At 42.5% G+C, this 72089-nt stretch overlaps 1 protein-coding gene, 1 non-coding gene and 1 pseudogene across 3 annotated transcripts; all 3 read left to right on the forward strand.

Annotated features, from left to right (window-relative positions):
• The first annotated feature begins 36155 nt into the window (after positions 1-36155).
• On the forward strand, positions 36156-41587 carry LOC103304353 (HLA class II histocompatibility antigen, DQ alpha 2 chain-like). Of its 2 annotated transcripts, none has more exons than XM_054721996.1 (5): positions 36156-36287; positions 39709-39957; positions 40404-40685; positions 41044-41107; positions 41283-41587. In XM_054721996.1, exons 1-5 carry the CDS (start codon positions 36206-36208, stop codon positions 41407-41409), a joined length of 804 nt encoding a protein of 267 aa, XP_054577971.1. In that variant the 5' UTR covers positions 36156-36205; the 3' UTR covers positions 41410-41587. The 2 variants fall into 2 exon arrangements, with proteins under 2 accessions (XP_054577971.1, XP_008159491.2); XM_008161269.3 differs by having other exon boundaries at positions 40934-41107; positions 41283-41356.
• A 3712-nt stretch (positions 41588-45299) lies between these two features.
• Positions 45300-45890, forward strand: LOC129150499 (carboxy-terminal domain RNA polymerase II polypeptide A small phosphatase 1-like; annotated as a pseudogene).
• Positions 45891-51969: 6079 nt separating this feature from the next.
• Positions 51970-52073, forward strand: LOC114229557 (U6 spliceosomal RNA). Its single transcript, XR_003615572.2, has one exon. It is a non-coding gene; the product is annotated as a U6 spliceosomal RNA (small nuclear RNA).
• Positions 52074-72089: the final 20016 nt, after the last annotated feature.

The raw sequence follows: 72089 nt of genomic DNA on the forward strand, positions 1-72089 counted from the left end.
GCTGAGAGCCCATCTGCGCTTCCTAAGCCAGATGCACAGGGTTACTTGCGTGCTTCTTTAATAAGGTGCATGCTTTAATTTTTCAAATAATTTCATTTTATTTAATTTTTTAATAAATTAACTTTAAGTAAATTCACAGCACAAATATCTGGAGTCTCTCATTTAAAGTCATTTCTATGAGAAGACACGACTCCAGGTTGGGGACAGCCCTCTCCGGTTGACTCAAGAGCTGTCAGATAACACTCCTCTGGTGTCTGTGAGAGGTGCCTGTCACAATGCATTCATGCCTACATGTGTGTGTTTACTTATAAATTATGAATTTTTGTGTATTAGCATCTACTTAACAGATACTGTTACCGGGAAACCCCCGGTTGGGCTCGGGCTGCCTGTTGCTGTGTCCAATAATGAAGGCAGGGTTGAATTGTATTAGGTGTTTATTGAGGCCAGCGAACCAAGAAGACAGGGCACTTATAAGCATCAAATTCTGCATCCCATAAAGGTAGGTATAAAGGGGAAGGGACTGGGGTGAGGCAGCCCTGGAATTCCTCAGACATCGGCTATTGTCCTTAGTCATCAGGCAATGAGATGATGTTGATGAGATGATGTTTTGACTCCTGGTGGATCAGCCTGACCATGCTTGCTGCATTGACAGCTGAGTCACTCCTCAATTGCTTCGCACAAGCCTTGAAAAGGAAACTTTAAAAAAACGTATCCCCTATTCACATAAGTGTTCTAAGATTTTAAATAATATTATTATTTTTCAGATTAATTCAGATGCTCTATCTATCAGATTATAAGTCACCCCTATCAATACCAGGCATTATATTAAGTACTAAGAACACAGACATGGTCACCCAGACATTGCCCCTTAGGGAACTGACAGAAAAAACTTAGTAACAACCTAACAAATTTCCATCTCCTGAGACAGGTCTGGTGCTGGATGTGGGGGAAGTGAGGAAGAGAGGCAGACTCACCTTCCTTCATCTCATTGACTAAGACGCCAGAGGCTGTGGGAAGCAGTGAGCGTGCCCTTCTGGAACCACACTGCCTGTGCTTAAATTGTGGTTTCACCGTTTCCTAATGTGACATCACACAAGTTACTTAACTCCTCTGGACCAGCTTCCTCATCTGTAAATGTGAATGGTCATTATTGTCATGTCTCCTCCACAAAGGAATAGGAAAGGAGGGGGGACTGGACTAGCAGCCGTTTTGTACTAGAGTTCTGCCTTTCCACTAGACTCCCTGAGAGAGGAATTCGCTTCCAGACAGCTGGGGAGACACTGGGGCACACTTCCTAAGCCCAGCCCCATTTCCCTCTTATCCACTACCACTCCCTGGGATCTTTGGTTGGAATAAAAGCTGTGAGAATCAGCTACTCAGCAATGAGTCTAGAGTCATCAAACATGTCCTTGATTAGAGCCAAGGGCCAGGGCACAGCTGGCTTAGAATGATGTTCATTTGACCCCTTGATGTGAGACCTGCCTCTGGACTTCCCAAAGGGGAAATGCAGTGAGCTGCTGACACTTACATCCACTTACTCATGTACTGCATGCCTTTCAGGTGATGACAGACCACATGTACCATGGTGGGCCCAAAGGCTATCACAAAGCTGAAAAATTCTTATCATCTAGCAATGTCGAAGGGTTGAACATTGTAGCACAGCGCACTACTCACGTGTTACCTACCTACCGCACTGCCTGTCGTATAAAAGTGTATCACATTCAATTACCTACAGCACATAACACTTGATAATGATCGTTAGTGACTGCTGTGTACTTAGTACACTACAATGTTATTGCTTTTTGGACTGTACTCTTTCTACTTATTAAAAAAAAATGGTGGCTGTGGAACCATATGCTGTGTCAGCTGCATCTTGTGTTTACTGTGTCTCTTTGTATAATTTTCTCTTGTGCTTGATTAACCTTTTGCACTTGGATGTCGAGTGTGACTCGACATGGTTAGCAGTGGTAGCAGCTCATATGTCGAATTGTATTGAATGTATCAATAATTTGAAATATAAAAAAATTCAAAAAAATAAGTTTGTATGAAAAGAAACTCCAGTTTTTTATTCTACTGCCGCATTTTGTAAAATCTGGGGTATCTAAAAAGTTAAATCCGGAGTAGAATAAAGGAATCGAGAAAAAAGCAAGCAAGTGCAAAGGGTTAAATCTCATGTTGTTTGTACAGGCACATGCTGTACAGATTTGTAGCCTAGAGCAATAGACTAGAACTTACAACTTAGGTGTGTAACAGACTTTCCCACGGAGGTTTGTGTAAGTGCACTCTGTGATGTTCACACAACCACCTAACAACGCATTTCTCAGAACGTGTGCTCGTCGTTGAGCAGTGCTCAATTGTATTCTTGCAATTCCTGCTGGTGCAGGGCCACCCCCAGGTTAAGATCCAGGACCTGATTGTGACTTGGAGATCTGAAGTAGTGTCTGTCCCCTCATCCTCCTGCTGACCTTTGCCTCCCTCTCAGAATAGGGCAGTCTTGTAGAGGCTAGGACAGGGTATATGAACACATACGCAAAGAGGCTTCCTACAACTATTTCCTGTAGAGGGTCCCCTGGGAAGGCACATGGACATTTCTTTAAATTGTGAGCTGAACCCGAGGTGATTGGCAGAGCCTCATCTCAGTTTCACACACCCCCTCCAGGAAGGCGGGGGGTGTGGTCAGTTCTGACTTACCTTTGTCCAGGTGTCGGCAGGGGCGGGTCTAGATATGTAAATCCAGTAATGCTATGGCCTAGTTAAGAATGCAAAAAAGCTCTTTTGATCCTAAGTTTTGGTGTTACTTCCTGGATTTTGGGGATATAAAAATAGATGAGCAGGTGTGCTCAGTCTTCATCTTCGCTGCCTCTCCATCAGAGAGAATGGCGTCCCACCTAGCTCCCAGCTTTTTAAATCCATCTCTGCGTCTTCTTTATACTTTTATTTCTTTAATTTCTTAATCCCCAGCTCCTTCACTCAGCAACCAAACTATTTCCTTTTCCATGCTGGACATGGAAAAGAGAGAAACACCCCCCACATTTGGCGTGACTAACAGGGACTGAGTACGGAGGCAAGGAAGTGAGGGGGTCGCTCCCACAAGTGTGCACACGACAGATTAAGGCAAGGGGAGTGTATTGTTGTGAATTGAATTAGCTAGGTGTAAAATATTGGGTAATCCTTATAAGTTAAGATTATACTCAAAGTTCTAAGATGCTCTCTTAAGCATAGTCAGATTCTTGATTTCTGTCTTAAATTTTGTTGAAGAAATGTGGGAAAAGGTCAGAAAGCAGTTACGTGTTGATTCAGCACAGGCGAGCTTAAGAATCTCTAAGCAGCATGTGGCCACGGCCTTAGAGCCTGCAGTGGAGGGGTGCAAATCTCTAAGAATACCATCTGCACGTCCTCCACCTACACGTGTAAACTACTTGTAACCAGGTAGAAAAGGATTAAAGGAATTTCTCAGCAACTGCCAATAATTATTTATCTTAAAAAATCGTTTTCTTTCCTTAAAAAATAAAAATAGAAAAATAAAATAAAATAAAACAGTAGATGCCAGACCATCACTGAATCTTCCCCCTAAAAAACAAGGAGGTGGGGGAAGGGAAACACGTGGGGATCCAATATGGATGCCACTCCCTGAGAAAGCCATTTCAAACGGCCTCAACTTAAAGATGTAGGATATGAACCGGGAAAGAAATACAGGCTAGTTTCCCAAGGTGATCTAAAGTAGCTCTTTTGAAATTTACCGCCAGAGGCAAGTAAACAGCAGAAAGTAGATAGCAAGTTTACATGTGAATAGCTACAGGTTTGCTTCTTGACTTCCCCAGCAGAAAGATTCTTTTAAAAGTTAGCAGCTGTGCCAGGCCTATTGGCTGGAAACTTAAAACTTTTAAGTTCACTAATCTAAATATATTTAAATGATATAATACTGAAATGTTGATCTGAGTATGCCTTGTATGAAGTCTAGAGGATAGAAGTTAACCTATTAATTGAATATGTCTTATATTTTATTTGAAATGTAGCCTTAAAAATGTAAAAGTATTATTGATTTGAGAAATGCTAAGTATTTAATTTGCTACCTAAAAATTTGAAGCTCTGAAAATTTAAGGTCTCTTTCCTCACCATGAAAAGATTTTAAAGCTACACCCTTTTTAATGGAGGAAGCAGTAGTTGCCCTTCCCCCAACATACAGGTAGGCAAGTTCCTGCCAGCAGCTGTCTTTAAAGAATGTGTTAATTTGTATTTAAATGGCTACACCCTTGCTAGCTGCCCTTCCCTGAAAAGGTCAGGCAGCTAGACCAAAAGGTTTTTCCTGCAAAAGTGGCTCCTTTGAAATCAGCTTTCCGCCAGTAGCCATTTTTAAGGACAATTTTGCATTTGAATACCTACAAGTTTGCTTCTCAGTTTCCCCAGGCAGGAAAAAAAATGGTTTAAAGTTAATTATTAGATTTTAAAATTTATTCTTAAAAATATAAAAGTGTTATTAATATAAGAACTGCTAAGTATTTGACTTGCAAGCTCTGAAAGTTTAAGGTTCAGATTGAATTGGGAGAAATTATATAATTGTTATAACTAAATGCCTAAAGTATAACGTGTTTTTGAGAAGATAAAATGTTGTGTTTTCTCTTAAATAATTAGGAATTCAAAATATGTTACTTGTTTGGTCTGATTTTAAAATGAGGATTAATTCTGTGATCCAGTTTAAATTTAGTTGATATTCTTTAAGATATTTAAGTACATAATCTTTAAATCATATATATAAAAATATATACTATATATTTGATCTTTCCAAGCTATTTCAAGGTTCTGAGAGTAACTTTTGAACATTTCATGGACCCTGAAATGTTTCAAAAGTCTGTTCTCTCTTAAAAGAAATAATTTCTAATTAAACCAATTGATACTTGAAATCGCATGGAAAGCTTTATCAAATAAAAATTAATTAATATATTTTACTTATATACATATATATATTAATTGTTATGAAAGTTTTTGCCTGTAAGAAGGCCAAAATCAATATATTTCTTAAATATAGTCAAAATTTTCAATAGCAGTTGAATTTTAAGAAAGACAAAAGCCTCAAGCAGCCTGCATTTTGAATGGGCTGGAGGTGGGACACTGTTTATGCTTTTGGATCAGACCAAATAAGTATCAAACCTATAAGTTTTACTGAATAAGTTTCTTTGCCCTTTTTTAATTAAAGATACCTACTTAAGTTACTTTATAAATTAGATTTTTAAAATATAACCAAGGTCTCATATAAATTAAGTTACATGAAAAGCCCATGTTTTTATAAGTAATTGAATCCAAAGAAAATCTAGGAACAGATTAGAAGCCACCATTGTAGCCGCCTGCATTCTTAATTAAGCTAGAAGGGGCAACATTTGCAGCTTGTAAATTCAGACATAAATTTGCTTTATTTTAAATGAAGATACCTACTTTAATTATTTAAATAAATTAGCTTATTAAATTACAATCAAGGTTTTCAACTAAATGAAAAGCCAATAATTTTTTAAACAATTCTAATAAAGACCAGAAACAGCTAGTGATTGTCTGCAATGTGATTTTTGACTGTCTTTTAAAAGAACAGATTGAGCAGCCTCCATGATGGCCACATGGCTTGGGGGTCCCCATCTTGAAATCACAAAGGCCAACCCCCTTCCTTTAAATAAGCCAATGTCTTTGTAAGCAATTTAAATAGTTTTTCCTTCCCATAATCCCTCTGTATATGCAAATAAGCCTAAGAGGATACTTTAAAAATATAATTATAATCTTAATAAAAAGGAGAAATTTTAAAATTTCAAATTCTCTTTAACTAATATTTACAGTATAAACTAAGATTGTTATTAAAATATTAAATCTGATTTGTAGCAGTGGTCACCATACTCTTAATAGAAAGTGTTTCATGTGACATGGCCTGGCGATAGAAGGTTTTATGTTGTAAAAAGATTCTAAAATGAGACTCTGTATCCTGAAAATTATTCTAGAAGGAAATAAAGAGGCTCCCTTCAAATGTCATAAGGATTGTAATTGAAAGCCTATATATTTGCCCCTTAAAACTAAGGTAAATAATTTATGTTTTTGTCTCCATGATAAAGTTTATGTAAAGTTACTCAAAGACTAATTTCAGAAGTTAAATTAATGTCATTTATTGTCCAAAATCTAAGGAAATAAAGTTAAAGTTAACAAATAAATCTTATTTCAGACTAACTTAAGTTGGTTAATTGAAATAAATGAATATTTAAGAGAACTTAATTGTACTGGACAAAAAACTGTTCCTGAAATATTAACTAAAATGTTTATTGATGGTTCATCTCATAGTAAAATTTCTTAACATGCAATGAATTTAAAGCAGTCATATTTCTGTGTAAAAATAAAAGGTTATCAAGACTATATTAAAAAATTTTTTTACAAAAACCTCATAATAATGAAATAAAAATGGGATTTTAAAAATAATATCTTAAAAGAAATATCCTATAAATAAATTACATCAAGCCTTAATTGCTTTAAAATTTTTACTCTAAAATTAATTTTCATTTATAATACTAATGACAAGACACTCATAAAATCTTATGGTGTCAAAATAAGCCAAAGGAAAATTATTTAAACAAAAATCAAAAGGATCCCAAGTCTAATTTATAGAAAAGATTTCTTTATTAACCTTTGGTCAAGAATATGTTTGTATATTTCCAGAAAAGCCCATATGGATTCCTGCAAAAACGGATCCCAGAGAGGACCTAATAGAACTGTTACAGCCACAGAATAAGCAGTGGCCCACAAGAACAGAGGAGAACTAGTCCAGAAATAAAAATAGTGAAGACACCTTGCCATGCTAGCAGTCAGCACCTGTACATTGCTGCAGGTTGCCCAGGACCAAGGGCAAGGAAGGTCGGTGTGCATGCTTCCAGATCATTTGTGCACACCCTTCTGCATAGAAGTCAATGTTTGATGTTTTGTGTTCTACCAGGACCCCTGGCTTAGGGGCTTGCTTTATTTCTAACACAGGAAATGGTACTAAGTGCCACGTTAAAAGAAATGTTATACCTCAGGCATTAACCATTTTTACAGATGGATCCAGTTCTGGAAAGGCTGAATCTACTGCAGCAGGGCAGCAAAGATCTTTCAAACCCCTTATATTTCAGTAGAAATACAAACTCTTATTTATGCCTTAACAGATTTTACTACGGAGCCCATCAATCTATAATGATAGTACTTATGTGGTAAGTATGGCCAAAATTATTGAAACAGCTACTATAGGGCACACTAATTCAGAGGAACTTTTCATTTAATTTTCAGCCTTTAAAATGTTATTAGAGAAGGACAATTTCCATGTTTTATTAGAAGCAATGTCCTCAGTGTGTTATCCATCTCTCTGTGCCAACTTTAGGGGTAAATCCCCGAGGACTTAAATCTAATCAAATCTGACAAAATGGATGTCACTCAATAGTGGAAAGAGCCAATTGTACTCTTAAAATCATTTATTAAAACAAAAAGGGGGAGACAGATGTTATGTGTCACCTCAAGAGAGGCTCAGTCATGCTTTTTATACTTTAAAATTTTTTTAAATTGTAATACAGAGGATCATACAGCAGGTGAAAAGGCATCAGGCCTCCTGTACAATAGCCTCCACTGAGTCAGGTAGGTGGAAGGAAGCATAAACCAGAAAAGAGTTTTATCAGATTCAGTAATAATGTGGGGAAGAGGTTGTGTTTTATATCTTTCCAGAGGGAGCAATGCAACCAATTCGGGTGCCAGAGTGTTACATGTGTCACCACAATGGACTCAGACAAGCTCCTGTGTCCCTTCACTCAAAAAGACTAAGTACTGCCCTTATGATAGCAAAGGGGAAGAAGAAGAAAACTGAAAACTATGGAAGGGACTGAGGTGTCAATATGGAGTCATCTGAAGAAGTTAACGACTGAAGCGCAACAGATTGTGGAAAAACAAGAAGTGGAAGCTACTTCTTCAACCAGGTTCCTGCTCATGCTAGCATCTGTTAGCTGCCAGTCTTCTGCAAAGTCTTGCGCAGCCAAGTCCAAAGACTCTGAGTAAATATACACCAGCAGCAAAAGAGACTTTCTTTCATTTAGTAGCTAAAAAAGTTAACATATCCATAGTTTTGATTTCTCTCTATTGTTTTGCATTGGCATTGTTTTGTTATTATTTAATAGCCAGAGTTTTGCTCTTGACATTCAAGTTTTGAAAATGATAACATGTATGTAGTTTAGTTTTGCATTGTCATTGTTTGCAATTGTTTTAATATTAGGGCTTTATTATTAATGTTTAGATTTTACTTTTATTATAGTAGCTTAAAAAACAAAAAGGGGAGAGATGTAGAGGGCTGCCTGGGAAGGCACATGGACATTTCTTTAAATTGTCAGCTGAGCCTGAGGCGATTGGCAGAGCCGCATCGCGGTCACACACACCCCTCCAAGAAGGCGGGGGGTGTGGTGAGTTCTGACTTACCTTTGTCCAGGTGTCAGCAGGGGCAGGTCTAGATATGTAAATCCAGTAATGCTAGGGCCTAGTTAAGAATGCAAATAAGCTCCTTTGATCCTAAGTTTTGGTGTTACTTCCTGGATTTTTGGGATATAAAAATAAACGAGCTGGTGGCTCAGTCACCATCGTCACTGCCTCTCCATCAGAGAGAATGGCGTCCCACCTAGCTCCCAGCTTTTTAAATCCATCTCTGCATCTTCTTTCTATTTCTCCTTCTTTAATTTCTTAATCCCCAGCTCCTCCACTCAGCAACCAGTCTGTTTCCTTTTCCGTGCTGGATGCAGAAAAAAGAGAAACACCCCCCAAAATTTCCCTTCCCCAAAACTCTGTCATTTAAATCTACTCCAGGAGAGATACAAGATGGTGGTGTAGGTAAACATCTAAACTACTGCCGTGCACAACAATTTGGAAACTACAACTAAAAGACAAAATGTCTATCACCAAGAACCACGGGAAAGCTGGCTTAGTGGAAGCTCTACAACTAAACAGAAATAAGGGGAAGCATTCAGGGCACAGGTGCTGAAAAACTGAGGTATGGGGGCGCACACACAATATGTGCTGGTGGTGGATCCCGGCTGGCAGCGGGCGTTGCTTTCTTCAACCCGAAGAGAGTCAAGCTCCCGATCTCTCTGAAATCCAGTTTCAGACAATTGCCATCGGGTTGGAAAGTGAGGGTGGCTTGCTTGCAGAGATGAGCGCAAGAATAATTGTTTTCTGTGCTGGAGCACGAGATGCGGGGACGCAGTTCAGGGAGGCATAGAGGGCTTACTGTCAGACATCACTGTTCGCCACGCCCTAGCCTAGTGATGCCCTGAGACTTCGCCCCACACCATCTACAAACACACCCAAGCTCCAAGCAGCGGCTTTTGCATATGAATGGCCTTCTCTATTGCAGTTTAACATAGTAAACTCGCAACCCATTGCAGACAGCTCCAAAGCCTCCAAGCTCCAAGCAGGAAGGAGAGGACTGTGGTTCTCATGGTAGCTCCTGCAGGGTGGCCTCAGAGAGTAGCTGAACTGCACCCCATTGGAGATCCAGAAGCCAGTGTACCTAGTGGTCAGTGTGAGACACCAGATTTCAACTCCTTACATCCATAAGTGACACATTTGGGAGGCAGACTCAGTGAGCACCAAAGCCCCTCTGAAACAGGCCTGCACCATAAGCGTGTCTCCAGCGCAGCAGTTCTTCCATTATAGACACAGTGGGTCCTCACAGCCAATTGGCCTAGAGGTCAATTCCTCCCAGTGTACCAACAGCAATCAAGGCTTAACTACACTAAGACTTGCACTCAGCCCACAAAGGGGTGTACCAAGAGTGACCACCTTGGGTGATTGGGGAAGCTGAGCTACTGGCTCCTATAGGTCACCTACCATACAAAGCCACTCCATCAACACAGGGAGGCAGTCAAAATGCTCAGACACAGAAGCATGTCACGAATGGGAGAGATGGAGGAAAGTAAACTACTGGAAGACACAGTGTTCAGAACCACATTTATAAGGTTACTCAAAAATCTTCTAAAAACCACTGAGGGGTTTTGAAAGATGGCGACTGGCAGGAAGGTAGGGAGTGAGAGAGTAAGGAACCCATAGAGGAGGGCGTAGATGTGTGTGGTGTGTGTGTGTAAGAGCTAGGACAGTTAAATTCTGCAGGTCTTCCAAGGGGCTGCCAAACCAGGCAGTCTTAGAAGGTGGAGCCCCGCGCACAAAGCGGACACTTCTCGGCGGCTGGTGCGGGCACAGAGACCACGCCATCTTGAGAAACAGAGCTGCCTGAGACTAGGATCCTGGCTTCAGACACAAACCAGGACCCTGCAGCCGCTGGAGACAGAGAACAGCTATCATAGCTTCAGACTAACAGACAGCAAGAATCCAGACTTCCCGGCAGCAGATTTCTGTGAGTCAAAGAGCTTATCTTCCTCCCGGATAGCACCATAGATAGACCCACCCTTCGGCCAAGCTGCAGAGCGCCCGTGCACGGACTCGCTCCCCTTCAAGGAATTTAGTGTGCAGAACACAGCTCCCCTTCAGGGAATCTGAGAGCGCACACGGAGGGCTCCCCTTCAGAGAATTTAGGGCGCAGGACGCAGCTCCCCTTCAGGGAATCTGAGAGCTCAGTGCACAGAGGCAGCTCCCCTTCAGGAATTTGAGAGTGCACGAAGCCCTAGCCAGTTTGGCTCAGTAGAGAGAGCACACACAGGACGCAGCTCCCCTTCAGGGAATTTGGCACGCTGGACACAGCTGCCTGGGATCCCTGACTCACAGCGCATTCACACTAAGAGCCAGTGACTCCAATTGTTGGTGCATGCACACACAGGGACCCTGATTCTCAACGAGAAGCCGCACGAGGCAACAGAGACTCTGACACTCGATTCTTGGTGCAGACACAGGGAAACTCTGACTCCTGGCACGTGCTAAGGAACTCATTTTCGGCACATACCAACAGTGTGGTGCAGACAGGGCCCCTGATTCTAAGTGTGCACACGAAACCACACAGAACACCAGGGACACTGACCCTGGGCAAGCCTGGTTCCCTCCAACCAACAGCAGCCACATGTCCTAGTGTCAGAGCACTTCAGTGAAACTTGGGTGGTGTGAAGTTCCCACAGCACACGGCCGGGTCCATGCAAATTAAAGCTTGAGCTTTCTGGTGATAGTCAGAATGGGGAGACGAAACAATTCACAGAGGAAAGAAAATGAGGAGTTGCCAAGAAAGGAAATTAGTGAAACTGAAGCATGCAACATGACCGAAAAAGAGTTCAGAGTAATGGTCATGGAATTTATACATCGGATGGATGAGAAAATCAACAACTTATGCAAGAATCAGGAAGAAATGAAAAGTGATATAGCTACAATCAAAAACACCATGGAAAGTTTCAACAGTAGACTACAAGAAGCAGAGGACCGAATTAGTGAGTTAGAAGATCAGGTACAGAAACAAGCTCAATCTGAACAGCAATTGGAGAAAAAAAATTAAAAAGCAGGAGGAAAGCCTAAGGGAGCTTTGGGACAACATGAAACAAAGTAACATACGTATAATAGGGCTGCCAGAAGAACAAGAAGAGCAGCAAGGATTAGAAAATCTATTTGAAGAAATAATGACAGAAAACTTCCCGGATATGGGGAAGAAAAAAGTTACACAAGTACAGAGAGTCCCAAGCAGGATCAACCCCAAAAGACCCACACCAAGCCACGTCATAATTTCAATGGCAAATATAAATGACAAAGAGAGAATCTTAAAGGCAGTAAAAACCACTGAGAAACTTGAAGAGACCTTCAAGGACCTTAATGAGAATGCCAAAAAAATGGATAAGGACCAGTCAGAAATTAAGCATACACTGTCTGAAATAAAGAGTATACAGAAACTCAACTGTAGATCAACATACCCCAAGAGTCAAACCAAAGATCTGGAATATGAGGAAGCAAAAAACACCCAAACAGAGAGGCAGAAAGAAAGAAGAATCCAAAAGTGTGAGGATAGTGTAAGGAGCCTCTGGGATGGCTTTAAGCATACCAACATCTGGATTTTTGGGGTGCCAGAAGAAGAGAGAGAGCAGGATATTGAAGGCCTATTGGAAGAAATAATGACAGAAAACTTTCCCTATCTGGTGAAAGAAATAGATTTACAAGTTCAGGAAGCGCACAGAACCCCAAACAAGAGGAATCCAAAGAGGACCACACCAAGACACATCATAATTAAAATTCCAAGGGCAAAAGACAAAGAGAGAATCTTGAAAGCAGCAAGAGAAAAACAGTTAGTTACCTATAAGAGAGTACCCATATGACTGTCAGCTGATTTCTCAACAGAAACTATGCAGGCCAGAAGGGAGTGGCAAGAAATATTCAAAGTGATGAACAGCAAGAACCTACAACCAAGATTACTCTGCCCAGCAAAGCTATCATTCAGAATTGAAGGCCAGATAAAGAGCTTCACAGACAAGAAAAAGCTAAAGGAGTTCATCACCACCAAACCAGGATTACATGAAATGCTGAAGGGTATTCTTTAAGAAGAGGAAGAAGAAGAAAAAGGTAAAGGTAAAAATTATGAACAACAAAAAGACATCAAATACATGCCTACCAACAAGTGAATCTAAAAATCAAGTGAATAAAAAATCTGAAGAACAGAATGGACTGGTGAATATAATAGAATCAGGGATATAGAAAGGGAGTGGACTGTGTCAGGGGGAAGGGAGTCTGAGGGGTGCGGGAAGAGATTGGAAAAAAATCTTACAACTATGGATGAAGACAGTGGCGGGGGGAACGGGCATTGGGTGGGGTGGGGAATCAGGTGGAGGGAAGCTATGGGGGGGGGAGAGGAACACCTGTAATAATCTGAACAATAAAAATTTATTATAAATAAATAAATAAATAAATAAATGTACTCCAACACTCAAAGACATTGGTGACAAAGAGACATTACAGAAGCTGTTCTTGAGGACATATGGTTTCCTCTCCAGCCAATGAGGAGCAGATGTGAGGCAGCGTCACTTGTCTCCAGCAGACTGGCTCACTAAGGCTAACAAGAAGCCTAGAGCTGAAGCTAGGGGGAAATGGTGCATAAAATGCACATATCAAGAAATGTATAGAATCATTAGAACATTACGAACATCTGTGAGGTCATATAGAAAAAGAGTTAATGGAAAGAAGTCCCATATTCTAAGATTCAAAGTAATAATCAAATCCACTGGACTTTACAGAACTGACCATGTGAATACAAAGAACTATCTGAAAGGATAGAGGAGCAAAAATGGCCAAAAAGCGTTTGTTTTTTTTGTTACTGAACTTACATTTTTGTTTTCTAATTAACTTTATAATTCACTGTTCTTTTTATTTTTCTCTGATTATTTCTTTTATTATAGAATTTTTTTTTTTGTTATGTGGAGGCAATTGTTACACAAATACTTCTGAAGTTTCTAAATACATTGTTTGGAAATATAATAGAGCTATTTTCTAACAACAGGATCTGGACAACAATGGAAAGAGGGTCATTCAAACCCAGTGGGGTGCCCTCGCCCATACTCAACCTCTGGGACACACAGGATCTCTGCAGCCACAACACCCGTGGGAAAAGCTCACCTACAGCTGGGAGCCAGCAGCACATGCTCCTGGAAGATTAGCCCACTGAGAAGGTGAATAAGAAACACATATTTGGGGAAACAGGACAGATGCTGTTTAGGGAACAATAAATATGTCCTGGAGACCCAATGCACAGTGCAGTGAATACAGACAACAATATTGGGGTATAGTCATCAAACACAAAAATGTATATATTTGCAGAAAAGTTTTTACTCATAATAGTAATAAGTAAAATACCAGGAAAGGGAATTAAATACATAAAATCATGAAAAACGTGGAAAATCTAATAATAGGTTTCTCATTATACTTTATCCTTTTTTTTACACTTTTATTGATATACTAGCCGCCCATTGCAGGAATACTCCTGCAAGAATAGGGCTTCCTGCAGCCTGAGTGAAGCTCCCACCCATCTCCACTGCCTCACTCCCACCCGTCTCCTCTGCCTCGCTCCCCTGTCTCCGCTGCCTCACTCCCTCCCACCCGTCTCCACTGCCTCGCTCCCTCCCACCCATCTCCGCTGCCTCGCTCCCACCCGTCTCCGCTGCCTCACTCACTCCCTTCTCTGCTGCTTCGCCCACTCCCTTCTCCCCCGCCCTGCCTGCTTCCCTATTTTCTCCGCTGCCCCACTTGCTTACTTTTCTACAGCTTTGCTCCCTTCTGCAGTGCTTGGCTTCCTTCTCCACTGTCTTCAGTCTTCGCTCTGCGCCTGGATATGCAAGTTAACTGCCATCTTGGTTGTGTTAATTTGCATATCCCTCTTGATTGGCTGGTGGGTGTGTCTGGTGGGCGTGGCTGGTGGGTGTAGCAGAGTGATGTTAATTTGCATATTACTGTTTTATTAGATAGGATAATTGACATACAATAAACTGCTCACATTTAAAGTACAATTTCATGAGTTGTGACATAGATACACACCCACAGGGCCATCACCACACTCAAGATAGTGAACATAGCCACCATCCCTAAAACTTCTTTGTGAGCCACCCCTAGTCCCTAAGCAATCACTAAACTACTTTCTGTCAGTTTATATTTTCTAAAATTTTTTATAAAACTAGGGGCCCGGTGCATGAAATTCATGCACTGGGGGGGAGGTGTCCCTCAGCCCATCCTACTGGGAGCCCTCAGGGGATGTCCTACTGACAACTTAGGCCTGCTCCCCACAGGGAGCAAGCCTAAGCTGCAGTCTGGTCTCCCTTTGTGGGAGGTGACCAGGCTGATCAGGGGAAGGCACCAGCCCCATCACCCCACTGCTGCAGCTACTGCCAGCCACCGCAGCCACCAAGGTGTTTTCATCAACACGGACTCCAGTCCTTTCACCATGAAAAAATGACAACTTTCTTTAGGCATTTCCAAGATGTGTCTTTCATAGGATATGACATTTCTTTCTTTTTTTTTTTTTTATCCTCACCTGAGCATATGTTTCCATTGATTTTTAGAGAGTGTGGAAGAGAAAGGGAAAGACAGAGAGAAACATGAAAGTGAGAGGAACACTTTGATTGGTTGCCTCCTGCATGAGCCCTGACCTGGGCCCCAGCCAGGGAGGAGCCTGCAACCTAGGTACATGCCCTTTACCAGAATTGATCCCAGACCCTGCAGTCGGCAGGCCAAGGCATTATCCACTGAGCCAAACTGGCTAGGGAAGGATATGACATTTCTTAGCCCTCTAGCAGCGGACCTTCGTATTTTTTCTTCAGGAGGGTGTTGGAAAAGCCCTAGATCACCTTTTTGGATTCTTATTATTCAAGTTACTAAGAATATTACCAGTGGCATACCGGGAGCTTAGCCAATGTGCAGTCAGAAAAGGTGTTTCCTCTGCAGTTCATACTGATTGCCAGCTTGGACCCTGCCCCGCTTTAGGCCTGGGCAGAGGATCCCAGCTCCCTCCAATCACTGGCTTCCCCCCTGTCCAGGCCTAAAGCCTTTGGCCCAGTCTTTAGGCCTGGGAAGGGGACCCCCAGCTCCCTCCGATCGCTAGCTCTGCCCTTACCAGGGGCCCCTTGGCTCAGGCACTTCCCAGGCTGCTCAGGGCCCATGCAGGGCCTACCTCAAAGTGACCTGGGTGCCAAGGATGTTCCCGGGACCCAGGCCACTGGGCGCCTATGTATGCAAATTAACCACCATCTTTGTTGGGTTAATTTGCATACTCACTCTGATTTGCTGTGGGCATAGCAGAGGTACATTCAATTTATTTTTTTATTTTTTTTTCTTTTTTATTTTTCTTTTTTTTTTTTTTTTGGTACATTCAATTTACATGTTTGTCTATTATTATGTAAGATTAGTTTGTATTTTATAAAATTTTATTTAAATCATACAAGTAATCTTTTTCCTGTCTTTTTTCATTCTTCATAATTATTTTGAGATTCAACCATGTTGAATCATATCAATGATTTCTTCCTTTTGATTGTTGAGTGGTATTTCATCATCTACATACTAGCATTGTTTCCAGTTTGAGGCTATTACAAATAAATCTTCTATGGACATTCTGTACAAGTCTTTCCTCTTCTTTGGGACAAATACCTAAGAATGGAATGCTTTAAAAAATAGGGCATGTTTTAACTTTTATTTTCATTTTTTTTATTAAGGTATTATATGTGTACATATCTTACCATTGCTCCCCCCTCACCGACTCCCATACATGCCCTCCCCGCCCTCAGTGTTTTGCATCCATTGGTTATGCTTATATGCATGCATACAAGTCCTTCGGTTGATCTCTTATCTCCCCCACCTCTCCCTAAACCTCCCGCTGTAATTCGACCATCTGTTTGATGCTTTACTGTCTCTATATCTATCTTTTTGTTCATCAGTTTATAATGTTCTTTATTATCCATAAATGAGTGAGATCATTTGGTATTTTTCTTTCATTGACTGACTTATTTCGCTTAGTATAATGCTCTCCAGTTCCATCCAGGTTGCTGCAAATGGTAAGAATTCCTTTTTTTATGGCAGCATAGTATTCCATTGTGTAGATGTACCATAGTTTTCTGATCCAGTCATCTGCTTATGGGCACCTAGACTGTTTCCAAACATGAGCTATTGTAAATTGTGCTGCTATGAACATAGGGGTGCATATATTCTTTCTGATTTGTGTTTCCAGTTTCTTAGGATATATTCCTAGGAGTGGGATTACTGGGTCAACTGGGAGTTCCATTTTTAGTTTTTTGAGGAAACTCCATACTGTTCTCCACAGTGGCTGTACCAGTCTGCATTCCCACCAGCAGTGCACGAGGGTTCTTTTTTCTCCACATCCTCGCCAACACTTGTCGTTTGTTTTAACTTTTTAAAAATATATTTTTATTTATTTCAGAGGAGAAAGGAGAGGGAGAAAGAGATAGAAACACCAATGATGAGAGAGAATCATTGATGGACTGCCACCTGCATAATATACTTGATTTTGCCTCTTAAATAACGAAGCCTAAAATGGTTATTATCGGGCCCTTTACCAAAACAGTTAGCTAATGCCCACAGCATAATATCCATTGTTATCTATAATAAAGACAGTTTATTTTGTTTTTTTTTCCAATTAGCATGACCCTTGTTTAGTTTTCTTGCTTTTTGCACTGAGTCTACCTTTTGTATTATAGTGACTACAACTGGTGAGAGCAGAAAAATTTGCCTTGGTCTCAGTCTTAGAGGGAAAGCATTCATTCTTTCACCAGTAAGTTTAATGGTAGCTGGAGGCTTTTCTTAGATCCAATTCTCAGACTGGGGAAGTGTGTTCTATTCCTAGCTTCCTGAACATTTCTGTCATGAATAAGTGTTTGTCAAATATATTTTTGCATTAATTGAGCCAAATATTTTTGGGTGTGTTTTCATCTGAAAATATGGTGAATTACATTGATTGGTTTTCCAATGCTAAAGCAACTTTGTATTCCTTGTACATACTCCACTTGGTCATGCTGTATCATTCTTTTTACAAAGTTGGGTTTAATTTGCTAAAAATTATGTTAAGAATGTTTGCATCTATGCTTATGGGGGATATGGGTCTGTAGTTTTCTCTTCTGTGATTTCTAGTCTTTGATTTCTAGTCTTTGATTTCTAGTCTTTGATTTGGGTATAAATGATAACCAGAATGGTGAGCCCAGGGTTTTCCCCAGGGACGTGTCTTGAGACGCCAAAGAATGAGCTCCGTGGACCAGAAGATTTAAGCAAAAAATGAGGAAAGTTTATTCCAAGCAGATTCGGACCCCCCAGTGGGGAGGGGCCAACAATGGGCTGCCCGTTAAAGCCTGTGGTCCAGGGTCTATGTGTGCTACAAGCCTGCTCTATGTCTATTCCTGTCGCCACCTGATTAATTCCCTCAACTGTTCCTGCTCATCAGCGGGCCTGAAATTTCCGTTTCTGTGTCCTTTCTCTGTTCCTATGCAGAACTTGCTCTGTTTCTATGCATCAGTTGGCCTTATTGCTGCAAGACCCTCCTCCCCACCTTGTTTTCCCATGCCCCCACTTTGAGTCCAGAAACATTTTATTATTCTTGTGTGGTTGGTTCCTGTGATTAGGGTGCTCAGACTGCTGTGTCTGCCCTGCCTATGTTCCACCCACCTTTGTTTCCCACAGGACCCCTGCCCTGTCTGCCTGCATTTCAAGTTAACTTCTCTCATAAGGGTAATGAGAATGAGTTGAGATGTATTCCCCCGCCTTGTATGTTCTTGGAACAACTTATGTACTGGCATTACATCTTCATTAAATGCTTGGAAGAGTTTACCAATGAAAACACCTGAGCCTGGCATATGCTTTTTGAGAGGTTTGCAGCTGCAAATCTTCAATTTCTGTATTAGATACAGGGCTGTTTGGGGTCATTCCATTTTCTTTACTGACCTTTGGTAGTTTGTATTTTTCAAGGAGTTTTTCCATTCCTCTGTGATCCAAAGTATAAGAATAAAGTTTTTCATATTTTATTTTATTATAATTTTAACTAGAGGCCTGGTGCATGAAATTCATGCATGGGGGGAGGGGGTGTCCCTCAGTCCAGCCTGCACCCTCTCCAATCTGGGACCCCTCGAGGGATGGGATCCCAAGAGAATCGGGCCTAAATGGCAGTTGGGCATCCCTCTCACAATCCAGGACTGCTGGCGCCCTACTGCTCACCTGCCAGCCTTATTGCCTTCCTGATTGCCCCTAACCGCTTCTGCCTGCCAGCCTGATCACCCCCTAATAACTCCCCTGCCAGCCTGATTGATGCCTACCTGCTCCCCTGCCAGCCTGATTTATGCCTACCTGCTCCCCTGCCAGCCTGTTTGACCCTAACTGCCCTCCTCTGCAGGCCTGGTCACCCATAACTCCCCTCCCCTGCAGGACTGGTCCCCCCAACTGCCCTCCCCTGCAGGCTTGATCGCCCCCAACTGCCCTCCCTTGTAGGCCTGGTCCCTCCCAACTGTCCTCCCCTGCTGGCCATTGTGTGGCAGCCATCTTGTGTCCACATGGGGGTAGCCATCTTTGACCACATGGGGGCAGCCGTCTTGTGTGTTGGAGTGACGGTCAATTTGCATATTACTCTTTTATTAGATAGGATGGCATTCTCTCATTCTTGGTATTTGTAAATTGTATTTTCTCTCTTTCCTGATCAATCTCACTGGAGGTTTGCCAATTTTAGTGACCTTCTCAAAGAATTATATTGTGTTTCATTGGTTTCCTCTATTATTTTTCTGATTTTCATACCATTGATTTCTACTCTATATTTTCTTTCTTCTGCTTAATTTGGGCTTATGTTTCTATTCAATTTTACAGGTTCTTGTTCTTTTTTGTTATTGTTGTTGTTGTTAACCCTCACCAGAGGACATTTTTCCATTCATTTTTAGAGAGAGTGAAAGGGGAGATAGAGACACAGAAACATCAATGTGAAAGAGACACATCGATTGGTTGCCTGACCAGGAGTGGGAACTGAGCCTGCAACTGAGGTGCCCTTGACTGGAATCGAACCCGGGACCCTTCAGTCTGCAGGCCAATGTTCTAACAAGTGAGCCAAACCAGCTAGGGCAAATTTTCCAGGTTCTAAGGAAAAACCTCAGTGCACTGATTTGAGATTTTTCCTGATTTCTAGTATAAGCATTTGTGCTGTCCTTGTCCACTGGAACCTGCTTCTGATGCACTGCATAAATTGTGACCCATTGTGTTCCCTTTCATTCGCCTCAAAATGCTTTCTAAGTCCTCTTCTAATTCCTCCTCTGACCCATGTTTTATTCAGAAGTGTGTAAGTTTACAAATATTTAGTAATGTATTTTTTAATTGATTTCTAACTTAATTTCCTTTTGGTCAGTGAACAAACGGTGAATGATTTTAATTCTTAAAAATCCATTGATCCTTAAACTCTACCCCCCCACACCCCCCAAAAAACAAAACAAAACAAAACATTTTTGACATAATTCAGGGTCTGTTCATGTTAAAATCACCTCATAGAATAGGAATGTATGGATACTTCCTTGATCATATGTGTGCGTGTGTTTCATTGGAGTTAAGGGCTCCTGTTTGGGAGGACGTAAGGAGCTTTTATGGTTTTATTAAATACAATTATTCAATTTTTAAATTATATGCATATATTCTCCTATCTTTAAATAAAGAGTAAAGTGTCACTCCGAGGCAGGAAGAAGGCACTAGATGATGGCAGGGAACCACCAAAGCTCATGGGAAGGACAGTGGCCTGCTCCAGAGTGCAGGCAGGGAGGTGCTTGGAGCCTGCGGGTTTGTAGTATTAATGTATTACCTGTTAGAACATGTAAAACAACAGGCTCCTTGGACTCCAGGCAAAAGCAGGCGTTAGGATCTGTTCCATTTCATGCTTCTTTGCTTCTCAAACATCCCTAAAGACATGTCAGGTTGCATCACATTTTGGAAACAAGGAAGGAACAGTCAGGGAAATTAGAGCTGGGTGGGCTGCCTGCCACCCTCTAGAACAGCGGTTCTCAACCTGTGGGTCACGACCCCTTTGGGGGTCGAACGACCCTTTCACAGGGGTCGCCTAAGACCATTGGAAACCACAGATATTTACATTACGATTCATAACAGTAGCAAAATTACAGTTATGAAGTTGCAACGAAAATAATTTTATGGTTGGGGGTCACCACAACATGAGGAACTGTATTAAAGGGTCACGGCATTAGGAAGGTTGAGAACCACTGCTCTAGAAGGAATGCTGGCATCTCCCAGTCCAGATGTGAGAGGGAGAGAGAAGGGAAAGTGCAGTGTCGCCACCTGCTGCAAAGAGGGATCTTGAACTTCCAGTAGAAGGAATGTGCTTTAGCACCATTGTACATCAAAAGAAAGACAAAATATATAACTCCGAAATTTTTGAAACATAATTTAGTCCTTTGAGAGTGTACAATTAGGATTTTTCATCATCCTCACAGAGATTGTTAGCATCCTCATTACTGCTTGTGGCTTCTGCTGCAATTTTCTCCTCTCCCTTATCTCTCTTCCATCTCCCAAACCTCCTCTCCCACGCTGCCTTTCCAGCAACACCCAGCTTCTTGTGTTCAGTTGGCCTCCTTTATTTTCCATTTTTTTTCCTGGCATCTAACATTTCAGATATGAACTCTGTTTCCTGTCTTCTTCCTGTCCTTTTATGTATAACTAGTGACCCAACCCGGTGCATGAAATTCATGCACATTAAACGGGGATTAATTAGAGGAAATCCTATCTAATAAAAGAGCAATATGCAAATTGACCATACCTCCGCTACACCCACAAGCCACGCACACCAGCCAATCAGGAGTGAGTATGCACATTAACCCAACCAAGATGGCTGCAGCCACAGAACAAGCAGGGGACGTGGATTTCCCCCAGCAATGGAGGAATCCAAGCTTTCCGCACACCCTGGCTGGCCCTGAACTCCACTCAAGGCTACAAAGTTTCAATTATAGAAGATAAATAAATCCCAATAAAAATGGCTGTGGCCATGGAGCGAGCAGGAGGCTTGGCTTCACTCAAGGCTACAAAGTTTCAATTATATAAGATAAATAAATCCCAGATCCCAGGGCCTCTGCTTGGGTCTCCAGGAGGCATTGCTGGCCTGTAAACCACTACAGGCCCTTCACCCAGGCTGCCCCACACCTCAAGGGAACCCCTACACTGATCTGAGACACTCTTCAGGGCAAACCAACTGGCCCCCACCCTTGCACCAGGCCTGTATCCTATCTAATAAAGGAGTATTACGCAAATTTACCATCACTCCAACACACAAGATTGCTGCCATCATGTGGTCAAAGATGAATGCCCTCATGTGGACACAAGATGGCCAGCAGGGGAGGGCAGTTGGGAGGGACCAGGCCTGCAAGGGAGGGCAGTTGGGGGCGACCAGACCTGCAGGGGAGGACAGTTAGGGTGGACCCAGGCCTGCAGAGGAGAGCAGTTGGGGGGAATCAGGCCTGCAGGGGAGGGCAGTTAGGGGAAAACAGGCTGGAAGGGGAGCAGGTAGGCATCAATCAGGCTGGCAGGGGAGTTGTTAGGGAGTGATCAGGCTGGCAGGCAGAAGCGGTTAGGGGCAATCAGGAAGGCAATAAGGCTGGCAGGCGAGCAGTTGGGAGCCAACAGTCCTGGATTGTGAGAGGGATATCCGACTGCCAGTTTAGCCCTGATCCTCCTGGTATTGGGCCTAAACTGGCAGTTGGACATCCCTCGAGGGGTCCCAGATTGGAGAGGGTGCAGGCTGGGCTGAGGGACGTGCCCCCCCCCCCCCCCCCCCCCCGCCATGCACGAATTTTATGCACTGGGCCTCTAATAATCTAATATTGCTATTTACCCTTTCTCTATAATAGAAGTGTCAGAGATGAAAGAAAATTAGTAAAATGTATATGAAAACCTTTCTCCTGTCAGAGTCTGGGGCTCACCATGGGACCCACAGTCAAGTCCCCGCCCACCCACATGCACCTGAAAATCGCGTGAGACCCAGACCCAGCCGCTCCCTCGTTCCACATTGGACTAGATTCAGACCCAGCCAGTCTCACCCTTGTCAAGCCCTGCCAGGCTGGGAGCATATCCTCAGGTCCCCTGGCCCAGCACCAGGATCGGGGGCATGGCCTGAGGTTCCCCAGCCCAGACCGGGGCGGGGGCATGCCTTGAGATCCTCCGTCATGCCCTGCCAGGTGGGGACATGGCCTGAGATTCTCTGTCAAGCCCTGCTGGGTGGGGGCATGGCCTGAGGTGCTCCATCAAGCCCTGCCAGGTGGAGGGGGGGCGCATCCTCAGGTCCCCCATCAAACCCCACTGGGCAGGGGTGCAGCCTGAGTTCCTCTTACCCAGTACTGGGGGTGCACCTTGAGGTCCTCTGTTAAGCCCAGCCAGGCGGGGGTGGGGGGCAGTCTCAGGTCCCCTGGCCCAGTGCTAGGGCGGGGGTGCATAGCCTGAGATCCCCTGTCAAGCCCTTCTGGGTGACAGGTGAGGTCTGAGGTCCCCGGGCCTGGTGCCAGTGTGGGGGGCATGGCCTAAGGTCTTCTGTCAAACTCCACCTGGTTGGGGGCATAGCCTGAGGTCCCCTGGCCTGTCGCTGGGGCAGGAGGAGCAACCTGGGGTCCCCTAGCCGAGCACCAGAATGGGAAACGCACCTTGAGGTCTCCCGTCAAAGCCCGCCAGGTTGGGGGCATGGCTTGAGGTCCCCTGTCAAGCCCTGCTGGGTGGAGGGCATGGTCTGAGGTCCCCTGTCAAGCCCCACCTGGTTGGGGGGTACGACCTGAGGTCCCCCAGCTTGGCACTGGGGCTGAGAAAGCATCCTGAGGTCCCGTAGCCCAGCACCAGGACGGGAAGTGCACGTTGAGGTCCCCTGTCAAGCCCTGCCAGGTGGGGGGTGTGACCTGAGGTCCCCTGTCAAGTCCCACTGGGGCAGGGGAAGGCGTAGTCTCAGGTCCCCGCTGATTGCTTGTTAAGGCTCCTTTTGGGAACTTAGCCTCAGCTGTGGGTGCAGCCATCTTTGTGACAAAGTGATGGCCAATTTGCATATTCCTTCTTTATTATATAGGATGAACTATTTGGGATAGTTTTTTTACTTTCTTTCTGGTAGCCTTAAAAGTGAGTTTTATCATTGTTTGCTTTTATTTTGTTTCTGGTCTTATAATAAAAAAATTCATCACTACATATGTAACTACTTGATATTTCCATTATTCTCCTTGATGCCTTTAAATTGCATGAATATTATCCATCCAAAGACTGAAGTATTCCCTAAGCTCAGGAAAAAGTCTTCTAGATTCGTTCTACACATTTTAGTCAACAGAGCCAAATATCAACAGTACAACGATTGAAATTTCTTTTGAGAGCCAAATTTTTTAAACTTAAACTTTTTCTAATGCCACTTCAAAATAGACTCGCCCAGGCTGTGGTATTTTGTGGAAGAGCCACATTCAAGGGGCCAAAGAGCCGCATGTGCCTTGCCGACCATGCTTCTAGAACACTTAGTATACAGCCATTGGAGGTTGCTGCGTAAATCTTCCTCGATACCTTTTCTCCATTTCTATGGCTCATGGTAGCTAGAACAGGGCCCTTTGCCTTGTTCTCTCCCTCACATCTTCCATTTTGTTGTCACGATCGGACCCTATCCTGAGAGTCCCATCGAAAACTGCTCAATAATTCTTCACAGGCCTTAAGAGTGCTCCCTCATCGCCTTCACAATGAACAGGTGAAAATGAAACTGCAGCATTGTCGCAGCTTGTCTTCTCTTCTTCAAGGATCCCCATGTACATGTTTACCTCCTTTTACCTGCTGTCTATATCAGTCACTGTGTCGCTGTGGCAGACACATCTGGGAAAATCAAACAGGTGGAGAACTCAAGTCACCCAAAGGGGCCCTCAGAGACTGAAGGTGCACCTCACCATCCCCTCAGGAGATTGAAGGTGAGGCTCACCATCCCCTCAGGAGATTGAAGGTGAGGCTCACCATCCCCTCAGGAGATTGAAGGTGTGCCTCACCAATCAGCTCGGGAGATTGAAGGTTTGCTTCATCTCTCCTCTCAGGAGATTCAAGGTGTACCTCAACAATCCACTTAGATATAAGGTGTTCCTCACCTGTCTTCTCAAGAGATTAAAGGTTTGGATCAACTGTCCTGTCAGGAGATTGAAGCTGTGCCTCAACAGTTCTCTTAGATTAAATGTATGCCTGATCAGTCCTCTCAGGAGATTGAAGGATTGTCTCACCACTCTTTTCAGATTGTAGGTGTGCCTCATCAGTCCTCTTAGTTTGAATTTTTGCCTCACCAGTCTTCTCTGGAGATTGAAGGTGTTCCTCACCAGTCCTTTCAAAAGATTGAAGGTTGACTCAGCATTCCTTTCAGAAGAGTGAATGTGTGCCTGAATAGTCAGCTCAGGTGATTGAAAGTGTGCCTCAACAGCTCCACTTGTGTAACCCAGAGCAACCAGCCCCCACTCTGCCCAAGGAGGGGGGGTTGTACTAGAGGAACTAGCATGTGCCTCACTCTGAGCCACAGGAAATGGAGGACTGTGCACCCCTAAGCAACCTGCACTCACTCCTCCTTGGACCCTGGGACAGTTCTGATGTAGCTACCCAGATCAACCCAGCACTTGCCCCATTCTGGACCACAGGGGAATGCATTTGGGGCAACATGCAGCAATCTGTTGTGCCCATCCAGGGGCCACAGGACAGCATTGCAAGTGCATTGTCTGAGGGACTTAGAGCATGTCCCTGCCAAGGGTGCCAGGGCTGCTCAGAAATTTGCATGCCAGAAGGCTCTGGCTTCTCACAGAGAGTCGCACACCAGAGGGAATGTGAACATGTTCCCACCACTCTCAGCATCTGAAGCAGACAACTGGAGAGCCAAATCCATGAGAGAAGGTTATACAACTCAGCAGGGACAATTAATGCTTGAGACTCAAGGCAGACCCAGGCTCTGGGCTAACAATTTCCAGACCATTTGCCTTATAGGGTCTTCAACTTCTCAAACCCTATGCAAGGTGTTCTGGGCAAGAAAGATATAGCAAAAATGGGGGTGAAGAAGTAACACCCCCATCCCCAAGAAAAAAAAATGAGGAATCACCAGAAAAGGAACTAAATGAAATGGAGGCAAGCAGTATGTCAGAAAAAGAATTCAGAGTAAGGGTAATAAAGTTACTAAACTGGCTTAATGAGAAAATCAATAACATATGTTGTAGGCACCACTGGCCCCTACCAGTCAAAAAATCAACAACATATGTAGCATCATGAGGAAATGAAGAATGATATAGCTGCAATTAAAAAAAAAAAATAAAAACACAATGAAAGGATTCAATAGTAGACTAGAAGAAGTGGAGAACCAAATCAGCAAGATAGAAAACATGGTAGGAAAAACACCAAATCTAAACAGTAATTGGGGAAAGAATTGAAAAGCAGGAGAATAGTTCAAGGGAGCTTTGGGACAACATAAAATGAAGCAATATCTGCATAATAGGGTTGCCAGAGGTCAAGAAGAGGAGCAAAAAATAGAAACCCTATTTGAAGAAATGACAGAAAACTTCCCTGACTTGGGGAAGAAAAAAGTTACACAAGCACAGAGAGTGCCAAACAAGATGAACCCAAAATGATCCACACCAAGGCACGTTGTAATTACAATGGCAAACGTTAATGACAAAGAGAGAATCTTAAGGGTTTAGAGAAACATAATGTTACCTACAAGGATCTCCCATTAGACTATCAAATGATTTCTCAACAGAAACACATCATTCCAGAAGGGAATTGAATGAAGTATACAAAGTGATAGAAGCAAGGGATTGAATCCAAGAATACAATTGGATCCAAGAATACAATTGAATCCAATATATCCAGTAAGGCTATAAATCCAAGGGATTGAATCCAAGAATACTCTATCCAATAAGGCTATAAATCAAAATTAAAGGTGAACTCAGGAGTTTAGCAGACAAGGAAAGGCTAAGGGAGTTTATTACCACCAAAACAGCAATGCAATAAATGCTAAAGGAACCATTGTGAAAAGAAGAAATAGAAAGGGAAGAAGGAACACAGGCATAAAGAATAAAAATGCAACAAACAAGTACCTATCAATAATAACCGTAAACTGAAATAGATTAAATGCTCCAATCAAAAAACAGTTTAGCTGAATGGTTAAGAAAATGGGACCCATATATATGCTATCTACAAGAGACTCCGCTCAGAACAAAGGACTCACACAGACTGCAGGTGAAGGGATGGGGGAAATTTTTCAGATAAACAGAAATGAAAAAAAAATGAAGTAGCAACACTTATATCTGACAAAATTGACCTCAAAGTGAAGGCCATAACAAGAGACAAGGAAGACCACTTCATAATACTAAAGATATTGATACACCAAGAGGATATAACTCTGGTAAACAAATATGCACCCAATGCAGGAGCACCCAAATACATTAAAAAAAATAACAACAACAAAAACTTCTTGAAGATATCAAGGAAGAGTTGAAAGCAATACAATCATAGTAGGGGACATTAATACCCCATTGACATCACTGGGTAAATCTTCTAGACAAAAAAATCAACAAAGAAACAGCAATCCTAAATGACTCTCTAGATCAGATAGAACTAATTGACATGTTCAGAACATTTTACCCGAAAGTAATGAATTCATCTCAAGTGCACATGGGACATTTTCAAAGATAAACCACATATTAGGACACAGGCTAAGTCTTTACAAATTCAAGAAGATTGAAATTATATCAAGCATCTTCTCAGATCACAATGGCATAAAATTAGAAATCAACTACAATAAAAAAATTAAAAATATTAAACACTTGGAGGCTAAATTGCATACTATTAAACAATTACAGGGTTATGAAAGAGCAAAGAAGAAATAAAACGCATCCTGGAAACAAATGACAATGAAAACAGAATAATCAAAAATCTATAGACACAGTCAAAACAATCCTGAGAGGGAAGTTCATAGCTCTACAGTCCTACCTCAAAAAAAAAAAAGAAAAACTGGTAATAAATTATCTAACCCTACAACTTAAAGAATTAGAAAGAGAGGAACAAGAAAAGCCCAGAGTAAACAGAAGGAAATAATAAAGATCAGAGAGGAGCCCTACCTGGCTTGGCTCAGTGGATAGAGCATTGGCCTGCATACTGAAGGGTCCCAAGTTTGATTCCAGCCAAGGGCATATGCCTGGGTTGTGGGCTGGATCACCAGTAAGGGATGTGGAGAAAGTACCCAATCAATGATTCTCTCTCATCATTGATGTCTCAATGTGTCTCTCTCCCTTTCTCCCTGAAATCAAAGAGCTGGTTCTTTGAAAGGATAAGCAAGATTGATGAACCTCTAGACAGGCTCACCAAGAAACAAAGAGAGATGACTCAAATAAACAAAATCAGATGTGAAAGAGGTGACTTAACAACCAACCCCACAGACATACAAAGAATTATAAAATAAATACTATGAACAACTCTACTCCAACAAACTGGACAACCTAGATAAAATGGACATATTCCTAGAAAAATACAATCTTCCAAAACTCAGTCAGGAAGAATAAAAAAACCTGAATAGGCTGATAACTACCAATGAAATTGAAGCAGTAACCAAAAAACTTCCAGCAAACAAAAGCCCTAGTCCAGATGGCTTCACAGGGAAGTTTTACCAAACATTCAACCAGTTAACTGCCATAAGTCCAAAATGGAAACCATCCATCCCCACATTCCATGATATTTTGAATTTAATAAAAAAAATCAATTTTCAATGAATATTATAAAAATAAATATATTACTCACAATTTGGGTGTTCCTGAATATTTTCAGTTGAAATTTCTCACGAAAAGTTATTTTAAAATTCGTCTATAGATGCTTATAGCAGGCAAATGGTCAAAGAAGAACTAAAACCTATCCTCAGACTACTCCAAAAAAATTCAAGAGGAAGGCACACTTCCAAGCTCTTTCAATGAAGCTAGCATTACCCTAATCCCAAAACCAAATAAAGACACTACAAAGAAAGAAAATCAAGGCCAATATCTCTGATGAACATAGACACTAAAATCCTCAACAAAATTCTAGCAAATCGGATCCAGCATTACATTAGAAAGATCATACCCCATGACCAAGTAGGATTTATTCCGGGGATGCAAGACAGATACAATATCTACAAATCATTAAATGTTATACATCACATAAATAAACTGAGAGACAAAAATCACATAATCCTATCAATTGATGCAGAAAAAGCATTTGACAAAATGCAACACCCTTTCTTGATAAAAACTCTCAGCAAAGTGGGAATAGAGGAATCATACCTCAACATAATAAAAGCCTTAAATGACAAACCTACAGCCAACATCATACTCAATGAGCAAAAACTAAAACCATTTCACCTAAGAACAGAAATAAGACAGAGATGCCCACTCTCACCACTCCTGTTCGATATAGTTCTGAAAGTGCTAGCCATAATGATCAGACAAGAAGAAGAGCTAAAAGGCATCCAAATTGGAAAAGAAGAAATATAACTGTCATTATTTGCAGATGACATGATATGATATATAGAAAACCCTAAAGATTCCATCAAAAAACTACTGGAATTAATAAATGAATTTGGCAATGTAGCAGGACACAAAATTAACACCCAGAAATCTATGGCTTTTTTATACACCAACAATGAGCTCACAGAAAGAGAAACTAAAAAAAATAAAAATATAAAAAATAAATAAATCCCATTTACCATTGCAACAACAAAAAAAATGATGACACCTAGGAATAAACTTAACTAAGGAGGTAAAAAACCTGTACTTAAAAAAACTTCAGGACACTGAAAAAAGAGATAGAGGAATACAAAAACAAATGGAAGAATATACTATGTTCATGGATTGGTAGAATCAACATCATTAAAATGTCCATACTATCCAAAGCAATCTATAGATTCAATGCAATCCCTATTAAAATACCAACAGCATATTCACAGACCTAGAACAAACTCTCCTAAATTTCATATGGAATAAAAAAAGACCTCAAGTAGCCACAGCAATACTGAGAAAGAACAAAGTTGGAGGGATCACAATACCAGATACCAAGATATATTACAAGGCCACTGTTCTCAAAACTGCCTGGTATTGGCACTAGAACAGACAGATAGGACAGAACAGAGAATGCAGAAATCTACACAAGCCATTATGCTCAATTAATATTTGTCAAACGAGTCAAGAGCATACAATGGAGTCAAGATAGTCTCTTCAATAAATGGTGTTGGGAAAATTGGACAGATAACATGCAAAAAAATGAAACCAGACCACCAACTTACACCATACACAAAAATAAACTCAAAATGGATACAGGACTTAAACATAAGACAGGAAACCATAAAAATCTTACAAAAATCCAGAGGCAGCAAAATATCAGATATATGTTGTAACAATATCTTTACTAATACATCTCTTAGGGCAATGGAAACTAAAAAGAAAATAAACAAATGGGACTCATCAAAATAAAAAGCTTCTGTACAGAAAAACAAAAAACAAAACACCAACAAAACAACAAGAGAGCTCACTGCATGGGAGAACATATTTGCCAATATTATATCTGATAAGGGTTTAATCTCCAAAATTTACAGGGAACTCATACAACTTAACAAAAGGAGGATAAACAATCAATCAAAAAAATGAGCAAAGGACCTAAATAGACACTTTTTGAAAGAGAACATACAGAAGGCCCAGAGACATATGAAAACATACTCAAAGTCACTAATCATCTGAGAGATGCAAATCAAAATGATGGGATACCATCTCATACCTGTCAGAATGGCTATCATCAACAAATCAACAAACAACAAGTGTTGGCGAGGATGCAGAGGAAAAGAAACCCTCGTGCACTGCTGGTGGGAATGCAGACTGGTGCAGCCACTGTGGAGAACAGTATGAAGTTTCCTCAAAAAACTAAAAATGGAACTCCCATTTGACCCAGTAATGAATATGAATATGAATATGAATATATCCTAAGAAAACAGAAATACCAATTAGAAAGAATATATGCACCCCTATGTTCATAACAGCACAATTTACAAAGTTAAGTGTCCATCAGCAGATGAGTGGATTAAAAAACTGTGGTACATCTACACAGTGGAATACTATGCTGCAGTAAAAAAGAAGGAACTCTTACCATTTGCAACAGCATGGATGGACATGGAGAGCATTATGCTAAGTGAAATAAGCCAGTCAGTGAAAGATAATTATCACATGATCTCACTCTTTGTGGAATATAATTAACAATTTAAACTGATGAACAAAAATAGATCCAGAGACATACAAGCATTGAACAAACATTCAAACCGCAGAGGGAAGGTTGGTGAGGGTGGGGGGGAGGGGGTAAGAGATCAACCAAAGGACTTGTATGCATGCATATATGCATAACCAATGGATACAGACAGTAGGGGGGTGAGGTATATGCTGGAAGGTGGGAGCAGCCAGAGAGAGGTCAGTGGAGGGAAAAGAAGACATGTGTAATACTTTTTTTTCTTTTTTTTATTAAGGTATTATATTTGTACATATCTTACCATTGCCCCACCCCCACTCCACTCCCATACATGCCCTCACTCCCCCAGAATTTTGTGTCCATTGGTTATGCTTATATGTATGCATACAAGTCCTTCGGTTGATCTCTTATCTCCCCCAGCTCTCCCTAACCTTCCCGCTGTAATTTGACATTCTGTTTGATGCTTGACTGTCTCTGTATCTATCTTTTTGTTCATCAGTTTATAATATTCTTTATTATCCATAAATGAGTGAGATCATGTGGTATTTTTCTTTCATTGACTGGCTTATTTCACTTAGCATAATGTTCTCCAGTTCCATCCAGGTTGCTGCAAATGGTAAGAATTCCTTCTTTTTTATGGCAGCATAGTATTCCATTGTGTAGATGTACCACAGTTTTCTGATCCAGTCATCTGCTGACAGGCACCTAGGCTGTTTCCAAATCTAAGCTATTGTAAATTGTGCTGCTATAAACATGGGGGTGCATATATCCTTTCTGATTGGTGTTTCCAATTTCTTAGGATATATTCCTAGGAGTGGGATTACTGGGTCAAGTGGGAGTTCCATTTTCAGTTTTTTTAGAAACTCCATACTGTTCTCCACAGTGGCTGCATCAATCTGCATTCCCACTAGCAGTGCCTGAGGGTTCCTTTTTCTCCGCATCCTCGCTAACACTTGTCGTTTGTTGATTTGTTGATGATAGCCATTCTGGCCAGTGTGAGATGGTACCGCATTGTTGTTTTGATTTGCATCTCTCGGATAATTAGTGACTTTGAGCATGTTTTCATGTGTCTCTTGGCCTTCCTTCTGTCTTCTTTTGAAAAGATTCTATTTAGGTCCGTTGCCCATTTTTTTATTGGATCATTTATCTTTCTTTTATTAAGTTTTATAAGCTGCCTGTAGATGTTGGAGATTAAACCTTTATCAGTGATAACATTTGCAAATATGTTCTCCCATACAGTGGGATTTCTTGTTGTTTTGTTGATGGTTTCTTTTGCTGTAAAAAAGCTTTTTATTTTGATGTAGTCCCATTTGTTTATTTTCTCTTTAACTTCCATTGCCCTAGGGGCAGTATCAGTGAAGTAGTTCTTTCGGCATATCTGAGATTTTACTGCCTGTGGATTCCTCTAGTATTTTTATGGTTTCCCATCTTATGTTTAAGTCCTGTATCCATTTTGAGTTTATTTTTGTGTATGGTGTAAGTTGGTGATCTAGTTTCATTTTTTGCATGTATCTGTCCAATTTTCCCAACACCATTTATTGAAGAGACTATCTTGACTCCATTGTATGTTCATGCCTCCTTTATCAAATATTAATTGAGCATAGTGGTTTGGGTTGATATCTGGATTCTCTATTCTATTCCATTGATCTATGTGTCTGTTCTTGTGCCAGTACCATGCTGTTTTGAGAACCGTGACTTTGTAATACAGCTTGAAATCTGGTATTGAGATCCCTCCTACTTTATTCTTCTTTCTCAGGATTTCTGTGGCTATTCGGGGTCTTTTTTATTCCAGATGAATTTTTGGAGAGTTCTTTCTAGGTCTGTGAAATATGCCATTGGTATTTTAATGGGGAGTGCATTGAATCTATATATTGCTTTGGGTAGTATGGACATTTTAATGATGTTGATTCTACCAATCCATGAACATGGTATGTTTTTCCATCTGTTTAAGTCTTCCGCTATCTCTTTTTTCATTGTCCTATAGTTTTCCATGTATAGGTCTTTTACCTCCTTAGTTAAGTTTATTCCTAGGTATCTTAATTTCTTTGGTGTGATGGTAAATGGGATTGCTTTTTTAGTCTCTCTTTCTGTAAGTTCACTATTGGTGTATAGAAAGGTTGCAGATTTCTTGACGTTAATTTTGTATTCTGCTACATTGCCAAATTCATTTATTAAGTCTATTAGTTTTTTGATGGAGTCTTTCGGACATGTGTAATACTTTAAACAATAAAGAATTTAAATTTTAAAAAACAGAAGAGCTAGTAGGAATTACATTATTAAATATCAGAATCATTGTCTTTGCAAGGCCCATCTGCTTTTTTAACTTGATCCTTGTGAGAGGCCACGTGACCGGACATCAGTACACAGGCCTTTGCATCACAACAAGGTAGCCCATGACCTACAGTTCTCCCAGCTTCTGTATTTGCAGCTGGAAGACCATGGAAGACCTTTGTGTGAGAGCACGTTGTGCACACTGGAGCTCAGCAGACCTGAGTTCAGCTTCCTTGAGAAAGCTGCACTGGGAGTTCCAAGGGGATAAAAGGAAATGGAGACAGAAAGGCGAGTAAGATCCATACCAAATACGGAGGCACTCCGACTCTCACACACCAAACCCATTTATATCCACTCAAAACCCAGAGAACCCTGTGCAAATTGCAAAAACAGCCATGAATACTTTGCAGTCTGTTAAGCACCCCCTGATCTGAGCTGGTGCGGGACTTGCTTCAACTAACAGGAGGGAGTGGAAGCAATGCTGTGGGTTCTAGTTTAGGCTTAAGAGGCCCTGCAGATGTTCTCTGGCACCAGGGAGCCTTCCAGCACCTTCTGAATGAGCCTCAGTCAGCCTGCTGGATAGCAAACCCACTTGAGGGAGGCCCGGCAGCCCCAGCTCAACCACTTGAGGCCGCAGACCTTGAGGAGCCCAGCTGAGGGGACCTGAGCCCGGCCCAGAGCATGAAGACTGCCCAAGTGGGCCCAGCACACTTTACTCTTACAGAACCAGGAGAAAACCATTAAGTTTTGGAGTAGATTGTTACATGGGAAAATCCACCTGATGCCACCCTCTTCAAAGAAACCCTATTTCCAGTGATTTCCAGGGCTCCTGTGGCCCACAGCCATCACTGCCACAGGAAGGAGGCCCAATGCATGAGGGAGAACTTATGGGCTGTCACTGGGCTAGGCATGATGTTCTCATACCATTATCTTTATTGATGTTTATTATTACATAGTAGTTCTCATCTGGGAATACGTGCCATGTGCCAGGCACTGTGCTGTATTCGAACCTTATAATTTATAAATATTATAATTTCATGTCATCATAGAAACTATCAGAGTTTTCACCCCGTTTCTAGGAAAGAACCATAAGGCTCCTGTATTTTGAGGATTTGCCCAGGCTGACGCAGCGGATGAAATCAGAAGCAGTCTGAGTACTTGTTCATTTGATGACAAAGCCCGTCTTCTCTGTACTTTGCCACTCTGGGCTCTGCCTTGTTGTGAAGCATCTTTAACGATGGTGATGGTGGAGGTCTTGGTGGATCTGCTTAATATTGAGATTGAAGAACCAGCAGGCACACACAGAGAAGAGATTCTGATTTCATACCTTCCCTCCCTTCACAGAAGCTCCAATGCGTCATAAGCAGGGCTGTGTCGGGGAAAGTAGCTGGAAGTCAGAGCTTGAAGAATTTGAAAATACACAGGTTTTAGAGGCTGTCATAAATGTTAATTACAACAACCTGAGTAGTGTCTAAATAATTTTTAATATATTTTTATTGATTTCAGAGAGGAAGGGAGAGAGAGAGAGAGATAGAAACATCAATGATGAGAGAGAATCATTGACTGGCTGCCTCTTGTATGCCTTCCAATGGGGATGGAGCCACAACCCAAGAATGTGCCCTGACTGGAAATCTAACTATGACCTCCTGGTTCATAGGTCGACACTCAACCACTGAGCCATGCCAGTGAGGCTCAAGTAGAAGCTCTTGGTTTGCAAGAGCAAGCCCCCCAAAAATGATAAGGTTTAAATATCTATCCTAATTATTTCAGTGCACTGGACTCTGAATCCACGCAGAAGGAGACCCCTCCCCAGCAAGGCCTCATGGCTTGCCTTGTGACATTTTATCTCTGCCTCTGACCAGCTGTGTGAGCCTGGGCACCTCACCTCTCTGCTGCAGGGCCCCCTGATAAAATAGGACTGGTATTAGAGCATGGCAGGTACATTTAAGGAGTCCTAGGAATTCATTCCAAGTGCAGTGAGTGTATATCCTCACAACAACCTAACGGGGTGCTGTCAGTGCCCCCAGCCAAAGGCACCGGGAGCACACCTGTGGTGAACAAGCCGATGTTATGTCATCGCAGTGAGGGAGACACTCACTTTGGGGAACTGTGAGGCATCGCGGTCAGAGGGTGCTGGAACCAAAGAAGCAGAATCAGGAGGAGACGTCTGTTCAGAGAATTAGTGCAGGACCAGTTTACACAGTTGTGGGGAACTGGGCAAGTCCAAGACCCACAGGCAGCCCACTGTCAGGAGGGGCAGCTGGAACTCTCAGAGCAGCCCAAGCTGCAGCCGGAGCGGAATCCACTCCCTCAGGGAAGCCTTACTCTGCGCCTGGGACTCTTCAGCTGACAGATCGGCTCAGTCACATTATCCAGCATGACCTCTGTCACTCAGTCAATGGGTTGTGGGCTTTAGTCACATCTACAAAATATCAACATTTGATTGACTATCTGGGGACTATAACCTAGCTGACACATAAAACTGATCATTAACCTCAGGGTTTGGGCTTGTAGGTGATCTTGGGAAGGATTTGAGAAATAGAGACTTTGTTCTTAACAGGAAATGGGTGCTGGGGTAGGTAGTTCTACGTATAATTGGGCATCTTAATACATTTTACCTGCAAGGAAGGAGGACAATACTGAAGCTAAAGCTCTAATTGGTAGAGACTCAGCAGTCAGCTCTGGCCGGGTAGCCTCATCTGGGTATGCCAAGGTTGCGGGTTCAGTCTCTGGTCACATACAAGAAGCAACCAATGAATGCATAAATACATGGAACAACAAATCTATGTTTCTCTTATTTTCTCTCTCTCTCTTTCTCTCTCAAATCAATCAATTAAAAAATAATAAAAAGGAGCAACAGTCCTTCACGTTCCCTGGGAGAGAGGTGTGCTTGGCCATTTTTGTGGCTCAGACAATGTTCATGTTTTGGTTATTTAGGCTGTGAGAACCAGCAGGCACACACAGAGAGGAGATTCTGATTTCATACCTTCCCTCCCTTCATGGAGAATTCCCTCAGGTCCACTCTGAGCAGAGGCTGCATCAGAACCTCAGAACCCAGGATTTCCCAGTCCCTGCCAGGCCTCCTGTTACACACTCTTCAACCAGCAACTGAGGTGTCATCACAGAGAGGGTTTCTGATTGGCCAGAACCTGCAGTGTTTGGTTTGGGTGTTTTTAGATTTCTTCCTCAGCTTGGTCCTCACCATTGCTCTACAACTCAGAGCAGCAACTGCTGAGACCACCTTGAGAAGAGGATGATCCTAAACAGAGCCCTGATTTGGGGGGCCCTCGCCCTGACCACCGTGCTGAGTCGCTGTGGAGGTGAAGACATTGTGGGTGAGTGCACCGCTGAGCCAGGTGGGGACTGGACGGGGGAACAGAGTTGAAGGGAAAAAGGATAGAGATGTGCATAGAAACAGTAGCGATTCCTCAAAGGCAATCTCAATATCAAGCAGATTCAAAAATTATGGTTTTTCCTCCTGTGGGAAACCAGAGTCCCCACCCAGTCTCCTTGCTACCTCAGCCATTGCACACTGCACCAAGGCCATCATCCTGGTTCTAAAATGGATCCATGACATTCATGTGTGATTGCCTCAAGATTAGGATGTTTTCACAAATAGATGTTTTGTTACTAAAATTCATGAACTATTGCTCCTAAATTTTTCTGAACAACTTTTGGAGCTTTTTATATTTCTCCTGTATTTTACGTTGCGGTAAAGAGTTTCGTGAATTATGTGTACATGTAGATATGAAGAAGGGTTCTTTGCTTTGCCTCACATTCACATACATTTCCAAGCTGAAAACTGGCACGGGTGGGGAGTGGGAAAACAGCCCAGTGAGGGCCTTCAGACAAGTCATTTTGTCACATGGTTTTCACTTAATCCCAGTTACCTCTTATGCATCACCTTACAGAAAATCAAGTAAAATAGGTAGTAGGTGTGCTTCCAAATAAGGAAGATGAATAAATGTCAATGATATTTAAAATTACTACTACTACAGGAATAGCTGTATAATTTTCCATTAACAAAGCAGGGAATATCTTTACTTTTATTTTAAAATTGAGAAATTTATGGTGAAAACTTGGTGAATTAAATTATATTAGCCTCATATGGCCTGTCCTTCACCACATCTAAGGAGGCTCTGTAAGAGGAAGATTGGGCGACCAATTACGGTTTGTTCCCCTGGGCCCCTCCACCTCTGTTGCTCACTTTCCACCCTCTCTTCCTCATTCCCTTACCCTCCTTTCTTTCAAAGTCCATCCTTGGCTCTTTTCCTGTTTTATTGGCATGAAGAGTGGGTTTGTAAAAGCAAAGTAGGAAAACCAAGCACTGTAGTTCAAAGGGGAAGTGAACTGGAGGTTACCCTGATCTTCAGCGATGTTATTAACCATGGCTGCCCCCAGGATTTCTTGGTTTGGTAGGAAAGTGTTGTCTGCTTCTCCAGAGCATGTCCAAGTCCCCTTTTCTCAATGTCACTGCAGGTGCCCTGGTCCGGCTGGACGTACCCCCCACAGTGGGCACAGGGCCAAGGGCCTGCAATGCCTGTAGGGCCCCATGACAATGTTTTCCTTTCTTTTAAAATTAGAAGAAAAAATGAACTTTTAGGGTAGAAGAAACTATTTTAATTTAGCCTGGATTATATTTGCCTTTGTAGCAATATGGTCATAAAATATGATTATTCAATATTTTTATGGAAAAATAAAGGCTCACCTAACAACAGTTCTTAGGGCTCATGAGCCATAATGCAGCCCGGTCACCGCTGAGTCTAACTTTCACAGGATGCTGCTACCTGCGTGTCTGTCAGTCTTCCCAAATCTATGTTGTCCTGGAGAACAACGTGGACATTTGCTACACAGTTTGAGCACCAGGAGCTCAGTGCTGGGACTCAGATGAAGAGACATGCTGTCTGCCCCTAAAGGGAGCTCAGATTAGCGATAGGACAACACGGTGCCCAGAGCAGGGCCGCTGCTGGGCAGGACAGTGGGCCCAGCGAGGCTGAAACTAAGTTTAGTAGTTCCAGCTGGCACAGTGATGTCCCTCAGCAGCAGCGTGCAGCCAGGACACGTGCAGATGAAAGGATAATCATATATATTCATGTTTGTAATGGAGTCAAGAAGGTTCATTACAAGGACAAGGAGGCTTTGATGGATGAGGACTAGATAAACTTGCAAAGAGGACATTGCATGGAGGGGCTGGAGGTCATAATGTGGTCAAAACTATGCTTCATGAGGGGACTTAGCTAAGAAGTTGGTAACTAAGCAGAAACTTCAAGAATGAACTGGAGGTGTCCAGGAAATCCTGGAAGATAATTTGAGAGAGGAAAACAGACCCTTATAAAGACCAAGGATCATGAAAGGGTGACATCTGGTTTGATGGGCAGGTGAGGTATTTGTGGAGGACTCAGCACAGTACACCCATCGGCTCCTTACTCACCTGTGACTTTAATATTCATTAAGCTCCTCGCTGGCAGCATTTTACTCCTCGCTCCTCGCAATGTCTGAAACCTTGTTGATGGTCAGGAAATAGGAAGGGAGGGAAGAGGAAATGGTAAAAGGCTCAGACACGTTGGACAGTCAGGCTCACCTGGGCGGAGTCAGCTGTGCTGGCTGCCATCTGCTTTGGCGTCACAGACAAGTACACTGTCCATTCGAGGGAAGGGCCAGAGTTTTCCCTGAGTCCTCAACAAGGTAAGTGTTGAGTCAGAAAAAGGAGAGGTTTAGTAACGTCCTTCAAAAAAAGAAGAGGGGTGGGAAATGACAGAAATCCAAAGTCTAATGAAGTTTCCAGTTTCATTTCAGAGGAAACCAGGTGCTCTCCTCTAAGGATCACCCTGTTACAGAAGCAGAGCTCTTAGCCCTGGCTGGTTGCTCAGTGGTTAGAGCATCAGCCTGCACACGGAAAGGTCATAGGTTTGATTCCTGGTCAAGGGCAGGTACCTGGGTTGCAGGTTCAATCCCCAGAGCCACCTGTGAGAGGCAACCAATTGATCTGAGAGGTTTCTCTCTCTTTCTTTCTCCCCCCTTCCTCCCTCACACTCTGTCTTAAAAAAAAAAAAACAAAAAAAAAACAATGGAAAAAATATCCTCAGGTGAGGATTAACAAAAATACAAAACCCAAAAAAAGAGACCTTAGATTCTTAGAAGCATTGTTTACCTTTTATGTGTTTTGTGATATTCTCACTGCCCTTATCCTACTCTTTCTTATTCCCTAAAATAGAGGCAATTCTTTAAAAATTATATCGGGTGTGCTTTTCCTTGTTAAAAAAATAAATAAATAAAAGGAGGAAGGAATCCTTGTATAGCACATGTTCTGTTCTGAGCCAGTCCTGAGGGGAGAGGAGCCACAATGAATGTGTTATTAACTGATGGAGAAATTGAGAGAGAAAACTTATGAAGCAGAGGGACGTAAACTGAATCTCTGGGAAAGAAAGCTAAGGCTATAGTCATTCATTCATTCCTTGTTCTGCCCATTTCAGTATTTATGAAATACTGGAATGTTGGGTGCTGAGTTGGCAAGCAGGGAATAGCAGTAAACAGGCCTGTGGAATTCTGTTCCTGTGACAGGAGCAAATGTGGGAGTGGAGAGGCAGCTGGATTCTAACAGGACAGCCAGGGGAGGGAGCAGGCGCTGGGGATTGTCTGCAGGCTGTGCCGAAGGTGCAGCACACAATGTTAGCACGTCCGTTTCTTGTCAGTTTGTTTAACAAGGTCCTTTCTCTCCTGTGTTTTGCACCTCCCTGCTCCCACCTCACTGATCAGCTGACCACGTTGGGGCCTATGGCATAAATGTCTACCACTCCTACGGTTCCTCGGGCCAGTACACCCATGAATTTGATGGAGATGAGGAGTTCTACGTGGACCTGGACAAGAGGGAGACTGTCTGGCAGCTGCCTATGTTTAGTGAATTTAGAAATTTTGACCCTCACCGTGCACTACAAAACATGGCTATTGCAAACTACACCCTGGACCTCCTGATTAAACGCTCCAACTCCACTGCTGCTCCCAATAGTATGTGCCCAACATCCTGTGTCTTTACTGAATCTACCCTTCATAACAGGCCTCACTCCCTTCTCGCCTCGGATAGATACCCTTGACTCTATAAAATGCTCTCCTTTCCAAGGAGTCCCAGATCTTCTCATGGTATTTGCTGATCTCTCAGCCTCTCCCTTCTTACAAATCACATATTTCCATGAAATACAGATTCTTGCTCCCCTATGCAATCCTCGACTCCTTCCAGGATGGGTCCCCATAGACCCCCACCCTAACAAGGGGCCCACAGAGAGAAGGGCGTGGGGATGGCATGCAGGCAGTGTACAGAGGCTCACAAGCAGAGGGAACAAGAGCATCTCCGCTCTCCGATGGGGAAACGTTGGTGGGAGGCCCCTCCAGGATGCAGGGACCCTCAGGGCAGAGCTGCCCACGATTCTAAACCCAGTGCTGCTTCCTCACCGTAGAGGTTCCTGAGGTGACTGTGTTTCCCAAGTCTCCCGTGGAGCTGGGCCGGCCCAACACCCTCATCTGTGCCGTGGACAACATCTTCCCTCCTGTGATCAACATCTCGTGGCTGAGCAACGGGCACTCCGTCACGCAGGGTGTTTCCGAAACCAGCTTCCTGTCCAAGAAGGATCATTCCTTCCTCAAGATCAGTTACCTCACCTTCCTGCCTTCTGCTGACGACGTCTATGACTGCAGGGTGGAGCACTGGGGCCTGGACCAGCCCCTCCTGAAGCACTGGGGTGTGTATGAGCCCCCTTTGGTGCCTTCTTTTCTCTGTCAAGTCAGGCACTCTGCCTTTTAGCTCCTAAATCTCATGGCTCAAAGCCTCTTTCCTACACCTCAAGGATTTCTAATGACAGACTTTATTATCCTCCCTCAACCTGGAGCCAAGTCTTTGTAGAACTAACACCACCCCTCCCACCTCATCTTGTACACATGCTGTGAGCCAACCTTCCGCATTCTGACCCCCATCACCTCACTCCCACAGAGCCCGAGATCCCAGCCCCCATGTCAGAGCTGACGGAGACAGTGGTCTGCGCCCTGGGGCTGGCCGTGGGCCTCGTGGGCATCATCACAGGCACCGTCTTCATTATCCAGGGCCTGCGCCCAGCTGGTGCCTCCAGACAGCAAGGGCCCTTGTGAGTCACACGCCAGAGGAAAGGTAAGGATGCCCATGTGTTAGAGCTGGACCGGGAGACACAGGACAGGGGGAAGGAGGGTGGGAAGAGATTGTGGACACAGCTGTGGTTGGAAGTCGTAGTAGAATTGGGAAACGGCATGAGGATAGCACAGGAGCCCTGAGACCCACGAATCTCATGTCTGTCCTGTCACTGCAGGTGCGTTGCCAATCTTAAGAGCAGAAGAGTGGACATGCTGGGTGACCTGGAACTATTCGCTGGCCAAGTCCATCTTAGTCCTTCTCTCCTCCACTGCCCCTCCTGCCATCTCTTCTCTGGGACTTAAGGTGCTGTGTCCTCTCAGAGTTCACAAACCCTTGGAATTCTCCCCCTCACTCCTGACATTTTTTCTTTTCTCCGCTGTTACCTACTATGGAAATCCCTGGGATATGCCTCATTCCTTGTGGCCCTGATGTGATATCTCCATGGAAGCAATAAATCCCCTTTAGGAGGCCTTTTGTTGATTTTTTTCCCTCTCTTTCATCTCACAGCTGACTAGGACATGGCTAAGAATGGCAAACCCTCATGCTTCAGGCCCCTTTCATTTATTTTACAGATATTTCATGCCCAGGAACAAAAGAGCAGCCAAATATATCCTGATAATATTTTGATATCTTAGACGAGGTTAACATTTCTCTCTTCATTTGGGTCCCACCTTTGGCCACTTCTCCCCTACTACCCCTCCTCCTGCTCTGCCCCTATTCAGGCATCAGTGAAGATGATACATACCCTCTGCCCTTGGTGCAGTTGTGTTACTGTAATATAGTTTTTTAAAGTTATGACAGAGAAATTAAGGAAAGAAAATGTACTTGTGGAATTTCAATAGTACCAAAAGTAAAATTCTTTTTCTCAAAACATTAAATTTGTAAAATCAATGATGATATTAGAAACTTCCTCTCTTCCTCGCCCATGAGGAGATAGGAATTCTCTAGGCAAGAGAAAAATGGAAGTCAGTCAGGAGGGCATTAGAATGGGGTGATAATGTGGTTTCTGACAAGGGCCAAATGCTTTGTCCTTACTTAGGGTTAGTAACCAGTGGGTGTCAGAGCCAGCCTGACAATTGAAGCAGGTTGAGGTAGGTAGGTGGGAATTAAGAAAATAAAGAAAGACAGGAAAGCGGGATCGGGAGGGTTGCAAGCCATTGACCAACTGCAGCAGCTTTATTAACTGTGTAATGCCTTTTATACACAATCACTTGAGTAGGAGGTCTGTCAAGAAGAATGTACTCTCTGTTCCTCTTAATCTCTAAGGAAGAGATAGAACAGAAAGGCAAATTCTCAGTATAGCAAATCTCAGTAAATAGTTAAAGACTTCTTGGTAAGCCATGAAAGGTTGCTCTCATTCTACTGATAATCGCCATCCAAACAAGCCTGGGAAAACTGTGTGGGTAGAGGGCTGAGTCTTATCAGTCCCTTTGGGTACAAGGACTGTGCCAGCTTACACCTCGTCTCCAACAGATCCCCCTTCTTTATTTAATTTTAAGCTACTAATAATAAAAGTAAAATTTAAACATTAATAATAAAGCTCTAGCCGAAACCGGTTTGGCTCAGTGGATAGAGCGTCGGCCTGCAGACTCAAGGGTCCCAGGTTCGATTCCGGTCAAGGGCATGTACCTTGGTTGCAGGCACATCCCCAGTAGGGGGTGTGCAAGAGCCAGCTGATCGATGTTTCTCTCTCATCGATGTTTCTAACTCTCTATCCCTCTCTCTTCCTCTCTGTAAAAAATCAATAAAATATATTTTTAAAATAAATAAATAAAATAAAGCTCTAGTATTAAAACAATTGCAAACAATGCCAATGCAAAACTAAATTACATACATGTTATCATTTTCAAAACTTGAATGTCAAGAGCAAAACTCTTGTTATTAAATAATAACAAAACAATAAGAGAGAAATCAAAACTATGGACATGTTAACATTTTTAGCTACTAAATGAAAGAAAGTCTCTTGTGCTGCTGGTGTATATTTACTCAGAGTCCTTGGACTTGGCTGCGCAAGACTTTGCAGAAGACTGCAGCTAACAGATGCTAATATGAGTAGGAACATGGTTGAAGAAGTAGCTTCAGCTTCTTGCTTTTCTATAATCTGCTGCACTTCAGTCATTAACTTCTTCAGATGACTCTATGTTGGCACCTGAGTCCCTTGCGTAGCTTTCAGTTTTCTTTTTCCTCCACTTTGCTGTCATTAGGGCAGTACTTAGTCCTTTTGAGTGAAGGGACACAGGAGCTTGTCTGAGTCTATTGTGGTGATGGACATAATGCTCTGGCATCCAAATTGACTGCATTGCTCCTTCTGGAAAGATATAAAACACAACCTCTTCCCCACATTATTACTGAATCTGATAAAACTCTTTTCTGGTTTATGCTTCCGTCCACCTAGCTGACTCAGTGGAGGCTATTGTACAGGAGGCCTGATGCCTTTCACCTGCTGTACGATCCTCTGCATCACAATTCAAAAAAATTTTAAAGTAAAAAAGCATGACTGAGCTTCTCTTGAGGTGACACATAACATCTTTCTCCCCTTTTTGTTTTACTAAATGATTTTGTACGATTGGTTCTTTCTACAATTGAGTGACATTCATTTTGCTAGATTTGATTAGGTTTAAGTCCTCGGGGATTTACCCCTAAAGTTGGCACAGGAAGGTGGATAACACACTGAGGATATTGCTTCTAATAAAACATGGAAATTGTCGTTCTCAAATAATATTTTAAAGACTGAAAATTAAATGAAAAGTTCCTCTGAATTAGTGTGCCCTATAGTAGCTGTTTCAATAATTTTTGCTATACTTACCACATAAGTACTATTACTATAGGTTGATGGGCTCTGTCGTAAAATCTGTTAAGGCATAAATAAGAGCTTGTATTTCTACTGAAATATAAGGGGTTTGAAGGACCTTTGTTCCCCTGCTGTAGTAGATTTAGCCTTTCTAGAACTGGATCTATCTGTAAAAATGGTTAATGCCTGAGGTATAACATTTCTTTTAATGTGGTAGTTAATACCATTCCCTGTGTTAGAAATAAAGCAAGCCCCTAATCTAGGGGTCCTGATAGAACACAAAACATCAAACATTTTGACTTTTATGTAGAAGGGTGTGTACACATGATCTGGAAGCACGCATACCGACTTTCCTTGCCCTTGGTCCTGGGTAACCTGTAGCAATGCACAGCTGCTGACTGCTAGTATGGCAAGGCGTCTTTACTATTTTTATTTCTGGACTATTTCTCCTCTGTTCTTGTGGACCACTGCCTATTCTGTGGCTGGAACAGTTCTATCAGGTCCTCTCTGGGATCCTTTGTTGCAGGAATCTATACAGGCTTTTCTGGAAATATACAAACATATTCTTGACCAAAGGTTAATAAAGAAATCTTTTTTATAAATTAGACTTGGGATCTTTTTGATTTTTGTCTAAATAATTTTTCTTTGGCTTATTTTGACACCATAAGATTTTATGGGTGTCTTGTTATTAGTATTATAAATGAAAATTAATATTTGAGTAAAATTTTTAAAGCAATTAAGGCTTGCTATAATTTACTTGCAGGATATTTCTTTTAAGATATTATTCTATTAATCTCCTTTTGTGTATTATTATGAGGCTTTTGTAAAAATTTTTAATGTAGTTTTGATAACCTTTTATTTTTCAGTTTTGTACAGAAATATGACTGCTTTGGATTCATTGCATGTTAAGCAATTTTACTATGAGATGAACTATTAATAAAGTTTTGTTAATACTTCAGGAACAGTTTTTTGTCTAGTATAATTAAGTTTTTATGAATACTTACTTATTTTAATTAGCCAATTTAAATTAATCTGAAATAAAGCTTAATTTATTTATTAACTTTACTTGTCCTAGATTATGGACAATAAATGATATTAAGTTTCTGCTATTAATCTTTAATTTTATATAAAACTTATTAGAGAGGAAAAACACAAATTATTTACCTTAGTTTAAAAGGCTAAATATATAGACTTGATATTATAATTCCTACAACATTTGAAGGAAACCTCTTTATTTCCTTCCAGAATAATTTTTAGGCTATAGAGAGTTTTATTTAAGAATCTTGGTGGGGATCCCTCCTTCCCACCCATGCCCCAATTCCGGCCCGAGCCGGGCGGGGCGGAGGCCGGGCACCAGCGTCGGGGCCAGAGTCTGGCCGGAGCGCAGCGCACAGGGCCCCCATGGACAGCTCGGCCATCTTTACTCAGATCAGCAAGGAGGAGGCGCAGGCCCGCTGCGGGGCAAAGGTGACCAGAAGTCATCCGCTTTTCAGAAGCCCCGAAGCCGGGGCATCTTCCTCTCACTTTTCTGCTGCATCTGCCGGGATGATGGAGGCCCTGCCCACCCTCAGTGGGGCACCCCTGCTTGTGGAGGAAAACGGAGCTGTTCCCAAGACCCCAGTCCAGTATCTGCTCCCCGAGGCCAAGGCCCAGGACTCGGACAAGATCTGCATGGTCATCGACCTGGATGAGACCCTGGTGCACAGCTCCTTCAAGCCAGTGAACAATGCTGACTTCATCATCCCAGTGGAGATCGATGGGGTTGTCCACCAGGTCTATGTGCTGAAGTGGCCCTATGTGGACGAGTTCCTGCAGCGAATGGGTGAGCTCCTGGAGTGCGTGCTGTTCACTGCCAGTCTGGCCAAGTATGCAGATCCAGTAGCTGACCTGCTGGACAAGTGGGGGGCCTTCCGAGCACGGCTGTTTCGTGAGTCGTGTGTCTTCCACCAGGGGAACTACGTCAAGGACCTGAGCAGGCTGGGCTGAGACTTGCGGCGGTTGCTTATCTTGGACAACTCACCTGCCTCTTACGTCTTCCATCTGGACAATGCCGTACTGGTGGCCTCGTGGTTTGAAAACATGAATGACACAGAGCTCCATGACCTTCTGCCCTTCTTCGAGCAGCTCAGCTGAGAGGATGACGTGTACTCAGTGCTCAGGCAGCCAAGGCCTGGCAGCTATGAGGCACCCTGGGGCCAGGACCTGCCCCTGACCACACCTATACCTTTCACACATGGACTCTTCCTTAGGAAAACCCAGCAGCCTGGGCCACCGCAGTGCCATGGGGAAGTGGGCGTCTCCCCCACCAGCCTGGCCCGGCTGTGAAGGGGCAACAGGCTGCACAGAGGGCATTGAGACCCTGGGTCCCTGTGTCAGTGCCTTAGAACCTCCTCGCTCTTCTTGGGGGACCTACGGGGCCCTGCATGCTGCTCCCCCTTTCTCTTTCTATGCTGCCATGTTTCTCTGCTGCCAAGTTGGGCCTCTTGGCCCTTTTCAGTTCTGCTTGGGGAAGGGGCAGGGTTCCTGCTGCCCTATACCTTGGGCCCCAGCCTGGGAGCGTGGACACCAAGTGCCTTGCCTAGAGCCCTCTTCCCCACCTCGTTTTCCCAGGGCCAGGTCAGGTCAGCTCTTGCCTGGAACAGTCTCCAGACTGTTGGTCGAAGAGAAACTAGTCCTCACACCTCTTCCGTGGGGACTGATGCAGACCCCACCACCTCCGCCTCGGAGGGCACAGGAGGGGAGAAGATTGGTTACCACTTGTGAGAGCAGCAGGGGTTTGTCCTTCAGGACCGAGTCCTGCTTCTCTGGACTCCTCGGCTGAGGGCTGCTCCCCATATCACCCAAGGCTCTGGGGCTTGGCTCCCCCAGCTCCAAGTGTGGGGGCATAAGCAGGACCCCTTTATGGTGCCATATAAATATGTATATGTGTATATAGATTTTTAAGGGAAGGAGAGGGGGAAGGGTTGGACTAGAGACAGCCCTTCCTCACCCCTTTCCCAGGCCCATAAATTGGGGGAGGGAGGAAAAGAATTTTTACATTTTTAAACTGCTATTTTCTGAATGAAACAAGCTAGGCCAAGGAGCCCTAGGACCTGTCCTCTGTCCCACACATCCTCTTTGCTTCACTTAAAACATTTATTGAGCACCTTCTCTGTGCCCAGCCTGTGCTAGGCCAACCAGCTGAGTGTGTGTGCACAAGGGGAAGGGAGTATCTCCCCACCATCCACCCCATACTTCACCCGTGCCTTTAGGGGATCTGTAGGAGGTAGGACACTTCTTATGGGGTTTTGGGGGTATTCCTGCCAAACTACCTCCTCCATGCCAGCCCACTCTCTGCAGCCCCCTGCCTCATCCCCTGCTGGCTAAGGGCTGTTCCCAGGACATCTGCCTTCCAGCTCTGCCTCCTTTACCTGGAATCCCTCCCCCAAATGCTGAGTCTGGAGGTCAAGGCCTTGGGTTGTTTCCAGGGCCTAACAGTTAAGGGGACCCACATATCAGTGCCAAGGGGGATGTCAAATGGAGATGTCCTTGTTTCCCACCTACCCCCAGATGGGGGTGGGAGGGAGGACATGGCTGGTCTGAATTTGATGACCCTCTCATTTAAGTGCCTTCTCTGTGTTAGAGAGCCCCTCAAGTGCGATGCAAACTAAAGAGAAAGCCAGATACCCTCCTCTCCCCCCCCCCCCCAAAAAAGAATCTTTGTCTTTTGTTTTACAACACGTATCCTGTAGGGCTGTAGTTTGAAGGTCAAGTCTACAGGTGACTAGCTAGCTATATTACAAGTACTTTTATAGTAAGGCTGACTACTAATTTACTTTTAAATTTAACATTTTAATAACAATCTTAGTTTATACTGTAAATATTAGTGAAAGAGAATTCAAAATTTTAAAATTTCTCTTTTTTATTAAAATTATAATTATATTTTAAAGTAACCTCTTAGGCTTATTTGTATATACAGAGAGATAATGGGCTTATTTAAAGGAAGGGGGTTGGCCTTTGTTATTTCAAGATGGCGGCTGCAAACCATGTGGCCAGAGGGGCAGCTACTCAATCTGTTCTTTTAAAAGATAGTCAAATTTATATTGTAGATAAAACTTTTACTAGCTGTTTCTGGTCTTTATTAGAATTGTTTATAAAAATATTGGCTTTTTATTTAACTGAAAACCTTGATTATAATTTAATGAGCTAATTTATTTAAGTAATTAAAGTAGGTATCTTCATTTAAAATAAAGTAAATTTATGTCTGATTCCACAAGCCACAAATGTTGCCCTGCCTCTAGCTTAATGCAGGCGGCTACATAAATTCAGGCAGTAAATGGTGGCTTCTAATCTGTTCTGAGATTTTACATGGATTCAATTATTTAAACATTGATTTCTTATGTAACTCAATTTATATGAGACCTTGATTATATTTTAAAAGGCTAATTTATAAATTAACTTAAGTAGGTATCTTTAATTAAAAAGTAAAGAAACTTATTCAGTAAAACTTATAGGTCTGATACTTTATTGGTCTGATCTAAAAGCATGGCTTTTGTCTTTCTAGAAATTCTACTGCTGTTGAAAAATTTGGCTATATTTAAGAAATATATTGTTTTTGCCCTTCTTACAAGCAAAAACCTTTATAATATTTAATATATATGTATAAGTAAAATATATTAACTTTTATTTGATAAAGCTTTCCATGCGGTTTCAAGTATCACTAGGTTTAATTAAAAACAAAATTTCTTTTAAGAGAGAATAGACTTTTGAAAAACATTTCGGGGCCCATGAAATGTCTAAAAGTCACTCTCAGTCTTGAAATAACCTGGAAAGATCAAATATATATGAATTAAAGGTCATATACCTAAGTTATCTTAAAGAATATCAATTATATTTAAACTGGATCATAGAATTAATCCTCTTTTTAAAATTAGACCAATAACTAATATATTTTGAATTCCTAATTATCAGAGAAAACATAACATTTTATTTTCTCAAAAACACATTTTTATATTTTAGGTATATATTACCATATTTACATAATTTCTCCTAATTCAATATGTACTTTAAACTTTCAAAGCTTGCAAGTCAAACATTTAGCAGTTTTTAGATTAATAATACTTTACATTTCTAAGAAAAATACAAGACATAATCAAATAGATTTAATTCTGTCCTCTAAATTTTTTATGAGGAAAATTTACTTATTTTCTTGAAGGCCTTAAAAGTCAAATTTTTAACAAGGTTCATTAGTATTTTAAAAACTACTCTTTATTATAGAAATGAGAGTCCTGTTGCTGGAATTAGCTTGAATTTCTTTCAAGAAGACTTTTTCGCCATTTTTCTTAGGAAAAAGAGCCAGTTTTGGGTTTCCTATTTTCTATAGCTTTTGTAGAGAGATTCCAGCTGAAGACAATCTAAATGTCCAAAATCAGACCATGTGCACATTCTGTCTTACAGCTAAGTTCTCTCCCCATGAGTACAGAAATTCCAGACACATTTCTAAATTTTTAAGACTTTTTCATGGCGAGAAAGAAAACTTTCAATTTAACATACTAGGAGACTGGGCTTCCATATTGGATCGCCACATGTCTCCCCTTCCCCCACATCCTGCTTACTTCATGGGAAGCATCAGCAACAGATCTGGCTGAATTTCTTTTCATGCTTAAAAGATAGACAGATCTCATCTCAAAAAAACTGTTGGCCCAGAAAGAAACTCACTACAGACCGATTCTTTTGCCTGTCACCATAACCATTATTGCTTGTCTCATTTTCGGTTCTTATAAGTGTATTTCTAATAGCACATGATCTCACTCATCTAGGGGAAATAATGAACAACATAGACTGATGAACAAGAACAGACCCAGAAACAAGGAGGCATGGATCAGACTGTCGGGCCCCGGGGGAAGGTAGGGAAGGGTGGGGATAAAGGGAGAGATCAACCAAAGGACTTGTGTGCAGACATATGAGCCCAACCAGCGGTTAAGGACAACAGGGGGGTGGGGGCATGTGTGGGGAGGGGGGTGGGATGGAAATGGGGGGACGAGGACAAATATGTGATACCTTAATCAATAAAGAAATTTTAAAAAAATTAAAAAAAAATAAATAAAAGATAAACAGATCTCAAACTTTTTCTTTCTTTTTCGCTTTCTGAAGTAATAACTAACACCCAATTTGGCTAAGATTTGCATTTCCCTACGAGTTCTTTTATAATGGTTAAATATAACCTTAAGTATTCTTATTGCAAGTAATCTTATTTTAGGAGAGCATATAACCCTGCCCTCTCCACACCAGAGGTAGTTTCAGTAGTGGAGTTCCACTTATTACAGATTTTAAATTCCAAATACAAACTAAGATTTTTTATTTATTTATTTATTATTTTTCACAGAGAGGAAGGGATAGGGATAGAGAGCTAGAAACATCGATGAGAGAAACATCGACCAGCTGCCTCCTGCACGCCCCCTACCAGGGATGTGCCCGCAACCAATGTACATGCCCTCGACCGGAATCGAACCTGGGACCTTCCAGTCCGCAGACCGATGCTCTATCCACTGAGCCAAACCAGTTTCGGCACAAACTAAGATTTTAATTTGAACAAGAAACCACATTATTTTATGATCATGATCACATAGACTTCAACATTTGCCTCTAAAGGGCACTTTCCCTTTCTCTAATTGTTCCATGCTTTACTCCCGACTATCAAGAAATTGCTCCTCCCTTACCTTAATGAGTGCACTCTTTATCTGGAGGAGTTCCTCACCATCTGCTTCCCAAGTCCTCAGGTCCCTGTATTCAGGCACCAATTGTCAGGGCCAGCATGACAGGTGAACCAGGTTGAGGTAGGGAGGTGGGAATTAAGAAAAGAAAGAAAGACAGGAAAGCAGGATCGGGAGGGTTGCAAGCCATTGACCAACTGCAGCAGCTTTATTAACTGCGTAATGCCTTTTATACACAAACACTTGAATAGGAGGTCTGTCAAGAGGAATGTACTCTTTGTTCCCCTTAATCTCTAAGGAAGAGATAGAACAGAAAGGCAAATTCTCAGTATAGCAAGTCTCAGTAAATAGTTACAGACTTCTTGGTAAGCCATGAAAGGTTGCTCTCATTCTACTGATAATTGCCATCCAAACAAGCCTGGGAAAACTGTGTGTGTGTAGGGGGCTGAGTCTTATCAGTCCCTTCAGGGGCAAGGACCATGCCAGCTTACACCTGGTCTCCAACAAGTGGGAAAGGGGTGGGAATAGAAACCACAGGCACACGGGGTCCCTAGATATAGGTGTAGCTTGTCTTGCCTCCTGTATGAACCCTGCTGGCTAACCTGTGGATGTTCCTGTGCCGCCCTGGCATGTGGAGGACACAGGATGAATAGGCTGCAGGATGTGACCAGGCAGGTAAGCCCAATCACCATCACCAGATCTGTGTCCCTGTGCACCTGGAGCAGCAGAACAGCCTGCTAACCCCGCCCCACCCTCTGCTCCTGCCTAAGGAAGGGGAGCCTGTGAGGGAGAAAGCACCTGGGCGCACAGGTATGAGATCATGCAGCATGGTGGGTGCTGGCCTGCTCTGGATTCCCTGTCTCCCAGTGGAAACCCTGGAAGGGAGATGGACTCACAGAGGGATGCTCTGGCCCTCCAGGATGCGTCCAACACTTCACTCCTTAGTGTGTGCGTGACCAGAAGTGGAGCCATTGCGCCCTTTGCAACTCTTTCCCCCATGTTGCCTCAGTCTTTCTGCCCCGCATGACTGTGTCCACACATTGCACCTAGGATGGCGTGATGGAACAGCCCCAGGATGTATGAGGCTGTCCCTGTCCATGCCATCTGCCTGGAGAGCTTAACATGTAACTGGGAGAGACAGATACTAACAGAATAACTGATGCAGCATAGTTTGGTTCAAAGAAAGCTAAATCCAAATCCAGTAACTTTTAGCTAGTATTTTGAACTGTGTAACACTAGAGTTAAGTATCTGACATTCTGAGTCATATTGTTCTCAACCACAATGTGGGAATAATACTTACTTTGCAGAAGTATTGACAGAATTTGAATAATATTGATATACAGGCAGTGCCTTAAGCTAGTGTACAAATACCTTGCTAGTGCTCCCTTCCGCAGCACATATACCAAAATCGGAACAACACCAAGGTTAGCATGGCCCCTGCACAAGCACGACACACAAATTAGTGAAGCAATCCATGATCTTTTACATAGATGCCTAACCACCGTGCTGTACACCTGAATACAAAACAATATTGTCAGCTGTAATTAAAAACAAAAATTTTGCTAATTATAAGCATAATTCATTTATTAAAAACAATGGATCACATTATATGAAAGCACTTTTGTTTTTTGAGCCCTTTAATGATTTAGGAGATTCAAACGTGAAGCTTTGGATGAATTTATTTTCATACATTAATTGGAGAGTTTCTTTTCCCCTCTAGAATGAGAGAAGTTGAGATTGGGTTAGGCTGAGAGAACAGATAAGGTATAGTAGTCAGTGACATATTATTGGGGAAGGGGTTGCTAAGAAAACTCCTAGAGCAAAAAGATGTAATATATGGCTTTAGTTTTTACTCTCTAATAAAAGATATCTCCCTTCCTCATGGCCCATAAACATTGAGTCAAGGAATGTTAAATGCAATATACTTTTTACTATAGACCCAGTGCATGAAATTCGTGCCCTGGTGGTGGGGGGTGGGTGTGTCCTTTAACCCAGCCTGCACCCTCTCTAATCTGGGACCCCTTAGGGGATGTACAACTGCTGGCAGTCGGACATCCCTCTCACAATCTGGGACTGCTGGCTCCCAATTGCTCACCTGCCTGCCTGCCTGCCTGATTGCCCCTAACCGCTTCTGCCTGCCAGCCTGTTCACCGCCTAACCATTCCCCTGCCAGCCTGATTGATGCTTAATCGATGCTCCTCTGCTGGCCCGATTGCCCCCAACTGCCCTCCCCTGCAGGCCTGGTCACCCAACTGCCCTCCCCTGCCAGGCTGGTCACCCCCAACTGCCCTCTCCTGATGGCCTGATTGTCCACAACTGCCCTCTCCTGCCAGCCATCTTGTTGTAGCCATCTTGTGACCACATGAGGGATGCCAACTTGTGACCACATGGGGCAGCCATCTTGTGCGAGGGTGTGACAGTCAATTTGCATGTTACCTCTTTATTATATAGGATGTATGCCTACTTTTGGGAGGAGATGGAAAAGATTCAAGAGAAAAAAATCTACCTGGATAGAAGTAAGAGAATAATTAAAAATGTACACTAAAATTAGTACTTGCAGGGAATCAGAACCAGAGCATCATGACATTGTAAGTAACAAAGCACAGAGCATTTTTAGGGCCATAAAGCAATTCTGTATGATACCATAATGGTACATACATGTCATTATACCTTTGCCCAAACCCATCTAATGTACAACACCAAGAATGAACCCTAATGTAAACCATACACTCTGGGTGATAATGATGTGTCAATGTAGGCTCATCAGTCGTAATCAGTGTACCACTCTGGTGGGAAATGTTAACAATGGAGGAGGCTGTGTCTGTGAGGGCAGGGTGTACACAGGAAATCTTTGTATTTTCTGCTCAATTTTGCTAAAATGACTATAAAGTGCATTGAAAAAAGAAAACAGAAGATCAGCAATTATGATCCCAAATGTATAAAATAAAAATATTAGTAAGGAAAAATATATAGGTCACCTGAAAATGCACAAAAGTGCTGAGAAGAGTTTTAAATTTCAATTATTCATGAGGTAAGAACTCGGCATTTTGGAGGTGTGTGTGTGTGTGTGTGTGTGTGTGCGTGCATGTTGCTGTAATATAAGGGTTATATTGAATGTCATTATGACCAGTGTCCCAGAAATACACAAATTCTGCCCTACTCAGACTTCTTCCCCATGAAGTACTTGGAAAAACAAACTTATTATTGAATTTTATTAAAGGGATTTGTTTTTCAAAATTTCATATAATTTTAAAATAGCACAGTTAACTCCAAAAATAAGAACAATCATTTATTTTTATCAACTAGAAATTAAAAGGAGGATCATCATATAACATTACTATAAACAAAGTTGGAAATCAGTCCTTATTATTTTGAATTATGTGATCCTTGAAAATTTTTGAGTTATTTGAATTATTGCAGATTTTGTACATAAAGTATGACTTTATTAGTATGTACTATCATACCACTTAAAGGTAACATAATATTTAAATTACATAAAATATATCATGTTTGTACTTACCACATAAAAAGTCGGTATTTTGAAATTTTTCTTACACATCAAACACTTTAAAGTTAAATAGCACGTAATTAGCAGTAAAAAGGTGTTACTAATTGTTGTTAGTATTACTTTCTGGAGCCCACGGCACAATTTCATAGTAATGACATCACAGGATGCCACTAACAAAATCCAGAACAGGGGCAGTTCCACTAGGCAAACAACTGTTTCTTCAGCAAATAGCTGGCAAGGCAGACTAGAGAACAGAGAAGCCACACATTTAACAAACTGAAGAAACATGTCAACCAAATGCTAGGCTTTGTTTGCATTCATAGTTAAACAAAACAACTCTTGCAAATTTTTTCTGAGACAGAAAAACTAAACACTTACTGTGTTAAGGGGTTATTTATCTAATTTTAGGTGTGGTAATGATATGGTTTCTATCTTTCTAAAAAGCCATTATATTGTAGATTCTCATAATAAACTATAAGTAAAACTAGAGGCCCAGTGCACAAAATTCATGTGGGAAGGGGGGAGAGAAGGGGACATGGATCCCTCAGCCTGGCCTGCAACCCTCTCCAATCTGGGACTACTGGCTCCTAACCGCTCACCTGCCTGGTCGTGGTCGCCCCTAACTGCTCTCCTCTGCTGGCCTGATCACCCCTAACTGCTCTCCCCTGCTGGCCTGATTGTCCCTAACCACCTCTGCCTCAACCCCTGCTACCATGACTTTGTCCAGAAGGATGTCCGAAAGGATATCTGGAAGATGTCTTCTCTAATTAGCATATTACTCTTTTATTAGTATAGATGATATGATGTCTGAGATCTTCAAAATAATGCAGTGAGCATGTAATATTAAGTAATTAGTATACAAAATTTCCCATGAATTGATCATTGTTAAAGTTGGACTGTTGTACATGGCACTGTTCTCTACTACTTTATATAGTTGAATTTTCCATAATACAAAAAAAATTTTAAGCAAGAAAGCCAAAATGTAGACAGAGAAGCATTCTGTTTGAAGATATGTTGGTTTTGAAGGTTTTCCAAATTTTTATCACACTTAAGAAACCCTGAGTATCCAAATTCAGCTGCAGACCATAGAACCTCAGAAACATAACCCTAAACACTGTGTATGCTGCCCTGGCCAAGTGGCTCAGTTGGTTGGAGCATCATCCAATGCACCAAATGATTGCAGGTTTGATTCCTCAGTCAAGGCACATACTTAGGTTGTGGGTTTGATCCCTTGTCTGAGTGTGTGTGAGGCAACCAATTGATGTTTCTCTCTCACATCCATGTTTCTCTCTCTCTTTCTCCCCTTTCCTCACTCTAAAAGTAAATTCTTTTTAAAAAATGTGTAAGCTACAAGGAATCAAAGAAAATCAAAGTAACATTCTCTTTATTATTGGCTGGACTAAGCCCCAAATCATGTCAATATATGCATTAATTAAAACAATAATGCAAAAATGGTCATTGAATACCAGTGTTGTGATACATACCATACTATATGTTCTGAGTATTATTAACATAATGTGAAAACAAATACATTCAGCTTTACAAAACTCACACTTTCAGAGGCAAATATGCATATATGAAATAATTTGACAAACATGGAATTACAAATGCTGAAGAATGTATAATGGAAAATTACAAGGTAATGTGAAAGAGCATTGCACAAGAACCAAATATAATATGGTGGAGTTTAGAGGAGGGTTGAATAAATGTCTGTTGAGATTAAATAAGATGGTGTTGTGGAGGGAAGAGTAAATATTTGGGAAAATCTTACAATATGAAAGGGAAGACTAGAATAAAATAAAATGAAAATTATTGATGTAGTAGAGAAAGTTCATGTAAGAGCAAAGAAGTTATTTAGAATCCTTAGTGAAAAAACATTCCATCTAATAAGTAATAATAGAGAGCTAAGAAACTGGGAATTTTAATTAAAAGTTTGGAAACTTAAGGAAATCTCTTTGAAATGAAATAAATAAAAGGAAATGTAATATGTGGTGGAAAAGATAAGACACAGACAATAGCCCAGGAAGACCAATATTAAGTAACAATGCCAGAGAGAGAAACAGAGAAACGAAGGTGGGAAGGGGAGGAATTTATCAAACAAATAATATGGGGAAATTTTTCAGATATAAAGGACCTCATTCTTTACATAGAATGGGACTTTCAGATATTTAGCAAAATTAATGAAAAGGACTCATTCCTAAAAACATCATTTTAAAAATTTCAGAACCTCCAGAGTTAAAGGAAGATCATAAAATATCCAGGGGGAGAAAACAAAACAAAACAAAACAAACTGACAAAGGACAAAAAGTCAGACTGCCAGATACTTCTATCATTAAGATAGTGAGAAAGGCCTGAAGTTCTACAGGAAAATTATTTTCTATTAATGAATGTATACCTTTTTGAAATCACAATCAAGCAAATTATTGGAATTTGATTAAGAATATGACTTCTAAAGTGAGGTTGTTAATCAGGAAATAGGAATGCACTTGGGGAGTGACATCAGAAACAGCTGAAAAAGAGGTCTCTTGTTCATATCTCCTCTTGATAACAAATTGCACCCATCCACAAACAAAAGTGCTTTTGTGGGAGCTAAGGGATCCAGCACCATATGCCAAGGGACCTAGGAGGAGTCTTACCACTCATGCATCATGTAATAGGCTTACAGACCTCGTTTTCCCCAGACTCCACAGTGGCCTGTGAACTCCAGCCTCTCAGCTGTGGCCTTGGGCCTCTGGAGAACAGTCTTGACAATCACCCATGGATGAGAGAGCTTTTGTGGAAGTCCTGGTTTCCAGCAAAGAATCCAGCACAATATTGGAGCAAAAAAATAAGATTTTGGATGCACTGGAGAGGGTAAGAGGATCAATTTTACTTTACCTGCATCACCCCTCCATCAAGGCAGCTGGCAAAGTGACCCATTTCTCTCTCACCTCATTCAGAATGCTGAGTGGTGAGGTATGACTAGGGATGGGAAGAAGCTAAGAGAGGGGCAGATGGGACTCTTGGAGGACATTGAAGGAACATGGATCCTACTAACTATGTCATGAACTTCATCAAGTAGCCCATCCACAAGTCACTAGGGTGTCTCACTAGTAGATCCCCCCAATTGGCCTACACACACCCTCAACACTCATGGGCCTCACCCAAACACTCCCACCCTGTGTGAGATGCTTATAACAGAGAGAGCAAATTTTGCCAGACAACTAGTCAGTAACACAGAAATCCAACGTGAATCCATGGGCCAGGGGGAGAGACAAACGATCTTCAGACCTACCCTTAGGAAATAAAAGGAAGGCTATCAGCACCCAGCCTGATGTGTTCCAGGAGTAGAAAAATAGATAGAAGTTTTAAAATTCTGCCATAAGATGGAGCAAGAAGCTTGTAGTGTCAGCATTACTACTGGGGCTTATGGAAAGTATTTTTCTCCTTAAGTCACTGAGTAATAGCAGAAGGAGGTGACTGCTACTTCAAATGCAAAGAGAGCAATTCAAAACTTCAAGAAACATGAAGAATCAAAGTAACATGACACCACCAAAGCATCAAAATAATCTCCCAGTAACCAATGCCAAGTCACAGAGATCTGCAATTTACTCAATAAAGAATCCAAAATAGCTGTTTTAAAGAAGCTCAGCGAGCTATGAGAAAACACAGAAAGAGAATTCAACAAAGGCAGGAGAAAAAATACAGGAACAAAATAAGTTTAACAGAAAGATAAAAATCATAAAGAAGTATCAAAATGAAATTATGCACACAAAAAATACAATAAAGGAAATGAAAAATGCAACAGAGAGCATCAATAGCAGAATGGTCAAGCAGAAGAAAGAATCAGTGAATTAGCAGATAGGAACTTTAAAATTATCTAGTCACTGCAGAAAAAAAAATAGTGAAGAAAGACTAAGTGATCTATGAGATACCATCAAAAGAAACACTGCAAATTACTGGGGTCTGAGAGGAGAAGAGAGGGAAGGGGACAAAAGCTTATTTAAAGAAACAATGGCTAGGTCACAGTGATGGGCAACCTTTTGAGCTTGGTATGTCAAACTTCGCCAAAAAACTGAGCATAACTCGGGTAGTGTGTCACTTTGAGGAAAAAAACATTATTTCGTGATATTTATAGTTTAAATAACATAAATGTAAAATTGTTATATATAATTGTATTTAATGAACCAAAAACTAAATATTTAGTGCTGACACGTGTGTCATAGGTTCGCCATCACTGAGGAAGTTCTCAAATCTGGGGAGAGACTTGGATATCCTAGTTCATAAATCTCATAGGTCAAAAAACAAACTCAACCTAAAGAAATCTTCTCCAAGACACATTATAATAAAACTGGGGGAAATCAAAGACAAAGAGATAATCTTAAAAGCAGCAAGAAATAAGAAGCTTGTAACTTAAAGAGAATTCCCATAAAACTATCAACAGATTTCTCAACATAAACTTTGTAGGCCAGGAGAGAGTGGAATGGTTCAGGGGCAGGGAGGAAGACAACACTAAAATTAATCTGTCTGACAAAGTTGTTCTTCACAAATGAAGGAGAATTAGACTTTTCCAGATTTTAAAAAGAAAAAATAGCTCATAGGGTTCATTACCACTAGTCTTGCTTTACAAATGCTGAAAAGAGGTCTTCAAACTGAAATAAAATGGCACTAATTAATAACATCCTATATAATAAAGAGCTCATATGCTAATTAGACCAGATGGCAGTCTTCCAGAATGACCTGCTGGAACCACCAGTGAGCAGGGCGTGGGGCCAGGGAGCCTGTGCCACCAGACCAGCCATGGTGGTCCTGACGCCCCCCTCCTGCAGAGGTGGTGGTGCGGGCCTGGTCCCAGAACACCCCCTTCTGCAGAGGCGGTGGGAGAGGCGGCCGCACAGTCCCACGCCATGCCTTCCACAGAGGCAGCCACAGGGGAGTGGGCCTAAGCCACAGTTGGACATCCCCTGAGGGCTCCTGGTTGCCAGAGAGATGTCTGACTGCCAGCTTAGGCCTGATCTTCTGGAGAGCATGCCTAAACTGGCAGGTGGACATCCCCTGAGGGGTCCCAGACTGTGAGAGGGGGCAGGCTGGGCTGAGGGACCCCTGAGTGCATGAATTTTCATGCACCAGGCCTCTAGTGAAAATATAAAATGCAGTGATAAAGGATAAGCATGCAGTCAAATTCAGAATACTGTAATACTATAATATGGTGATACATTAAATATAATAAGGGTAAAGATTTGGTACATGATTGAAGTTAAGTTGTTATCAGTTTAAAATAGACCTGTATAGCTATAAGGTGTTTTCTTTAAGCCTCATGATAACCACAAAGCAAAAACTTACAAAAGATAAAGAGAAGAGAATCCAAGCATAACACTACAGAAAATCATTAATTCACAAAGGGAGTCAGAAGGTGAAGAAGAAAGGAACAAGAGAACTACAAAACAGCCAGAAAACAATTAATAAGATGGCATTAATAAGCCTTTACATATCAATAAATACTCTACATATAAATGGATTAAATTCTCTAATCAAAAGACATAGAGACCTGGCTGGTGTGGCTCAGTTGGTTGGAGGTTGGCACATCATCCTGTAGACCAAAAGGTCATGGATTCAATTCCCAGTCGGAACATGTACCTAGGTGTGGGAACCCTGTCAGAGTACACCAGATGCTCAAGGCCAGTTGGTGTGAGGAGGCCCTATCTAGAGTACCTTCAAGGCCACTCTGAGTGTGGGAATTCTAATTAGCTATATGCAGGTGCAAGAAGCAAGGACACAGCTACTAGTATCTGACTATGTACACTGCGCAGACGTGCCCTTCTATAACCCAAAATAGTGATGTCACTATTTTGGAAAGAAGCCTCTTTTTTCTAAGTAGTATAAAGTGTGTTATTGACTGGCCAGCAATATGCTGCTGCTTGGTGAGGCCGTAGCTCTAAGGATGGCTCCTGGATAGCTCCTATGTTGGAGGCTGCTAGCTTATAGGAAAGATGTATTTGTTAACCAGCCAGTGTGCGGCTACTGTGTGGGACTTTACTTTGAAGAACTGCTTTGTCTAGTAGCTCCTTGTTAGCAATGGCTACTTGGCCTGCAATCAAGATTTTTCTTATATACCCAGGACTTCTCATGGCTTCTCTGTCTGATGCCTAGAGTCCAAAAAGGTCCAGTCCTTGGCAGAGGGGCTGAGACACAACAGTTGCCATAGTAGGGCAGCATGAAGGACCTGTGCACCTAACAATTGGTGCAGCGAGCAGGGTTCAAGGAGTAAAGTACTCCAACAAATGTGCAGTGAGCAGAGGATAAAGGAGGAACTGAGTTCCTAACACTAGGTTTTGGGTTAAAGACAGACATTGGCTACATCACTGATTTTCAACTGGTGTGCCACAGCAGGCACACTGGAGTGCTACAAAAATTTTCAAACCATGTACTACCTGATTATTTAGTCAGGGGCACTGACCCCTTTTCCCTTAGATTCTCAAATAAAAATGTAACCAAACAGCCCAACTGATGTGGCTCAGTGGTTGAGCATCGACCCAGGAACTAAGAGGTCACTGGTTCAATTCCCAGTCAGGGCACAATCCCCAGTAGGGGGCATACAGGAGGCAACTGAACAATGATGTTTCTATCTCTCTATCCCTTCCTCTTCCTCTCTCTGTAAAAAATCAATAAAAACATTTTTATTTAAAAAACAAACATGACAATAGCCAACACAATAGCCATCCAGTGTTAATGAATCAAAATTGTCAGATCAGCAAAAAATATATTTTTCCATATGCTGCAGAATTTCAGCAATTAGTTTATGTGTGCCAATAAATGAAAAGGATTCAAAATCACTTGGCTAGATAGATTTTTTTTAAAGTTCCAACTATATGATACTTACAAGTGACTTCAACTTCAACTTTAAGGACACACTTAGGCTCAAAGTGCAGAGATGAAAAAAGATATTCCATGATCATGGAAACCAAAAGAGAGCAGGGGCAGCTGCACTTATAACAGACAAGTTAATTTTAAGTCTAAAACTATCAAAGAGACAAGGTTATTATATAATAATAAAGGAATCAGTTCATCAAGGGACATACAATTGTGAATAAATATGCACCCAACACTGGAGCATCTAAATATATTAAGCAAACAATAATAGAACTGATAGGAGAAATAGACAAGAGTACAATAATAGTACTTTCAACAATGGATATATCATAAAGATAAAAAGTCAATCCTATATAATAAAAGCCTAATATGCTAAGTGCTTAGTCGTCCAGTCGACCAGTCTACCGTTCAACCAATCAAAGCATAATATGCTAATGATATGATAAGACCACTCAACTGCGCTGGCCACCAGGGGGCAGACACTCTGACCAATAGGTTAGCATGCTACTGGGGACCAGGCGATTGGGACTGAGCAAGATGGACCAGACATGCCCTGGAGCCCTCCCGCAGTCCCTCCCCAGCTGGCCAGCCCCGATGGCCCTGAAGGCCCCAATTGGGACTGGGCAAGAGGGGGCCAGACACACACTGAAGCACTCCTGTGGTCCCTCCTGCTCCCTGATCATGCCCCAGTGGGGTCCCTCAGTCTGGCCTGTGCCCTCTTGTAATCCAGGAACCCTTGGGGGATATTGGAGAGCTGGTTTTGGCCTGATCCCACAGGCCACTCCCCTCAGGAAGGCACCAGATGCAGGGCTCATAGCTGGTGAGCACTGCTGTGGTGGTGTGAGCCTCTCCCAATTGGGACTGATTGGGCGTGAGCACGTGGCAGGTGCAGTGGCCCTGAGCTGAGGAGGAGAGGCAGGTAGGAGCTGCAGGCAGCGTTAGACTGTGGGTTTCTGCCCAATCCCCGCAGGCCACCCCAAGGGACCCCACCTATGCACACATTCATTCACCAGGCCTCTAGTAGGAAAATAATATCTATCTATCTATCTATCTATCTATCTATCTATCTATCTATCTAAGCCTAAGCAACCATTACGACCAAACAACTGGAATGACCAGAATGACCAGTCGCTATGATGCACATCCAGCACTGACTGACACAGTAGGCTTAGGCAAAGTCATGCTCCTTTCCAAGCTTTAGTTTTTCCATCTATAAAATGGGGATGGTAACGATCATAATGATACTATTTCATGATGTAAGGATTTAAAAAGACAATGAAAGTAAAGTGCATAGAATAGTGTCTGGTTCTATTCACCTCCTGTGGCCCCTCCCTCCAGTCCAGCCCCAATCGGCCCTGGGGCTGGTGGCCAACCTCCTGCCCACTGCCCACAGCCCGGCCCCAAGTGGCCCCGGGGGATGGATGGCAAACATCCCACAGCCCCTCCCTCCCTGGTCCACCCAGATCAGCCCGGCGACTGGCTGGCCAATTTCCTGCAGCCCCCAGCCACCAGCACCCAACCTCCTGCAGCCTCTCCCCACCTGCCCAGCCCCAGTCGGTGGCCAGGCCAAAGGACCCCACCTGTGCACAAATTTGTGCACTGGGCCTCTAGTCTTACCTAATAATAGACAAACATGTAAATTGACCATACCTCCATTACACCCACAGACAATCAGAGTGAGGATGCAAATTAACCCAACAAAGATGGCCATTAATTTGCTTATGTTCCTGGGTACAGGGATCATCCTCAGCACCCAGGTCACTCCAAGCCGGCCATTGGAGGGGTGAGGGGCCCCCTGCCCAAGCCTAAAGCCTTGGGCCGAGGTTTTAGGCTTGGGAAGCGGCTGAGCAGGCGATCAGAAGTGCGGGGGGGGGTGCCCTGCCCAAGCCTAAAGCCTGAGCAGCCTGAGGCAGCAATCAGAGGGGTGGAGGAGTTGGCCTGCCCAAGCATAAAGCCTAGGCCCAAGACTTTAAGCTTGGGCAGGGGCTGAGCTGGCGATCAAAGGGGTGAGGGGAGCTTGAGGCTTGGACAGGGGCTGAGGCTTTAGGCTTGGGCAGGGGCCAAGGTGGCGATCAGAGGGAAGGGGAAAAAATCAATGGAAACATATCCCCAGGTGAAGAGAAAGAAAGAAAGAAAGAAAGAAAGAAAGAAAGAAAGAAAGAAAGAAAGAAAGAAAGAAAGAAAGAAAGAAAGAAAGAAAGAAAGAAAGAAAGAAAGAAAGAAAGAAAGAAAGAAAGAAAGAGAGAAAGAAAGAGAGAGAAAAAGAGAGAGAGTGAGGGAGGGAGGGAGGGAGAAAGAAAGGAAGGAAGGAAGGAAGGAAGGAAGGAAGGAAGGAAGGAAGGAAGGAAGGAAGGAGAAAGAAAGAAAGGTCATAGCCTAAGAAAGACACATCTTGAAAATGCCTAAAGAAAGTTGTAATTTTTTCATGGTGAAGGGACTGGAGTCTGTGTTGATGAAAATACTTTGGCGGTTGCGGTGACTGGCAGTGGGGTGATGGGGCTGGTGCCTTCCCCTGATCAGCCCAGTCTCCTCCCACAAAGGGAGGCCAGACTGTGGCTTAGGCCCACTCCCAATGAGGAGTGGGCCTAAGCCATCAGTTAGACATCCCCTGAGGGCTCCCAGTATGTGAGAGGGGGCAGGCTGGGCTGAGGGACCCCTCCTCAGGGCACGAATTTCATGCACCGGGCCCCTAGTCCAGTGATGGTGAACATGAAAGCTAAGCTTTCTGCACACCCTGGCCAGCCTAGGCCTCCACTCAAGGCTACAAAGTTTCAATTATAGAAGATAAATAAATCCCAGGTACCAGGGCTTCTGCTTGGGTCACTGAGGGTCATGGCCAGCCTGCAAACCACCACAGGCCCCTCGCCCAGGGCACCCCATGCCCCAAGGAAACCCCCACTCTGATCTGGGACAACCTTCAGGCCAAACCAGCTGGCCCACACCCATGTACCAGGCCTCCATCCTATATAATAAAAGAGTAATATGCAAATTGACCATCACTCCAACACGCAAGATTGCTGCCCCCATGTGGACACAAGATGGCCAGCAGGGGAGGGCAGTTGGGAGGGACCAGGCCTGCAAGGGAGGGCATTTGTGGGTTACCAGGCCAGCAGGGGAGGGCAGTTGTGAGGGACTAGGCCTTCAAGGGAAGGCAGTTAGGGGTGACCAGGCCAGCAGAGGAGGGAAGTTGGGGGAAAACAGGCTGGCAGGAAAACAGTTAGGCATCAATCAAGCTGGCAGGGGAGTGGTTAGGGGGTGATCAGGCTGGCAGGCAGAAGCAGTTAGGGGCAATAAGGAAGGCAGGCAAGTGAGCAGTTGGGAGCCAGCAGCCCTGGATTGTGAGAGGGATGTCCGACTGCCCGTTTAGGTCCAAACCTCTCAAGATTGGGCCTAAACGGGCAGTCAGACATCCATTGAGGGGTCCCAGATTGGAGAGAGTGCAGGCTGGGCTGAGGGACACCCCCCCACACACACCCCATGCATGAATTTCGTGCACCGGGCCACTAGTATCCTATCTAATAATAGACAAATATGCAAATCGACCGCACCTTCGCTATGCCCAAGCCACGCCCACCATCCAAGCCACACCCACCAGCCAAGCCATGCCCACCAACCAATCAGGATGAATATGCAAATTACCCCAACAAAGATGGCAGCTAATTTGCATATCAAGACAGCGTAGAAAGAAGCCAAGAGCTGCGGAAGGGAGCAAAGCTGCAGAGAAGCAAGCAAGCCAGGGGGAGGAGAAGAGAGGAGCGGAGGCGGGGCTGGGTGAGAAGGGAGGAGTGGAGGCAGGGCTGGGGGAGAAGGAAGGAGAGTGGGTTGGTGGAGAAGGTGGGGCGGGGGAGAAGGGAGGAGCGGAGGTGGGGCCGGGGGAGAAGGGAAAATCAGGCGGGCTGGTGGAGAAGGGAGGAGCAGGCGGGCTGGCGGAGAAGGGAAGAGCAGGCGGGCTGGGGGAGAAGGGAGGAGCAGAGGCAGGGCCGGGGGAGAAGGGAAAAGCAGGCAGGCTGATGGAGAAGGGAGGAGCGGAGGCGGGGCCGTGGGAGAAGGGAAAAGCAGGCGGGCTGGTGGAGAAGGCGGGCTGGGGGAGAAGGGAGGAGCGGAGGCGGGGCCGGGGGAGAAGGGAAAAGCAGGCGGGCTGGCGGAGAAGGCGGGAAGGGGGACCAGGGAGGACAGCAGGCAGGGTGGGGTAGAGTGCAGCAGGAAACCCTATTGCAGGATTTTTCCTGCAACAGGAATGCTAGTATATATATAAAAGCCTAATATGCTAAGTATCGGACTGTTGAACTATTTTACCAGTTGCTATGAGCACACTGACCACCAGAAGGCAGTCGCTCTGACCAGTAGGTTAGCTTCCTGCTGGGGTCCAGCCAATCAGGACTGTGCAAGATGGGCTGGACACACCCTGGAGACCTCCTGCAGTCCCTTCTCAGCCCCAGTCATGCACCAGTGAGGTCCCTCATACTGTCCTGTTCCCTATTGTAATCTGGGACCCCTTGGGGGATGTCAGAGAGCCAGTTTCAGCACGATCCCCATAGACCAGGCCAAGGGACCCCATTGGTGCACAAATCTGTACACCAGGCCTCTAGTAGGAAAATAATTTACTTGGACTACCCTTTAGAATGTATGGCTCTAACATAGATATACAGAAATTCCACCAAAAAGAAATTCCATCCAGCAGAATACTTATTCTTTTCAAGTGCAAACAGAACATTCTCCAAGATAGAGCATATGTTATAATGGTCACAAAGCAAGTCTTAAAAATGTAAGAACATTGAAATTACATCTGTTATCTTTTCAAACTAGATGGTATAAAACTAGAAATTTAAAAAAAAAAACAGAAGGAATATGGGAAAATACAGAAATATGTGGAAATCAAACAACACACTCTTGATCAACCATTGTTCAAAGAAGAATCAAAAAGGAAGTTATAAAATGTCTTGAGACAAATGAAATGGAAATACAATACACTAACTTATGAGATGCAGCAAAAGCAGTTCTAAGAGGAAGTTCGCTGTGATAAATGCCTACATTAAGAAAAATAGGAAGGGGAAAGTGGATCTTATCGGAAGCTTGAAAAGTTACAACTGCGGCAACCACCGAACAGCTGCAAGCCCCAGAACACCGGTCCCCAATTGGCTCAAACATGCGGTTTCAGAGGAGGTCTACACTCCACCATGTAAAGGTCAGATTTCACCTGGGATAAGGAGAGAGAGAACTACATAACCAGACATCCAGAGAAGAGAGACCATGGGGAGACAAAGAAACACCCCGCATATGAAAGAAAAGCAGGCATCACCAGAAAAGGAGGTAAATGAAATAGAGGCTAGCAACATGTCAGAGAAAGAATTCAGAGAAATGGTCATAAGGTGGCTGAAAAGAATGGAAGAAAATTCGACAATATGAGTAAGAACCAAGAGGAAATGAAGAAGAATCAAGAAGAAATGAAAAATGACATCGCTGCTGTAAAGAACTCAATAGAAAGCATCAAGAGTAGACTAGAAGAAGCAGAGGACTGCATCAGTGAACTACAAGACAAGGTGGGAAAAAATACCCAATTAGAGCAGCTTCTAAAAAAAAAAAATTAAAAAGCAGGAGGAGAGCCTAAGGGAACTTTGGGACAACACAAAACAAAACAACATCTGCATAATAGGGGTTCCAGAAGGAGAGGAAACTGAGCAAGGAATAGAAAAATAGAAATATCTCAAAAACACACAAAAACTAAGTATACACTTGCAGGAACTAGAAAAAGAAAAAAAACTAAGTCTAAAATTAGTGCAAAAGAGGAAATAATAAAAATCAGAGTGGAATCAAATAAAATAGAGGTTTATAAGTCAATAGAAAAGATAAACAAAACTTAGGATTTAGAGAAGATAAAATTGACAAACATTTAACAACATTAAGAAAAAAACAGAGATGACTCAAGTTAGTAATATTGTAAACAAAAAGGAAACATTACAGCTAATATCACAGAAATACAAAGTATCCTAAAAGATTACTATGAATAAGTATACACCAACAAATTTATTAACTTAGAAGAATTGTAAAAATTGCTGGAAACAAACAACTACCAAGACTGGATCCTGAAGAAATAGAAAATCTGAACAGACCAATAAGAAGTAAAGAAATTGAATCAGTCATCAAAAACCTCCTAGCAGCTCTAGCTGGTTTGGCTCAGTGGATAGAGCATCAGCCTGTGGACTGAAGGGTTCAATTCTGGTCAAGGTCACATGCCTGGGTTGTGAGTTTGATTCCCAGTAGGGGGCATGCAGGAGGCAGCCAATCAATGAATCTCATCATTGATGTTTCTATCTCTCTTCTCCCTCTCCCTTCCTCTCTGAAATAAAAAAAGAAAAGAAAACAAAAAAAGCCTCTTAGTAAGGAAAAGCCCAGATGGTTTAACTAGTGAATTATACTAAATCTTTAAAGAAGAATTCATGACAATCCTTCTCAAATAAAGGGTACAAACTTCCTCTTGTATACTGAGTGTGTTTGTGGGAATCTAAGCATAGTATAGTTAACAATATTGTATTATCCTACCTAATAAAACTGTAATATGCAAATTGACCACACCTTCGCTATGCCCAAGCCACGCCCACCAGCCAATCAGGGGGAGTATGCAAATTAACCAACCAAGGATGGGTGCCACATGACTAGTGCCACTGCGGCAGTGAGAGCCTCTCCCGATTGGGAATGACTGAGTGTGAGCCCTTGGCAGGTGCAGTGGGTTTGGGATGAATGGGAGTGGCAGGCAGGAATGGCAGGCAGTGTTGGACTGCAGGTTTCAGCCTGATCCCCTCAGGCCACCCTGAGGAACCCCACTTGTGCACAAATTCGTTCATTGGGCCTCTAGTATACTATAAGTTGTAAAGAGAGTAGATCTTAAATGTTCTCATTACAAAAAAAATGGTTATCATATGAGATGATAGAGGTGTTAACCAATGCTCTGTGATAATCACTTCACATTATATAGTGTATCAAATTATCACATTGTATATCTTAAACTTACAAATGTTATATGTCAATTATATCTAAATAAAGCTTAAAAATAAATACCTACAAGCAAACAAAAAGGATTTTTCTTATGCAGTAGTTCCCCCTTATCCATGGGCAATATGTTCCAAGACCCCCCAGTGAATGCCTGAAACCAGACCATATATATATATATATATATATGTATATATATATGTGTGTATATATATGTGTGTATATATATGTATATATATATATACATATATGTATATATATATACATATATATACACACATATATATACACATATATACATATATATACATATATACATATATATACATATATATACATATATATACATATATATACATATATATACATATATATACATATATATATACATATATATAATATACATATATACATATATATATACATATATATATACATATATATATACACTATGTTTTCTTCTATACATATCTATGATAAAGTTTAATTTATAAATTAGGCACAGAGATTAATAATTATAAAGAATAATAGAACAATTATAACAATATGCTGTAATAGAAGCTATGTGAATGTGGTCTCTCTCACTTCTCTCTCTCTCTCAAAATAACTTTTGAATTGCTTATTTCTGAAATTTTCAACTAAATTTTTCAGACCATAGTTGACTACAGGTAACTGAAACTGCAGAAAATGAAACCATGGATAAGAGAGGCTACTGTACCTAGTAGTTCTTTCATTAACTAATCTATGCATATAAAAAACCAGCAACCTGCACGCCAGAACAACTGGAACAACCAGTCCCTATGATGCCCACTGTGGCCAGTGAACCAGCCTGATTGAGGTGTGGGGCTGGCTGGCCAACCTCCCATGGTCTTCTCCTCCCCAAACAGGCCCAGCCTCAATCCGCCCCCATTGGGGCTGGGTTGGCCAACCCCACCCATGCACGAATTCGTGCACTGGGCCTTTGACTTTAAAAAAATCTTTTAATATATTTTTATTGATTTCAGAGAGGAAAGAAGAGGGAGAGAGACACACAAAGAGAGAGAGAGAGAAAGAGAGAGAGAGAGAGGGAGAGAGAGAGACATGATAAGAGAGAATCATTGATCGGCTACTTCCTGCACACCCCCCACTGGGGATCAAGCCTGCAACCTGGGCATGTGCCCTGATGGGGAATCCAACCATGTCCTCCTGGTTCATACATCAAAGCTTAACCACTGAGCCATGTTGGCTGAGCCCTTTGACTTTTTTAAAAGATAATTGGAAGACAAGGAATCCAAGAAACAGCATATTCAATCCAGGGCATCACTAAAAAGAGATTCATCATAAATGATATTGATAGTGTTAAACAACTTCAACTTTTAGAAATAAGCTATGAACAGACCCCAAGACAATCATTGTTACAGAAGAATATCAATATTTTCAATTTTGACAATATTTTTTATAAGTGCGGGTACCTCAATTTGGCAAGTGGAAGCTTATAGGAGAGGAGGGAGGAAGAGCAGTGATGTCAATACCTTCATCTTCCAAGAAGGCCATACTTAAGGGATGAAGATACAAAAATAAATACATGTAAATTAAAATAGTAACTGAAAGAAGGATGATGTAAGGTGACTCATGATTTAAAGCAGAGTTTTTGAAGTTGGACTACTGTACAGTCCAAAAAAGTCCTCATCCAAATCTTGAGGGAGTTCTGAAGCTTCAAGAGCCCTTCAGAGTTGACCCAAATTAGGGTGAGGCTTGGGACCTCTACAGCCCCACACTGAGCAGTCACCAGAGGAGAGTTCCCCTGGGAAGGGGGCTGAAATTGGTTGAGCAGCCATTCTCACCTAAGGCAACTCTGGAGGAGAGCTGAGAGCTGAGGACTGTCAGCCAGCAACTGAGGGAATAAATCCTTCAGTACTGAAGAGAGGAGACTGGGTGGGTCAGGACAGCATCTCTACAGAAGCACTTGTTCTAGTCGCTGGGAATACATATATTTTGGGGGTGGAATAAAACAAAGTAGTAAATATGTGTTTTTAAATTATCATCTCTTAAATTCCATTAACTCAACTGACTCACCCTATTAACTTATGAATTCTATTCCTTAAGTTAAACATTCCCAGGTAGTCAGGGGCAAGGTTATGTTGCAGTAAGTTATTAACCTGCAGTAGAAATTTAATCTTCATGCCTTAACTGAATAAAGAGGACTCAATTCTACATTCAAGGGAATTGGCTTATGAACTTTCCAACATCTTGTACACTATCACAGGAAGCCAGGAAGGCTGTCAACAACATTAGTTGCTCTAACCACTCACCCTTTAGTTGAGGCATTGTTAGTTGAAGCAGCCTCCACCTCTGTTTATCTTGTATATATTTCTGTTATTTCCTGCCTAAGGTGTTTTCCCCATAGCCTCAATAAAAGGGATAGCAGGGCCAGAGCAGAGGGTAGTTCTCCCACTAGTGTTGGACTACCGCCTGGCCCCCCATATCACCAAATTAAATTTCTTCTAGTCTCTTTTCATTTGTGTGTGGCCCTTCTCCAGAACTCAAACCCTGAACCGGAACCCTGGACCACGTGGGACGTGGAAAGGGGATCCTACATCTGGTGCCTACCGAGGGGCTTCTGGAGGAGAAGGTATTTTTTGCCTAAAAGCGAAGGCAGGAAAAAATTACACTGAAAAAAGGTGTGGAAAATTCACCGGAAAAAGGTGAGGGAAGTTCACCGCACACAAAAGCCCACGGCCAGCTGCAGAGTCGAGAACTGTAAGTAGGGTGGGAACATCTTTTTCAGCCAGGCTAATGGGGAAGAATTAGGTTATAAATATAAAGAAAACTTTATTATTAGAATTTTTGTTTGAATGCTTAAGGAATTAAAAGTTTCAGAAGGTTTTTTATAGTTTTTGTTTGATATTATAGAACATAACCCTTGGTTTCCTGAAGAAGGTACATTAGATCTTGAATGTTTGGCAAAAAGTTGGTCAAAATTTGAAAAAAAGCTCAGCAGTAGGAAAAAACTTACCTCAAAAAACTGTTTCTCCATGGGGAACACAATATTGCATTTGCTAGAGCCTTTTAGAGAGGCTGAGGAGGAACTTCCTCCCCTGGTTCCCTCTGCTCCTCCCAGAGAGGAGTGGGAAGAAAAATTGAAGGAATGGCCTTTATGGCCCCCTCCACCTCCATGTCCTAATCTTGAAACATTTAATTCGCCATCAATAGAATCATCTATACAGAGGGCCATCAGAGAAGGAATGAAGGACATGTCGGTGGAAGAAAGGCTTGCTTTTCCTGTTATACAAGTAGCTGACCCACAGCTCCCAAATCAGATAATAAGACACCATGAAAAAATTGATTTTAAAATGATAAAAGCTTTGCGAGAAAGCGTTGTTCAAAAAGGGTGCAATGGCTCCTTTTACAGGAGAAATCATGAATAATATTTCTGATGCATTCTTAACTCCTTCTGATTGGTATTCTCTGGCTCATGCAACTCTGGATGGAGGAGATTATTTACTATGGAAGGCAGCATATTTGGATAAATGTCAAGAGCTAGCCCGCACAAACGGAGGGCCGAATGCTCAAATAACTTATGAAATGCTGGCAGGACTGGGACAGTATATGGATGTACAAAATCAGCTACATTATGTGCAACAGTCGTATGAGCAAATTAGACTTTGTGGAAGGAAAGCTTGGTGGGCTTTACCAGCAAAGGGGGACCCTCAGGGAGCTTTTAGTAAATGTATGCAGGGACCTACAGAGTCATTTTCTGATTTTGTGGCTCGTCTCACTCGAGCAGTGAGACGACAGATTCAACATGAGGCAGCAGGAGATATTTTAATTCAGCAATTAGCTTATGAAAATGCCAATGCTGACTGTAAGAAATGCCTGACGCCTCTGAGAAGAAATAGTACCATTACAGAGATGATTCAAGTGTGTCAGAATGTGGGATCAGGCACTTTTCAAGCAAATTTACTCGCTGCTGCAGTAACAGGTAGAAATAAGAGGTGTTATAAATGTGGAAAAGGAGGACATTTCCAAAAGGAATGTAGGCAACCGAGAAGGACACAGGGTAGTGCTCTAGGAAGAGGCATAAACATTCTGCCTCCAGGTTTAATCATCTCTCAGTGTCCTAAATGTCAGAAAGGGAACCACTGGGCCAGTTTTTGTAAATCAAAATTTCATAG

Source organism: Eptesicus fuscus, chromosome 10 (genome assembly GCF_027574615.1).
Source record: "Eptesicus fuscus isolate TK198812 chromosome 10, DD_ASM_mEF_20220401, whole genome shotgun sequence".
Taxonomy (NCBI): Eukaryota; Metazoa; Chordata; class Mammalia; order Chiroptera; family Vespertilionidae; genus Eptesicus; species Eptesicus fuscus.

Bases quoted from the DNA above. Each gene is read 5' to 3' on its own strand.
- LOC103304353 (XM_054721996.1), top strand. From the start codon at position 36,206: ATGATCCTAAACAGAGCCCTGATTTGGGGGGCCCTCGCCCTGACCACC. The intron at 40,686-41,043 runs GTGTGTATGAGC...TTCATTATCCAG, and splicing joins GCCCCTCCTGAAGCACTGGG to GGCCTGCGCCCAGCTGGTGC. The intron at 41,108-41,282 runs GTAAGGATGCCC...CTGTCACTGCAG, and splicing joins AGTCACACGCCAGAGGAAAG to GTGCGTTGCCAATCTTAAGA.